Here is a 65,735-nt window from a genome sequence, read left to right on the forward strand (position 1 = left end):
TGCCCTAACCGCGTGAATAAAATGTCCGACATTACGTACTATTGTACGTAAAGCTTTTCTTCAGGCCATTGAACTTACTTTTCGTTGATTCTGGCCACTTTCTCGCTCGATCTCTAATCAGAGATCGAAAAAGGAGATAAACACTCCTTCTTTTGCCGATTAATTACCGGCAAATGAGCGTAAATATTTCACGCTCATCGTAACGATCGCTCGATTTTACGATCGTTTCTTAAATATTGAATATAACTTTATTTTAACTCAAATAAAGCCAAATTACTACAAATTTCTATATACATATTTTCTATAAAATATAAAATTCAGTATGTGTATAACTTTTATGATATACAAATTATTTAATTAATTAATCGTTTGGCTTTATTTTAAGTTAAAGTAAAATTTAAAAACAATATCTACAAACAAATTCTACAATGGATGAGCTATGATATAAGAAATTAGAATAAAATAAGTGCGCGTTATAAGAATAAAGTAGTATCAAAAATTGATAAAATTGTTAAAATTATTAATGGTGCTCTTGATTTAATAAACTAGTCAAGTCTTTACAAAAAAAAATTTCTTTTCTTGATTCTCTTTTTTAAATTAATACTTCAATATATTTTCGCAATAGATGCAAAGCATTTCGAAAGAATTTATTAAAAGTTATTTAATTTAATCTATCCTAGCTCATCCATTTTAAGGCAACGGACTTACTCTATACAATCTACAATCTACAATCTACAATCTACAATCTACAATCTACATCTACAATCTCTACGAATCCGTTACCTTAAAGTTAAATAAAAGTTTTTCTCACTCACCGCACTGATGCGCAACAGCGGAGTTGTTGTTATCGAAGCTAGTTGTCTGTAACATACAAATATAAAATTCATTTATATAATGCTCAAAAATGCAATCAATATTTCAAAAAATTTTTATCGCGCGGAATTTTATATCCGATGTGTAAAATAATAAGCAGAGATAAACACGTGTGGAAAATTTTTATAAAATTTTAAAACTGTTTTTTAAGAAAGTTTTTTAAAAAGTTTTTATATAACTTTTATAAAATCTTTCTCTCTAATTTTCTCTTTAATTCATTTAAATAATAAGATCGAATTATTATGCGTACGATTTATAACAATTGATATACAAATAATAAATATTCACCATCAGGTTGCTCCGCCGATGCAAGATGCCTCTCCCAGGCCTCCTCCTCCTCTCAATGTTGTTGACGCGCGATACTTTCAACGGCACTCCCGCACTCACGAGCGATATTTTTATATCGCTATTTTCGTTATTTTACGCGCGATACTAAACGGCACTCCCGCACTAATTCGGTACGATTAAAAATTTTGTCGCGCGATGTATATATTTAATATATATATACTTTGTCCGACACTCCCGGTTTCGGTACGGACGAAAATCCCATTTCATTTCGCGAGAATCAATTTCGAGCCAACAGGTCGGGAATGCAACGATACAACGAGCAAAGATTAGGCCCGAACCGGAAAGAAGACGAAACGATTGACGGAATAGAGGAAAATAAAGTTCACCAGCTCTTTTTCGCGCATAATTATCCTATCTCGTATCGAACCTGGACCCGCTAAGCACGATTTCAGGTGACCCGCATGGATGCTATATCACTAGCGCAGTACACAAGGCTGATAGACGGTAAAAGAAGAGGATACCCACATTTTTTAAAAGCTAACATTCAGCAATTTAGAAAATGGGGAGGCAACCCCTTTTACCGAGCGAAAATCGTGCCTAGGGGAATCCACTCGACTCCTCGACAGGGTTAACACACGCTAGGCGTGTGGCTGTAGGGTAGACGAGCAAAGAGAAGGGACCCATTGACGACCATTTCGAACAATCGATTGAGTTCTAACCGATTCGGGCCAAATCAAATGCACGAAGCAGAGCGTGTTCATCACTAAGCCGATCGAGCGCGAAGCATCGAACCCGCGCGCCCATGTACATTTTGTACTGGACCTACGTTCTGCGCGGCCGGCATCACCAAGTGCCACGATGCACAAGGCGCGAGTACGTCGCAAAGCAACGACTCGATGAAACATCCCAGTTAGTTGGCGTCGGAAGGAGAGACTCGTTGACAAAAACGAAATTGGGATTTTGAAAACGCGAAAACGCGATAACGCGAGAATGCTATAACGCGAAAACGCGGTTACGAAGCGCAGCCGTTCGCGGCACGTTGACGGTACCGACGACGCGAAAGGGTACTTCGCTTCCCTTTCAGGTACCATAAGATTTATCGTAAATAGAAAAATTTAAAATAAATCTCAAGACACCATCCAAGTACTAAGCCCTCCCACCACGACAAGGTGTACCCCATGGAAGGGTTATATTATATATAATTTTTTTTATATATAATATAATATAATATAATAATTGTAATTAATAAGCTCTCTATAAAAAATAGTTAAATGGAGTGAGAGTAAAAGCTCTCAAATCCTTTACTCTTACTCCATTTAATAATATAATATATAATATATAATATAATATATATATATATATATATATATATATATATAATTTAGAATTTATTTTGAAATATAGTATATAAATTTAAATTCGCATAATAAGATTTCGATTAAATTGTGTATTTAATTAACAAAAATTGAGAAAATTTAAAGCATTGGTTGAAATATATTTAATTCTAATATTATATTCTAATATTATAAAGAAATATTATAATAAGCATCGATGATCGAAATATCAAAACATAATCTCTTATATTCTTTTATGCATAATCTGTTTCAATTTTTAATCGCAGTAATGAATGATTGCGATTCGATAAAGATTTATCGTTGCATTACAGTTTCATGTCGTTAATTAATTTTTAATTATTTAATATTTATTAATATTCATAACAAGTTATGTTTCAAGAATAATCATAATCATGTTTAACGAAAAAAATTATAAAATACGAAGCGTTTCTCACCACTACTTTATTACTCGAGAGTCACTGTGCGAATGATGAAAAAGCGGTAACGTATAGAGCCCTATTGTTTATATTTTATATTGCCAAAGTCGAACGTCGTGTTATCGATAATTAGATAAAATATTTTATTAAAGAATATAATTTAAACATTGTAAAATATACATTAACGCAGAATATTAAGTTAATGAAGTATTTTAATTCACTGATAAAAATTGATTATTTATTCAAAAATTTAACACAGAAACTTTTGTTATGCTAATTATGTGCATCCATAATTCGATTGTTTTACTTCGCGTTTTCTCACATCCCAAATAATATTTAGATTATCAAGTAGAACGATAAAGTAACACGGATGAAATATATTTGTGTTCTAAATATTAAAATATCAATTATTGTCCATAAAAATAACAATTATCAAAGTGTTTATTTAATATTTTAAATCCCTATAATTTCATAGATTTTCGATTAAATTGCGTATTTCGAAAGATTGAAAAAACTTAAAGCATTGAATCGAAATTTATTTGATTCTAATATTATATTTTAATATTATAGAGAAATATTGTAATAAGTATCGATGATCGAAATATCGCAACATAATCTCTTATCCTCTTTTATGTATAACCTGTTTAAATTTTCAATCGTGGTAATCAATGATTGCGATTTGATAAAGATTTATCGTTGCTATACTGTTTCATGTCGCTAATTAATTTTTAATTGATTAATTTTTATTAAAATTTATAGTAAATTATGTTTCTATACTAATTGTAATCATGTTTAGTAAAGAAATTACAACATGCAAAGCGTTTCTTACCACTACTTTATTACTCGAGAGTCACCGTACGAATGATGACAAAACGGCACCGTATAGCGCGCTACTGTTTATATTTTATATTCACAAAATCAAACATTGTTATCGATAATTCGTTACCAAAATATTTTATATATTATAAAATATACATTAACGTAAAATATTAAATTATGAAAGTATTTAATTTATTGATTGAAATTAATTATTTATCATTCAATTCACGCAGTCTTTTGTTATACTAATTATATGCTTCTATAAATCGATTGTTTTACTTCGTGTTCACTCACATCCCAAATTATATTTAGATTATCAAGTAGAACGATAAAGTAACGTATGAAATATATTTGTAATTCTAATTAAAATAAATATTAAATCTAATTAAATTAAATATTAAATCTAATTAAATTAAATATTAAAATAATAATTTTTGTCTGTAAAAATCGCAATTATCGAAATGATTATTTAATATTTTATATCCCTATAATTTCATCGATTTTCGATTAAATTGTGTATTTAGAAAGATTGAGAAAACTTAAAGCATTGAATCTAAATTTATTTGATTCTAATATTATATTCTAATATTATAGAGAAATATTGTAATAAGTATCGATGATCGAAATATCCCAACATAATCTTTTATCCTCTTTTATGTATAAATTTTTAATCGCGGTAATGAATGATTGCGATACGATAAAGATTTATCGTTGCAATACAGTTTCATGTCGTTAATTAATTTTTAATTATTTAACATTTATTAATATTCATAGCAAATTATGTTTCAAGACTAATCATAATCGTGTTTAACAAGAAAAATTATAATATACAAAACGTTTCTTACCACTAATTTATTACTCGAAAGCCACCGTGCGAATGATGACAAAGCGGTAAAGTACAGCGCGCTACTGTTTATATTTTATATTGCCAAAATCAAACATCGTTATCGATAATTCGTTACCGAAATATTTTATATATTATAAAATATACATTAACGTAAAATATTAAATTATGAAAGTATTTAATTTATTGATTGAAATTAATTATTTATCATTCAATTCACGCAGTCTTTTGTTATACTAATTATTTGCTTTTATAAATCGATTGTTTTACTTCGCGTTCACTCACATCCCAAATTATATTTAGATTATGAAGTAGAACGATAAAGTAACGTATGAAATATATTTGTAATTCAAAATATTAAAATAATAATTATTGTCTGTAAAAATCGCAATTATCGAAATGATTATTTAATATTTTGTATCCCTATAATTTCATCGATTTTCGATTAAATTGTGTATTTAGAAAGTTTGAGAAAACTTAAAGCATTGAATCGAAATATATTTAATTCTAATATTATATTCTAATATTATAGAGAAATATTGTAACAAGCATCGATGATCGAAATATCACAACAAAATCTTTTATCCTCTTTTATGTATAACCTGTTTCAATTTTCAATCGCGGTAATCAATGATTGCGATTTGATTAAGATTTATCGTTGCTATACCGTTTCATGTCGCTAATTAATTTTTAATTAAATAATTTTTATTAAAATTTATAGTAAATTATGTTTCCATACTAATTGTAATCGTGTTTAGTAAAAAAATTACAATATACAAAGCGTTTCTTATCACTACTTTATTACTCGAGAGTCACCGTACGAATGATGACAAAGCGGCACCGTATAGCGCACTACTGTTTATATTTTATATTGACAAAATCAAACATCGATATTTCGTTACCGAAATATTTTATATATTATAAAATATATATTAACGTAAAATATTAAATTATGAAAGTATTTAATTTATTGATTAAAATTAATTATTTATCATTCAATTCACGCAGTCTTTTGTTATGCTAATTATTTGCTTCTATAAATCGATTGTTTTACTTCGTGTTCACTCACATCCCAAATTATATTTAGATTATCAAGTAGAACGATAAAGTAACGTATGAAATATATTTATAATTCTAAATATTAAAATAATAATTATTATCTGTAAAAATCGCAATTATCGAAATGATTATTTAATACTTTGTATCCCTATAATTTCATCGATTTTCGATTAAATTGTGTATTTAGAAAGATTGAGAAAACTTAAAGCATTGAATCGAAATATATTTAATTCTAATATTATATTCTAATATTATAGAGAAATATTGTAACAAGTATGATCGAAATATCACAACATAATCTTTTATCTTCTTTTATGTATAACCTGTTTAAATTTTTAATCGCGGTAATGAATGATTGCGATACGATAAAGATTTCTCGTTGCAATAAAGTTTCATGTCGTTAATTAATTTTTAATAAATTAACATTTATTAATATCTATAGCAAACTATGTTTCAAGACTAATTATAATCATGTTTAACAAAAAAAATTATAATATACGAAGCATTTCTCACCACTACTTTATTACTCGAGAGTCACTGTGCGAATGATGACAAAGCGGTAACGTATAGAGCGCTACTGTTTATATTTTATATTGCCAAAGTCGAACGCCGTGTTATCGATAATTTGCTGAAATATTTTATAAATTGTAAAATATACATTAACGCAGAATCTTAAGTTAATAAAGTATTTTAATTTATTGATTAAAATTGATTATTTATTAAACAATTTATCACGAAGCATTTCGTTATGCTAATTATTTGTATCTATAATTCGATTGTTTTACTTCGCGTTCTCTCACATCCTAAATTATATTTAGATTATCAAGTAAAACGATAAAGTAACACGGACGAAATATATTTGTGATTCTAAATATTAAAATAATAATTATTGTCCGTAAAAATTCGCAATTATCAAAGTGATTAATTTATATTTCAGATCCCTACAATTTAATCAATTTTCGATTAAATTGTGTATTTAATTAACAATGATTGAGAAAATTTAAAGCATTGGTCGAAATATATTTAATTCGAATATTATATTCTAATATTATATAGAAATATTGTAATAAGTATCGATGATCGAAATATCACAACATAATCTCTTATGTTTTTTTACGTATAACATGTTTTAATTTTTAATCGCGGTAATGAATGATTGCGATACGATAAAGATTTATCGTTGCAATACAGTTTCATGTCGTTAATTAATTTTTAATTAATTAACATTTATTAATATTCGTAGCAAATTATGTTTCAAAACTAATCATAAACGTGTTTAACAAAAAAAATTACAATATATGAAGCGTTTCTCACCACAACTTTATTACTCGAGAGTCACTGTGCGAATGATGACAAAGCGGTAACGTATAGAGCGCTACTGTTTATATTTTATATTTCCAAAGTCCAAAGCCGTGTTATCGATAATTTGCTGAAATATTTTATAAATTGTAAAATATACATTAACGCAGAATATTAAGTTAATGAAGTATTTTAATTTACGGATTAAAATTGATTATATATTAAACAATTTATCACGGAAACTTTTGTTATGCTAATTATTTGCATGTATAATTCAATTGTTTTAGTTCGTGTTCTCTCATAATCCAAATTATATTTAGATTTTCAAGAATGATAAAATAACACGGATGAAATATATTTGTGACTCTAAGTATTGAAATAATAATTATTGTTCTTAAAGATCACAATAATCGAAATGATTATTTAATATCTTAGATTACTATCATTTAATCGATTCTCAATTAAATTATTTATTGTTTAATTAACAAGGATTGAGAAAATTTAAAGCATTGATCGAAATATATTTAAGTTTAATATTATTAAAGAAATATAATATAAGAAGCATTGATGATCGAAAGATTATGTTTAATTCTCCTATCCCTTTTTATGTATTTTCTGTTTCAATTTTTAATCGCGGTAATGAATGATTACGATTCGATAAAGATTTAACTGTATCATTGCGATACAGTTTCATGTCGTTAATTAATCTGTAATTAATTAATTTTTGTCAACATTTATAGCAAATTATGTTTCGATACTAACCGTAATCGTGTTTAGTAAAAAAATTACAGTATACGAAACGTTTCTTACCACTACTTTACTCGAGAGACACCGTGGGAATAATGACAAAGCCATAATATAGCGCGCTACTGTTTATATTTTACATTGCCAAAATCGAGCATCGTGTTATCGATAATTCGTTACCAAAATATTTTATATATTATAAAATATACATTAACATGAAATATTAAATTATAGAAACATTCTAAGTTATGAATTAAAATTGATTATTTATTAAACAATTTGTCACGGGGCCTTTCGTTATGCTAATTAATTGCATATATTATTCGATTGTTTTACTTCATTTTACTCCGTACGTTTCAAACTTCCTTTCTTCTCTTACGTTATTTCTCTTCGTGGCATTCACTCACTCACGAAAACACGATTTAATTATAATTAATCAAATACGTGGCGCTCTTTGCATGAGACTCTCAATAATCATACAAAATAATCATACGAAACTTATATACGCACTTAAATGATAAAAGAGCAACATGACCTTTACACGAGATTAAAATCATTCGCTACTTGCTACAGCAATGCGTATGCTACTGATACGCATATTATATGCTGTATAATATACAAATTATAAAAATGAAAATATTAAAATAATAAATAAAGTTGTGATAGCAGTCATTTAATTAATAATTAATTTATGTTCACATTTTAGAAAAATTTGAAGTTTAGTTGTTTGATTGTAACGCAAAATATTAAATTGTAGAAGTTTTTATATTTATAGATTAATTAAATGATTATTTATTATCTAAACAATTAATTAATATACGAAACGTTTCGTATCATTATTTATTGCTTGAATATCACCGAGCAAATGATAGCAAAACTGTAATATATAAACAACGTACTACTGTTGCCAAAGTCATGATTTTATTAATAATTCGTTGTCGAAATATTTTATGTACTATAAAATACACACGCGTAGAATATTGAATTATATAAGTATTTTAATTGATTGATTAAAATTGATTTTTTATTAAACTTTAAACTTATTAAAATTTATTCATTATGGAATCCTTTATGCATAAAATATTTAAATATATTATTGTGAAGCAATTTATGAAATATTACTATCTATGTAAAAGTGTTAAATAATATAAGAATATTTTATTATAGATATTTTAAGTATATTAAAATAAGATAATACAGAATATTTTATATATATGTTATACTAATATAATTTAAAAACTTAAATAATTTAGATAATTTACAATGAGAGAGAGAGAGGGGGGGGAGAGGGAGAGGGAAAAAGAGAGAACTGTTATTGAGAAAACAATATATAATATGATCTGAATATAAATGACATATATATATATATATATATATATATATATATAATATAATCTGAATATAAATGATAAATATAAATGATAAATAATTTATAAACTATTTACCGGATAATGTAGGTTAATACGTGGCCCAATGCTTTTTAGACTTGCTTTTTCTTTCCTTCGCTATTTTTTCGTTGCACTCACTTTCACTCCTGAAAACAAGATTAATTAAGATTAGTTAATTAATATTAGTATACGCAAAAATTGCGAGACATTTTGCGCGGCATTCCTGATTGCGTAGTAATTAGAATTAAAAGTTTAGCAAGTACTAATTATAATTATCATAGCGAATTATGTTTTAATACTAGTCATAATTGTGTTTTAATACTAGTCATAATTGTGTTTTATCGTTAGAGAAAAAATTTAATAATATACGAAGTATTTCGCACCTTACTCTTCGAATGTTGCCGTGTGAATGATATCAAGACCGTACATGTAAACACAGCGCGTCATACGCCGCCAAGGCCGATCGTGTTATTATCCATTTACTGCTGATATATTTTACGTACTTTAACATATACACGAAATGTTAAAGTGTCTAAAAGTTTTAGATTACATGGATTAATTAAATAATATTTGTTAATTTGATGTATCGCAAAGCTTTTTATTATGTTAATTATTTCGATTTATGATTCGATTGTTTTGCTGTGCGTTTTGATTCTAAATTAAATAATTAAATTTTAAATAATTGAAAAATAGAACGAGATAAAGCGTCGCGGAAATTATATTTTATTCTATAAATACCATTAAAGTAATAATTGTTCATAAACAATACGGACCACAAATGTTTATTAAAATATCTTCGTGTATCATCATTTGTGTGATAATAATTATGTCGCGCGCGTATCTATTAATAGTTTTGATTATCATATTATAAAAATTATACGTATATTTTTCATAATCGAATATTTATATTTTTATTCTTATTATTATCGATTTATTTATTCGCGTTTTCTCGCGAATTTTAAATCGCGATTTATTTTGTAATTTAATTATTGATTTACATTGAAGCTTATTTTATTCTTTCGTATTTTGAATATTTCCTTTGATAATCTACACAAAATGCGCTAGTAATGCAAATATTTTCTTCTACAATCAAAGAAATGATCAATAATTTTATTAATGACTCTTTTAATCACGATTGTATAGATTTACGTTACATAAAACTTATTAAATTCTATTATCGCATATCGATTATTAATGATAAATGTTGCATAATTAATCATCGCTAATCGGGCTTGTCTGAACTATGTAAAAATTTTTAGTAAATTTTATATTATACGTATATTTTAGAGACATTTTCTGTATTAAATTATTTTCTGTATTAAATTTGTGTATTAAATTATTCCATGTAATAAATAAAAATTATTTTGTATTAAGTTTCAAATTATATTTTACATTCACTTTTGTATTAAACCCTGTATTGAAAGAAAATAAAAATAAAATTAAAAAAAAATTTTTTCCTCGTATCTCCACCTTACAGAGGCATTTGCTGGATGAGGTTTGAGTACTCTAATGAACCTAAGATTATGCCGGCAGTAACTTATAATACCGATATTCATATATGTAGACTATTTTTATATTTAAAATAATCTTAAGTATGATCTTAGATCGCGTCTTGAGATTCCGATCAGTTAGTAAAATAGTTGTATTTTCCAACTTACTTAAGACGATCTTAAATATAAGAATGAATTATGAATGCCGGTCTTAGATAGGGTTACCTATGCCGGACAAGTTGAAGGGAAAGAGTCAGACTAAGAAAGATATCAAAATTATATATATATATTATTATATATATAATTATATATAATTATATATAATTATATATAATTATATATATATATATATATATATATATATTATTTTTATTTATATTAATATTTTTGAATAAAATGAAAGAAAAAGAGACAGTAATGGAGAAAATAGAAAAAAGACATCTACAGTGATTTGAATTTCTCAAACCTTTTTTCCTTCTCTTTCTCTCTTTCTTTCTCTCTCTGAGTGATTTGAATATCTATACTCGAGAGAACAAATGTCCATAGAAAATATTTCGATGGACTCCATAGAAAGGAATAAGCATGACAAATGATGATAATCCTTATGATTTTAACACCAAGGAATATACAATAAACCATAATAATCCAAGAACTCGAAGAAGAAAATAATAGATAATAGAAATAGATAATAGAAATGCATAATGATTGGAAATGATTAGAAATTAAAAGACAGTATGAATATAACCTATTTATTAATAGTAATACTATTTTGTAATTATATTAAATTTTATAATTTAGTACATTATATTATATAAAATATTAAGCATAAAAATATTAAGAGAGCTGGTAAGAAAATTATAATAATAGTATATAAATAATGTTGACTATATTAGAATGGAACATATGAATTCTTTATATTTTATATAAAGGAAGAAATATTTAAAATATTTTGCAACTATATTTTTCGAATCTTAATTATAAAAACTTTAGAACAATCAGTGATTAATTTGACAAATTCTATACATGTATTAATAATTAAATAAGTAATAAATAAATAAGTAAATAATTAATAATATAATAAACTGATCTTTGATATTTATTAACTTTTTTAAATAATTAAAAAAGTTAATAAATATCAAAGATCAGTTTATTGCTAATTAAGATTTATAGAAATAACGGTTAAAAATGTTTTTATTCCACAGCAGGCATTTTGTGTTTTGTAAATAAAAATATATAAACATGGCAATGAATATAGAAAAATAATTATTTCATCTTTGAACATTACATTGGAAGATTACAGTATCTTTCACGATTGCATAATTTATTTACTATCAATTTATATACATGAGTGTCTTGTTATACTCTGGTGCTACCAGCATTTCGTGCACATAGCACGGAACGAAACTAGAAATTGTGCACATGATACCCTCTGAGAACATTCATGGACATTGGCTTTGTAGTTCATGTCCACATTTTCAATGTTCATAGAGGGAGTATCGCTTTCAGGAATCACCTAAAAGCAAGCCATGACATCTCTCAGTTTTCTCTCTGTGTTGTCACTACTGCAGATTGAAAAACAAATTCATGAAAGTAAAGAGTACGTTACATATAAAAAAACATGCTACGTAAACGTCAGTTGAATATTGAATAAAAGAAAAAAGTTTGTGTGAGTAAAAAAAATAAAAATTTCAGTGTTTTTAATATGACAATTAAAAAGTTAATGTTATGTGCATATGATATTTGGGAATATAAATTGAATGACAAAAATCAAACACTTCCATATATAATTGTTTAAACAATAATAATAAATATTTACATATTTATGTGAGAAAAAGCAAAGTATTTTTATCTCGTACTTTTTATAAAATATTTTTTATAATACACAATTTTTATTGCCTTATTTATCTTTTTCATATATGTTTTTTAAATTGCCTATTGTTCATCTGCTTTTTATTAGACAAAAATGTATTGTATTATTATAATATATATAGTATTGTATTATTGTATTATTGTAATATATATAGACACATTTTTTCCTCAGAAAAGAAACATCGTTATGAGTGAGATAAATAATTTTTCATGGACTCGCCAACTTGAGTGCCCACCAACAGTATACAATGATTCAGTGAAGAAAATGTTTGTCTATTATTTTATTTATTTATGAAATGTTTAATATCGAATTCTTACTTATTTGCTTATTTTTTTATTTCTTTTAGATTGTGTAAGGGAGTACTGGAGCTCGTATGGGAGGATATCTCTAATTCTGTGTTTCCCATAGCAGAAGCATCTAAAATAAGGAAAAATATTTTGTTATATAAACTAAAACATGGATTGAATGATTCTGCAATTGCATCCATAAAGCATTTAAGTCAATTAAAGGATAAGAGTAATACATTGAAACAGCAAATTTCTACATTAGAAGAAGAATATGAAGAACAAGATTATATTGTCAGACAAAAAAGTAAAATAAATAAGAAATATGTATTAATTTTAAGAATATTTTAAGGTGCAATATTAACAAATCTTATTTCAGTGCAACGGTTGAAAGACTTAAAAGCCAAGCGTTCATTAATTAATAGGAAAAAAGATTTTTTGAAACTAAAACATGATGAAACCAGTAAGCAATTGAAGGATTGCAGTGTCATGAAACAAGTATGTCAACATTTAATGCCAAACACTTCCAAAGACATGGATCAACAAAAATTGAGAGAGAATCTGGATACAATAGCAGGCTTGCGTTCAACTGCAAACAAAAAGCAAGTGAGTAATATACAGAGTATTGTTATATAAAATCATAATTTATAATATAATATGTTAAAAATGATGCTTTTTGTAAATAGGTTTGGGAGAAGATATCAAATTCTCTTGGTAAAATTGATGTACACATATTATGGACGCATTTATATGATGCTTTATCACAAGACTTGGACAAATTAATGAAGTTGGAGATCAAAAATGATTCTACTCATTCGACTGTAGAGAGTGAAGTTATAGATATCGGTATTGCAAAAGCATGTGGCCAAAATATATGCATGATATCAAAAAATATATTATCTGAAGCTAAAGTTAGAACATATCAGCAACGTTTAATGGAATTTATAGAATTAATCGAGGTAATATATGTAGATTTTTTTAAACAAATTACAAAAAAGATATAATTGTCAAAGGAATTAAATTAAAATTATTACACATTTCATTTTGCAGTCATCATCTCATGAAGATATTAGCACATGGTTAGCTTTAACATTAGAGGTAAAAAAATTAGAAGCTGAACAAATGTATCTGCAAAATGAAGTACAAGGATTAAAGAATAATATTCAAGACAACTTTTTGCTTAATCATGATATAGCTCGATTAACGACTGATATAGAAACGGTTGATACACAGATGGTATGTTTTAGCATTTAATATTTTTTTACATGTAACACAACTTTTGATATTAATATCGAACATGTTACAGGATGAGTATATAAAGGATATTCAGCAGTCTGTAGCCATTTTCAACTCTACAACATCGCTTATACTTAAAGCAAAAGAAAAATTACATTATGGATTAGAAAAAATAGTGGCATTACGGTCCGACGATTATGATCCAAAATGTTTGAATAATGCACTGGACACCGAACTGGATATGTTTTATAATAATTTAGATCTCAATGCTTTGCGAAAAGTAATGTTGAAAGGAGATGTAGGATTATATAGGTTGGTAGAAATTTTGTTTTAAATTTTGCGTTAATATCTTACACGATTATTAATATGACATGTGAATTGTTTCACACAGATACACAATCTGTAATCTTAACAAAGCTTCCATTACTACAATCAATCCGCAATGGAGGATTAAGGCTTGCTTCCCAATGATACAGATGCCAATATATTGTCTTGTAGAATGCTATAGCAACGCGATTGCCAATATAATCTACACAAAGTTACATTGTTCCACATCAATCAAAGATATCGATCAGTGCCCTGATAGATTAGTATCACGAGAAAAATGCGATTACAATAGTCTGGAATTATTAAGCTTCGGTAAAGTTGTTTGTGATCAGGCGCGCGAAGAGATTGAGCATTTCAACGCGATTTTAAAAGCTTGGTAAGTTAATTTGTGTGTGAAATATTTCGAGCAAATTCTCTTAAATTATCGCGTTTTTCCAGGAAATATCAGGAAGTACAAGAAGTGATGGCGATAGTCGAAACAACTGTAGACAACGTATCCTTTAAAGATTGGCTGCAACGTTACAGCTTATTATTATATATGATACAAAATAGTAAATGATCGAAAAATACATCCGTCGTTTATGTTATTATCATGGATGCGCAAAGAATTTTGTACAAATATAAGATTTTATAATGTATAAAATAGATAAATTAGTTTAAAAATTTCAGAAATATATGAAAATGCAATAAATTGATAATATAAATTCTTGCATGAAAATTAAATTTTGCACGAAATATGATTGATAAAAATAATTTGCAAATTTTAATTATAGTGCTTAACAGCATGAGAAAAAAATGGCATTACCAATGTGAATACAGGATACAGGAATAGTAAATAGACTTATATTTTTCACAAAAATACATCATGTAATACATGTAATTAACCAATTGTGCGATTAATTTTTGTTACAATAAAATGTAAAAGTTCTCTCAATGTAAGAGCACTTGGAATTGTCACAGATCACTCTCTCATGAGATTGGCCCATAAATCGCTTTCGACGTATCCCATCTCGACGAGCACTTGCAACAAAACAACTTCAAGCTCTCGGCCGAGTGGGAGAGAATTCGTTGGATTGTTCACGTATATTTTTTTTTGTACCATGCATATGTATTTAATATCCATTATCGCTACAGCGATCATTTTACGGCCGATATTTAATATAAAAGAATTCAACGATGGTATTTTACAAACTTTAAAAACGGCAAATTTAGACAGTCGCATGGACGCTCACGTACAGTATATGTAAAAAATTATTGCAAATAGATCGCAATCGAAGAGCTTACTATCAATTTAGATAACAAAGGAATTAATCTTTTGATAATAAATGATATAAAATCTGTTTAGTAAGTGATACATTTCTATTTGTTTATGAAAGGGAAGAAAATATAATAAATCAAGGCTTTGTATATAAAAATAAGCTCTTCAATTATACACATCTATATTATTCAAATTATAAGATTCGAAGAAAGGGCAGTAATCAGACTGGAGGTTTAAGAAGAATCGAAACCTCAAGTCATTTCTTTGACACGTTTTTGTTTTTTTTTTCTTATGTACGTAGCCGCAACTCTATAATTCTATCCTATTGCGATTTTATACAGTTTTCGCTTCTTATACATACGCGCATGTGGATTTATATAAATTAGCACTTTGACCCCTCAATTCGATTTTTTTTATTTCGATAGCACGAAGTGTAGCTTGGCGATCGTTGCACCTCGAACTTCTCTTTTAATATAATATAAAACTAACTTACCTATATGTACAAGATGTATTATATATGAAATGCGCGAAGCGAACAAGAAATGCCTGCCATTTCGATTGTGTTCATTCTTCGACTTCTATTTAGGAGGGCTTAAAAGAACCGATAATTTTTCACCCGTTTTCAATCATATCCAATCTTTGAGAGATTTATTCAACATTGCAAAAGAAATATTTATATTTTTTTTAATTTCATATTCATTTTTTATATAATTTAACGATTTATCGATTGTAATCTTATTCTAAGAGTTCGTCTTATTCTCCTGAAGAGATTCTCAATACATAAGTCGAAGAATTAACGATCGTAGCAGGAAAATCTAACGCTTCGCGTATTCACACGCGTTAAATAGTGACAACCGAGATGACGAATGATCCGCGATAGGCGTCGCGATACCAGAACCGGACGTCGACTACTGGGCGCACGAAGAAGGAAAAAGAAAAAAAAAGGGTCGAGTCTCTCTCGCGAGTCGACGTACACGATCACAGAAGTCGGTTACTGATATTTCGAACCGATGTTTTTGGGCTTTAAATATTGAGCAAAAGCACGCCTGTCTTCAAGATACGCTCGTGTCGACGCGATCATATCCCTACTCCTATTTAACTCTAACGTTCATATTTTTGAGGATTTATGATTCGATTGAATAAATTTAGATTAATTCATTATGAATCGTTTTAATTAAAAAGAAATTAATTCATAATATTATATAAAGTATAAAATTTCAATATTAAATTTTATTCAATCATATCTTGAATTATGAATATACTATAACTATTGTGTGTAATATATAAAAAGTAAAATTTTTAGAATTTACGTAATAGCGAGAGAAAGAAAGAGAGTAAGAGTTTAATAACTTTGACAAGACAATAATGCACATAGCATTACCGTAAAATTGTAACGAATAAAATCGGATGTTCAACGACTTTTATCACAACGTATATTTCTCGCACTCCGATCTATAGCGGTCCTTTTGTACTGATAAAGTCGAAAAATCTTACATTAAAATCCACTCGTCTCATCCGACTCGATTAAGATCATTAGACTTTTTCGACAAAACGTGCGCAAATTCTACGCGTGTCTCTACGCAATCGAAATGTAAATGAAAAAAAATATTTAACATACTACGTCAAAATATAACTATTGTAATTTACCGTTATTCATGTAATTTCTTCTATTATGTCAGAATTTATTTTTATCAAGCTAGAAGGAATGCACTTTCCGATATTGCATTCCGCAAAAATGATCATTAAGTATTTCCTATTGCGAAAACGACGGATAAGAAATGTCAATGCAATGATTTATTGACCGATTTATAACTACCGTGATTCCCAGAAAGATAAAAGATTACTTTGTTCAAAACAAAATCAATTGTCATTACTTTATTCATAAAAAATCAATCTGTTCCGAATAAGCGTCATCACTTTGTTCATAAAAAATCAATTTGTTCCGAATAAGCGTCATCACTTTGTTCATAAAAAATCAATTTATTCCGAATATGCAAAGATTACGAAGATCTTTCGTGTAATTAAATTTATATTTATTTTTTAAATAAACAACTCTCTTTTTTTCCAATGCTCGTGAACATTAGTTAATTATCAATACCGAATCATTTACTCGAGAATAACGTATATTATCATCAAAGCTTTTTTCCATATAGCATTCTATGTCCAAAAGACAGGACATCCTGAAAATGTCTAATCGCCCAAAGATATTTTCTGGATACCTTCTGGACATCTTTTGGATATGCATGCTGTGTGGGTTCAAATCGCAGGTTTATTCATTTGCTTTGCTCAACATTTCGCATTTTGATACCGTCATTAAAAAAAAAACCGTTCGTTTCTTATACTCATAGGAGCATGAAGATACGATCCGTCCGAGCGTCCTTTTGCAACAGTTACGGAATTACGATTGCGTGCGATTTTAGCTAAAATTAGCTAGAGAGTTGCCACGCGTTCGTAAATATCAATGTTTGTATACCGCGAGCCGAAAGCGTGCGACGCAATTTTGTACTTTTTTTTTTTACATAAAGATGCGTCGATCTCGATGAGTCCTTCGATCCTTCGCATAATATATAATAATATTGGCAGATTAAGGATAAAGAAAAAGAAAAGGAGAGAAAGAAAGGAAGAGATAAAAGAAAGCCCGTTGGATCTTTCGATAATTCCGCGGAAAAACACGGCGTCGCGTGGCGAGAGAAGATCGACTAGGCTAAGCGTTCGCTCGAAAGTCACTCGACATTCGCGAACGATTTTCGGAGGCTGAGCTCGGTCGCTAAGCTTTCGCCTTTCACATAATAGTCGGCAGCATCCCTCCTTCTAGGTGAGGAACCGTTGGCAACGCCGTTAGCGATATTGCCATTCGCAACGCCATTTGCCCCGCCATTGACGATGCCATTGGAGATGCCATTGGAAACGCCGTTAGCGACGCCATTCGCGTATTTATCCTTCGATTGATCATCCTTGGCGATGCCGTTTATCACCATATTCGATTTGCCAGGCCTCTTTTGCTGATAGCTCTGTTGGTAGAACTCTTTGAATAGGAAGAGAAACATGACGGCGTGCAGACCGATCCACCAGACAAACGCCTTCGGATAGTTGCACTCGATGAAGAGCAATTGGAAGGCGTGAACCATGATGGCGATGAACTGTAGCATCTGGAATGCAGTCAGATACTTCTTCCACCACAGGTATGGTTGTACCTTTGGACCCATCGCCGCCAGAAGATAATACGTATACATCACGATGTGGACAAAAGTGTTTAATAAACCGAAGAAAGTCGAGTGGCCACCTGAAAGATCAAGCACATTAGCAAAAATTAACATAAAAATCTTTGCCTACTTCTGGTTTACCGTTTATCGGAGACAATATTATAAAAAATTATAAGAGAAGAGATGTCGCGCGTATTTCTAAGATTATTTATAAATTAATTGTTATAAAAAAGTATGAGTCAATCTTTTTTATGAAATTTAATTACCATATTGCTCGGTGCTATTATAAAAGAAGAATATCATTATTGCTATTACGAAAGAAATATTTATATTGAGTTTTTTTTTAAATGATACTAGCTTATGAAAATGAGTTTATCACACGATTATTTAAAATTAAAGAAGGAAACATGTTCAAATTCTCTCAAAAAAAACTTCCGTTTGAAAAACATATTTATACTTCTATGTGTTGTATAATGAATACTAAAATAATAATTAAATAATTTAAAAATAATTAATAATAGTAAATAATTTAAAATAATAATAAATAATTTAAAGATGGTATAAAATATGAAGAAAAAACAGTTATTTTGTTCTAATTTTTTAAAGAGCGTAATCAGCGTGACTTGCATGAGGTTTCGTAACAACCATTGCAACCATACAAATGCATTTGTATATACATGAAGAAAGACTCAGCTCTCTAGAATACAACGCAAAAGATTGTGCGATGACATTGACATAAATTAGTTTTGCAAAATCAAGCAAGTTAAATAAATACATAAGGAATTTTGATAAACAATTCTTTTTACCTACCGGGTGTAAACTTGACACCAAACCATACCGACATAGGCATACAACCATGATGAATCACATGCAATGTAGACACATGATTGTTTTTCTTTCTCAGCACAAAGAAAATCTGAAAAGATACACATAATCAGCACATGAAGATTAAAATTAAATATATTTTGATATATAAAAAGAAATATTTAAAATATACGTACCGTGTCCATGAATTCGGTAAATTTCGAGAAGTAATACCACCAGCTTGCGTAGACCATCTGCGATTTTGAAACATCAATTAGGAGGGCATTCTCAATTGCTCCTTTTCTATCTCAAATTTATGTACAAAATTCTTTTTCACTTTATTTTCTATATTCGACAAATTTTATCCTCAAAAATAATATTTCCAAATTTCTTTTATATTCCTGAACCGGATTAAAATTTGATCTCTGTTATGTATACACTTAAAAGGTCCTTAAACATTTATGATATACAAGTAAATTAGAATTAGTTTCATTTAGAGACACTACACGTGTTAGATTTGAAAAAAAAAAAATAGTTTCTTAATCGATTAAACGTGTATTGATAATTATCACATGAATGTAAATAGGATGAAAATAGAAACATTGAATGTATATATGTAGACTTTTTAGGACCTTTAAAAAGTAATTTTCAGATAGTGTTTGCAGATATGTAAAAAGAACATGTGCAAGAACATATCGACATAATATATATCGTCATACATTGGTACATTCGAGAGTCCGTGAAAGAATAACCGTCATTAACAACGGAGTGCGTCTCAGTATAATGTGTGGTACAATGACAGGAATTAATGTAATGCGATGATGCATGAATGAGAGGTGCCTACATAGCCTTATAGCGTGCTCGTTACTGCTTTTAAAAGACGCAGTATTTCTCGTCGCAACATATGTGTTAAATAGTGTTAATTACACAGGCGATTAACTACAGTTTAGTTCGATAAAGATACTCTACATATAACAAGTTCTACTAAATATGACCATTACCTGACGAGGTTTTAGCTTTTCTTTAATATATATATATATATATATATATATATATATATATATATATAAAGATACATATATAAATATAAATATACATATACTTAAATATACATATATAGACTACAGTGAATACAGTGCCTATCGAAGTAATACAGAACCGGTCACATTGATCACTTACAGAAAATTAATCAAATTCTTGACAAAAGAGAAAAAGTTCTTTAAATAATCCTTCAAAGGAAAAGATAATTATTAATTTATATATCAGAAAAAAAGTTTAACACATAAAATATAAAAAAAAATTCACATTCATAAGCATGATGTTGCCCTTTTTTTTTCGTCGAAATTTCGAGTTAATTTTTTTAAATTAATCAGTAGTGTGAAATTAGACACACTATATAGGAAGAAAAAAAATAACATTATAAAATGAGAAAGGATGATTCTGTTAATCACATAAACACATAACCCACCCTTAGTACTTCAGGTCTGTCGCTGTAGTCTACAGGTTGACACCTTAGAGAATAGTCTCCAGTCAGCCAGCCGGATATCCCTATCTGCAACCACATTCGCCCAGAGGCCATTCGCCGATCAATCAAGGGAATCAAGATTAGAAGGAAAGGTATATAAAGTAGTGTTGCGTAAGCCTAACTAAAAGAACTATGCTCTAACATATATGCTTTACAAATGTCGCACCTTCTATCAAAAAGCAGTCGCAATTAGAAGAGAGAAAGAAAAATTATTCCGATTTTTTTATATGTATTCTAAAAAATTGAATATTTTAGATTTCGGTTAAAGAATAATTAGAGAATGATTTTTTGTTAAAATCATCACATGTGATGATTCTAACAAAAAAATAGCTCTGCAATTGCAACTACTTTACAACAAGATGCAATACATATTCAACACATCCGATTGACAGCTGCCCAATTTTCGTTGATATACAGGAATAGCGAAGCTATTCTAAGCTTGCGAAAGGTGTATCGAGGCGCTCGAAGGACATGCCGAAGGTTCTTTATGCGAAATGAACAGGCAAGCGTAAGCTCTTCCGCGCCTAATCGCACGCCTCTGCATCATTTATTCGCCCTTGCAGTCAAAGCCTCCTTTCGGACAGAGAAAGTTCGGGCTTCCTTTCAGACAAAATCATACAGTTGCAATAATGAGTAATCCCAAGATATATATCAGCGGTTCCACAGCTTGGTGATAATCTGTCAAGACTATATATATATATATATCGGTGAATAAATCGATTCAATTCCATGATCATAGTTGAAATTGTCGTCTCGTTGAAATATGGGAGATTTGTCTCGTAACAGTATCAACTAAATTACAGACTTTTAACTACCAGCACTTGACACGCACTTACCCTTATCGCGGTGGGGCTGTTAGAATAATCCACCGGTTGACAGCGAAAACTATACTGGTCCCACCATCCGCCCATCAGACACTATACGTTGCAAAAGAAACGTACAATCGTGCTTTTACATAACTTTGTCATTGGCGCATTCTCCAATTGCCATTCGTTCGCGAATTTGCGATAAATTTATTGAAAAACTTGCTTTTTTTACTAGATATTATATTATATTTAAAAAATTGGTTTCAGAAAACGCATAAGTTTAATCAGGAATGCACTAATGACAAATATATTGGTTGCAAACAATCAAATTGTTTGTCGCGACTGTAAAATAGAAAGTTTTTGTTAAGTTCGCTTCGCGTTCCAGTGGCTGCGGACACGGAAAGATCATGAAATCATCAGTTAAATAATAACGTGCTATACCTTGAGATCATTATCATTCGTTTTCAACCGTGTCGCGATGAGTATCGATGATTTCGAGACTCAATGATGATTTGAAAAATCCGAAGCTGCATGAATTGCAGAAATCCAGAATTTATGAATAATTGAAAAGTTTTAAATTTCAAAAACGAAATTTTATATTCGAATTTTATACTGATTCACATTTTTTAAAAAGATTCTCCCATTTGTTTCTACTATTTCTAAAATGTGAATATCTTAGATTATACGAAATATATTTGCATAATAAAAAATACAGAAGGACGAAGAACCGCTGAAATGAAAAACAGGAATAATCTTCAACTCTTTGTCTCCTGAAAAAATTGCTTTACATTGGATAAACATTTTCTTCAATGTCTGTTTTTTCATGACAGCTTGTATTACGAGAGCAAATATCGGATTCTCACCTCATAAAACAGCCACGCGGAGAAGATCACTTGAAACAGGTTGTAGACTACCAGAGTATTCTTAAGCTGGAAAGGTTTTCGGTTCTCCATAAGCTTCGGACCCAATGTTTTGACAACGTAGACATAAGTAATGCAAATGAACAGCGTGGGAAAAGGTGAACTCATCAGCAACCAATCAGTCGTCCTTGTATCTATAAAAAAACATCAAAGCAATTCACGAGAGTGGAAATTTCATTCACCTCTTAAAAAAATCGAAAATTAGCGATACGCCATCTCGTTTAATGCAATTATAATTTTTCAAATGGACACATCAAACAAGATACACGAGAAAGATTCAAACTGCGTACAATTATGATTATATTAGTGCATACATGGGATAGACAAAATAATGTGAACACCTGAAGAATATTTTATATTTGTTAATTAATAAGATGTTAGGCCATTATTTGTCTCTAATACAGCTTCAATTTTCCTTGGAATAGAGAATCATGCAATTTTTGAATAGTCCAGTGGAATACTGTCCCATTCTTTTATCGAAATATCTGTCAATTGCTTCAGAAATATTGGAAGAGAAAATCAGCTTCTCATTCTCTTTTCCAAAATTGCCCATGATTCGATGATACTTAAATCGTACTAGTCAAAAAAGATGTTGAAGTTCATTTTAATTCAAATCAAGATTGATCTTTTCTAGCTATGAGTACGTTATTATCTTAAAAAGTGATAATTATTTGATAGAAGAATAGAACAATATCCTACTAGAAACTATTCAAAAATTGCATGGTTCTATTCCAAGGAGAATTGAAGCTATATTAAAAGCAAATGGTAGTTCAATACCTTATTGAACAAATATAGTATTTATTTTTCAGGTGTTCACATTATTTTGTCTACCACCAAGGGAATATTTTATATAATAATCATATCATTAAAAAGAGGAATTGATACGACTTCATCCTTTATTTAATCAATATTGAATTATCAAATTTATGTTATTTGGTGTTTCTTGCTACTTTTCAGAAGCAATCGCGCAAAAATAAATCTCTTTGGTTTTATGGTAGCAACAAAGTAACCGCGATGTACAACAAATATGCGGATATGACCGTGAGCGATATCCTTCTTTCTCGCCCGCAACGGACGTGATCTAGTGATCATGATTTAACGGCGGTAAAAATTATTGCCTTGTCCTTGGATACCATCACCTCGAAGGACTCCAGGCATTCACATGACGTCCTTTCATGTGATGTCTGGCGCAAGTCATTCCTTTTTCACTCATGCGCTATTCTCGTCCTTCGACGGTTCAATCACCTGCCCTTGCTTTTCCTGTGACGTAGATTGGTACATATTTGCGCTGCATGGAGATTAGTTCCTTAAAACTTCTTGTCAAACGAAAATCAACGAATTGATGATCGAAACGAATAAAAACCAGTAAATATGTTCGGTTTCATTTATGTAAACGCACAAGAGATTATGTAAATTCTTTTGGGAAAATACATACGAATAAGAATTATAATGCATTTACATATGTCGGAAAATATTTTAGTGTTTATACATGAAAAATTTACATAATTATGTAATTATGTAACTAAGAAAAATTGCTTGTATTATCTGTAAATGGAAATATTATTCTTATGAAATAATTATTCTTATAAGAAAAGGGATATATATCTGTATAATCAGTAACTTTGTTCAGCAATTTAAAAAAAAATAGAAATAAAAAAAATATATTTATGAAAAATTATGTGCTCTTTGCAGGAAAAAAACGTGTATGTTTTATTTCAAAACATTAATTTTTTCTTTATTAATATTACAACGATTGCAAATTCATTATACATGCAACAAATTCGTGCTTTTCACATTGAAATTATCAGTGAAATAAATACTTAACTTTGAATTGAGATTCCCATATGTTAATGAAATAATTTTAATTTATAAATATTTTAATTTATTTTAGTGTACATGCTGTTGCGCGTATATTTTGTATTCTGAGCAAATATCAATTAATATATCTCAATAAGAATACAAAAGTAGTTGTTCTCTTTAATTAAGTTACATGTCAATAAAATAATTTTAAATTATAAATATTTTAATTTCATTGTTTTAATGTACACACTGTTGCGCGTATATTTTGTATTCTGAGCGAATATCAATTAATATATATCGATAAGAATATAAAAGAGTTGTTCTCTTTAATTAAGTAAACGACCAAGCGATTAGATTAATCGCATCAATAAAAATTGTAATCATAAGATATCGGATTTTTCTCGAAAAATTGGCTAATTACAAAAAAATTAAAATCGGCTAATTAAAAAAAAACTGCGATAAAACATACTTTGACAGCACGTTATTCGTATGGAATAGAGAATTATTAATTACTTTACTAATTTTGTGAATTCAATCACTATCATAATAATGTTTTTATTGTTTTCGAAATGGGATAATAATAGTCTCAGAAACACGATCCTCTTTTTGATCGGTCTGCTCTACTTCTCGCAATGCAAGATTTTTTGACGTAAAAAATATTTTTATGAATTCACCAATTTCCATGGAATATATGTATATATTTAGAGAATTGTAATAAGGCATAAAACACACACACGTCCGCGGGATAAAAGTCAAAAATATAGTTCCTCTTTAAATATTTATGGCTTCCGAAGAGATCCTATTAATATATCAATTCACAAACTGTAAAGAATCCGTACGAATTTTTAACGCAATTTAAATCAACGAACAAAACTTTATTAATTATTTAAATGTGATCATATATTGAGATGTAAAATTGAAATTACAAAAACTTTAGTTACACAAAAAACTATTCTACAATCTATAAATCTCATAAATAACCGTAAAGAAGCAAGAATGAATTAAAGAGACATAATACGAGATTAACAATACATTCCGCGAAATTATTCAACAGCTATTAAACAAAATTTAACGAAATATAACGATAATTTTAATACTATCGCGCGTTATTTATTGTTTCTTTTTTCAAAAGTTAATCATATCCAAGTTAAAAAATCCAAAAAAATATACCGCAAAACATTCATGTATCACGCAGCTCTTGAAATGATCGCACTACTACGTAATCGTCAATTATAACATGTCGATGATGTCACCATGCATGTTTCTAGACACGATAGATTTGAATTTTTCCGTGTTCTGTGTTATTATCAATCAAATTATTAGCCGGTATGTAAAGAAACATGTATGCGTTTTGCTTACTGCTTAGACTCACCTGCATGTTTATCCAACATATCATGGAACCGGTCTATGTATTGCATTATAATCGACATGATGCCAGAGAGCTATCCTGAGGTCTACTTTGGAAATCTGGAACGAAGTCTATCACTCCCTCGGCGATCTTTTCTGAAAAGCAAAATAATGAATTCTCAAATTATAATCAAAGAAAACTGTCAAACAATGAATTCTTGAATTAATCAAAGAAAGCTGTCAAACAAATGTTAATTCTACAAGATAACGTGACATTAAGACTCATATAGACATAACGATATTCCGAATCCTTTTAAACAATATTTATCTTTTTTATTAAAAATCTGATATGTATAATAAAAATAAAATAAATAAAAATTGGTCGAATATATAAAGTTCCCTCTTTTCTCCTCAATTAATTAAAACGTGTATATAGAATTTATTGATCTGCTGTTTTATTAGTTACATGATGACAAATACATATTTTGTTCAAATCATATGCTCTCTCTCGATGGCAGACCTTAAGCTATTCAAACCATCGAATTCTGAGGACGATCATTATTTTATAGCTATCAAATTTTTCCTTCGCGAAAACGATTACGCGACACAATTGGACACAACGCCATCGCGCAATTCATCGGATTCGACCATGAAACGACAGAGTGGCCTTGAACCATTATACCAAACACGCCCGTTCGTTCGTATACAACACGATTGAATTTTAATTCTTTCGCGACTCAGGAGAGGACGAGTGCTCCTACGAATACACAAACAACACAGTTTTGCTCGACACTGTATCGTGCATTTCTCCTCGCAATCCTGAAATCACTAATGCTTTCCAATTCTGAACTCTTACCAATCCGAGATTGACACAATATCTGTATTTAATATAATATAATATATATATATATATATATATATATATATATGTATATATATTAAACATAATATATCAGTCAATTAAGCTTGTGGATTAAATATGACAAAATGATGACTTTTCGATTAAAAAATATCAAATTTTAAAAATCATTAAATAAATGGAAACTATAATAATTTTATTATTATATGACAATTATGTTGCATATGTTCTACCTGTGCAAAACTATCAATTATATTTATTTAGCCTGTTTCATAAAAAAGTAAAAAAAATTATATACTTGAACTATTATACTTTGTAAAATGATAAGAATTAAAAAAATTGCTTGATAAAATTGAAGTGTGAAACAAGCTTAAATTAATCGATCGACGCTAATTGGATAGTTAATATATGCGTGAAAATCTTGGATTTGGAAACATTTCTTCATATTCTTGTAAAAGGCAACTGTGAAACTACAGATTAAAAAATAATTTGTGAAAAATAATTTTAGTATAAAACTAAAGATTAAACTTGTATAACGCTCCATAACATTTTAATAAAAAAGATTAAACGTGTATAACACTCCATAACATTTTATAAAAAAAATATATTATTTCGATTTCTACGGAGAAATTTCGAGACAGAGAACGACATTAATTACAAGTTGCCGAGTAACCTACTGCTCGTTTGTACCATTCAATAACCTGTTAAATTTCATGAGCAAAATTCTTGCATTAATTTTAAATAAATAACCATTGATCTCATTCCTTTCGCCTTGTACGAATTTTATATGAAGTGAGAAATGAGAAGAGAAACCGTCTCCAAATCTAAAGAAGATTTCGATTTTCACAATTAATTATTGATAAGATATCTATTTTATAGATATTATTTATCGTATAAATTACATATGTATGTACAACACGTATAGTTTTAAGTACCATTTCCGATTCAGAACTCCTTGAGTGTCGGTGAGAGTCATTCTGAGAGTCATAACAAACTGACCATGATTAATGATATATTTTTGCGTGGTCGTCTCGCGGGCGTAAAAAAATGAATTTTTCAGAGGATTGCGAAGAGCAAGGAGAAAAGGATCCAGGTCGAGAACGAATGGAGGTCCTCTCGAGCGATCGTCGGCTTTGGATGTTTTGCCTGCTTGCAAAACGAAAAGCCGAAAACGCGCCGAGCAAGCGAAATACCGCCGGGATTATGTTGCGAAAACTGTATACATTATAACAGAGCCGCGCGACGGCACAGAAAACGGGCCGGATCGTATATATGCGTGTCTGTTGTATGTGCGTTACGCAAGAAATCGGTCGCACCTGCGCAAGCATGTGTGCGTGCCGTTTGTCACCGTCTACCTGAAATCATCATCTAATCTAATCGAAGAAAGAAAGAAAAATCGAGAGAACGAGCATTTTTTGCACAAGCCCATACTTAATATTAATACCTTAGCAATCTCGTGTAATGATTTATGGTACGGTCCGTATCCAGCAGTTTGGCAGCAACAACAATTTTTTATCGATTAATATGCGACCTATATATTTTATTCGAACATACTTCTGGACCAAATTAACGCATAATTTTTGTTTTCACTTTTTCTTTAAAATTTTTCGTTAAAATTTAAATATCAGCTTTTAAAGAAAAAGTGGAAAAAAATTATTAAATTTTAATCGTTAATTTTGTCCAGGAGTATATTTTACAAACATTCGCATTTTTTCCGTACTGTAATTATCTCGAACGAGTCGTGATTAGCATTTGAAATTTTTTTTCTTTATCTCATTCTCTTTTTTTCATTATCTCGCATTTAGTGTCCATTGATCTCATTCAAGCTAAATATATTGTAAATGCTCAATGTATTGTGCCTGCACATCCACCGAATAATGTTAAGTGATAACGCCTTGTTGAAATTAAATGAGAAAAAAGGTCCGGGAATGCGGAAAAATTTATTCATATGTCAAAGTGAATTTGCTCGATGAATAAATTCGCGAGAGGCCTCATTTATTTTCCTCGCGTTTCATTTTCGCGATAGAGAACATTGCGCTCTACACATAGGTCAGTATCTTTATTTAGCCTATAAGACGCACCTGCCTGCGTTTATTTATAATTCAAGATAAAATTGTAAAGCGATGATAACAATTTCACGAAGCCATATATATTTTATATTATCGCTTATAAAAATCCGTCTTCCTCGAATCTTAATCGATACTTTAATAATCGATATATACGATATCATCGATTAAAAGAATCGCATCACTTATAGAAATAAGGAGATCGTTACTTTAATAAACAAAAACATATATCAATATCATCGAATTATATTTTAATTATCATTTATTTATTACTACATGCTTTAATGATTTTATGAACACGAGCAAAACAGCTCTTGGAGCAGAAAAAAAAATTTATTCATTTATTTGTGTTTTCTGGGGAGTAATGCAATTTTTTTGATCGATATGTGTGCTATACTGAAATGTAGCACACATGTGTTTAAAAAAATATATTTTTTTTTGTAATTACAAAAATACCTCTGCTCAGGTATATCTACAACGATAGTATTTCTTATAGGAACAGCGACGAAGTGGCGAGGTCGCCTCGATTTTATCTACTTGCGCAAATAAACGGCAGGATGCTATCTACTGGTTGCATAATGATTTTTACGATAATCGCGGGGCAGCATAATGAGTTCGCGTAACGCATCAGCCCGAAGGGCTAAATCGGGACGTGATACAACATCGTCGACGACAACGACGGTAATGACGACGGCGATGACGATGACGATGCCAGTAGCTGCGCCCACTGGAACGCGTCCAATCTTATGGACGCCGGTCGTGAAAGTGTTTTTAAAGCCCGAATCGTCGTCGTTGATACGTCCCGTGGAATCAGCTGCGTTAAACGAGAACCGCAGGAAAGTTAACAAACATACCTCACGCCAGTAACGGATTTCAGGAATTCAGGCCCCACACATTACTTCAATTTAATTCGCATGACAGAAAAAACTCTTTACCTCTTCTTTCGATTCAAGAATGGCAGCGATGAAAAAGTATCAGTGATTGCAAAATTTGAATCTTTCCAAGAGAATCGTTTGTGTAATATTTGTCCTTTTTTCTTCTACAAGCTTTGAATTTAGATATAAAAAATAACATTTTATTTAGACACGAAGAATGATAGTAATTGCAAGAACATTCGAAAAAAATCGAGTTAAACTCCCGGGACATATTTTTTTCGTTGTTTATGCTTGCTTCAAATTGACCACGCTTTACGTTATTAGATATAAGAATAATATTCTCGTCATGTCTGCGCGATTTGTCAAAGTTAGACGCATGCGGTACTGCTTGATGCGGCAGGCTGAAAGTGCAAGTATACCTATTATATACGACGCAACCAGCCGGTGCACTTAAGTAATAGTAACTCGCGCGCTTGAGTAACGGAACGAAGAAAGATGGCAAAGACGCAAAGAGAGAGAGAGAGAGAGAGAGAGAGGGAGAAAGAGGAGAGCAGAAAGAAAAAGAAAGAAAGAGAGAGAATAGAGAAAGGTCTATCGCAGACCCGGCATGCCGTCGTCGTTGACACTCCGAGAAATTGCGGTCGCGTGCTGTCACTGTCCAGCGCGCCGGAGAAAAGTGCCGGATCGACGACTGTTGCAGATTACGGCTTCGATATAATGAACCCACAGTTGGCTCTCGACAAAGTGCAAAATTATGAAATTTCATTGCAGCATCTCTCCCCCTGCTTGATCAAAATACTTTCTATATGTGTATTTATACATGCATTTATGCAGGGAGTCAGGGCAATTTCTTCCCAAAAATGCTCCTGTAGCTTATCTCGAGAGCTTATCTTTTCGAAACACTATAATAAAGTATTTTTTCATCGAGTACTTTTCAAGTTATGAGGCTTGAAATAATCTCTTAATTTTATATAAATCATAAAATATCTAGTAAAATATTCATTTTTCGATTATCTTACCTTAATACTTTTATGTACAAAATAATGAGAGAAATCAATTGGTGTAAATAAAACACATAATTGTTTCGAAAAAAAAAATACGTAATTGTTAATTGCAAATTACATATTTTTTCTTCGAAGCAATTATGTATTTTCCTTACACTAATTGATTCCTCTTTCATTATTTTGTACATAAAAGTATTAAGGTAAGATAATCGAAAAATTAATATTTTACTAGATATTTTATGGTTTATGTAAAATTAAGAGATTATTTCAAGCCTCATAACTCGAAAAATTCTCAATAAAAAAATACTTTATTATAGTAGTATTTAGAAAAGTTCTCGAGTTACAAGAGTTTTTTTTTGGAAAGAGATTGCCCTGACACCTTGCATATACATGCATATGTAAATATAAATTAGTTGCATAACAAGTTCTTATTTTCATCATAAACATGTCTCCTTTTCTCATTTTTTAGCATTAATTGCACAATTATCTAATAAAAACGATAATATATTTCTGATGCGAATAAAATACATCGTATTATAGTCCTTTTATATTTTCTTTTACTTCGCATTTTAGTTTTTTATTAGCGAGCAATCATACAAATTATCTCCGCTTCTCATTCTAAGATATCAATACTTAAATTCTTGATGCAATGCTGTAAAAAAAGCTAATACTTAGATATACGCGGAAATGTAAAATAATAATTTTCCTCTGCATATATCTCTGTCTCTCTGCTTTTCTTAGATTAATGTGGAATTACTTGTAAAAACGATAATATACATATTAAATACCTCACCTTTGTTATTTGCATTTGTAATTTATATATATATTTAAAAAATGTGTAATTGCAACGATTACAAATTGCAAAGATATAAAAATACGTAATGCGAGGTTAAACATGTATGAGGTATAACATGTACATTATCAATTTTATAAATAATTCACCATAGAAACATGCCGCATAATCAAATTTCATAATTTTATACTTCGTCGATGCATATATATATATATATATATATATATATATATATAATACGACTAATAAATGTTAAATTATTTCGTTACCTAGGAATTCATGGAACGACGGAAAGTGCAAATGAAACTCTTGTGAATTCTCATATTATGCGATGCAATTGCATAACGATTGGGATGAAGAGATCGCGGTGGTAGATGAAAAAAAAATAAAGAAAAAAGGAAATATATAAGACGCAAGTCCAACTGATAGCATGCAATATAATCTATTACCGGAAAAAAGAAGGCGGAATTGGGGAAATTATAAACGCGAGCGAACATGGTGACACTTTATCGCGATCCCACTATCGTGCGGTTACGTCTTCGACAACAATGTATTTCTCGTTTAGACAGGGTGTAAACATCGCGTACTTTCTCTTGAACTGCGAACGCTGGAGTCTGAAATGAGAGAGGAAACGCCGTTCTTCTCCACGATTCTTGAAACACTGATGCGATCTTGAAGGATCGAAAATTGAAAAATTTCGCACCTATGTAACTATTGTAAGTGAATCTTAAATGTTTAATCTTTGCTTAATTTCGCAAAAATTTCAAAAAATTATATTATTGCCGAAAATAATATCCGAAATCAATAATTCCTATCAATAATAAATAATAAAAAAAAGAAATGATAAAATTCTTCAAATCATGGTCAGTTTGCATTTCTAACGTAAAAAAAATTTATAGAAAAATATAATAAATTTTAATTTATTACTACATCTCTTTTCCCACACAGTGTTATTTTTGAAAAAAAAATAAATTTGAGTGCAGTGAATGATTTTCTTTATTATTATGAATGCATGATTTTCTTTATTATTATGAGAAATCGTCAAGATGGCACGTATTTGTAAATTGTATTTCGGCAAGGCATTTCTTTTTTTCCTCGCCGTAATCGACATATCTTATTATTAAATTATCGACACGTAATAAAAGATACATGCAATCATCGACAAGAGCGTGTCGAAACCGTCATCTCTTAACTAATTATTATAATTGTTTATCTGATTATGGCTCAGAAAAAATAAATTTTAACAAAGGAATTTAAAATTGTTTTATAAAAAAATCACACACATTTTTTACGTGTATAAACAATACAAACATCGAAAAATGAAAAACGATAAATAAAAAAAACATATGTGACAATAACGAAAAAAAAATATTATCACACTCCTGACGATAAATCATTTTGATTATAGCCCAGAAGTCAATTTTAGCAAAGGAATTTAAAAGTTGTTTTATAAAAAAATCACACACATTTTTTACGTGTATAAACAATACAAACATCGAAAAATGAAAAACAATAAATAAAAAAACATATGTGACAATAACGAAGAAAAAGTATTATCACACTCGTGACGATAAATCATTTTGAATACTGATTACTGTGATTTCTCGATTACAGTAAAAAAAACACAGTAAAAAAAAACAAATTTTAGCAAAAGAATTAAAAATGCATACTTTATAAACTGTACATGAAGAATTAAGATATATAATAAATAAGAACAATACGTGACGATGAAACGAAGTATCACAATCGTGATAATAAATCATTCCGAACATTTTTTTTCGCGCAAGATTATGCAAATATTAAAGCATTGATAAGATGCCATGATTAAATATGAGCAAGATCAAAATTGATAAATTTTAATCGAAACGGATTTCTTAATCGCAACATCAACTATTCATAGCGCTCTGCTAACAAAGACAAAGCGTGATTTTCAAGGTCTCTCAAGGTCCTTTCTTTTCGAGGTAACATTCAGGGACACGTGTCTTCGATTGAGGAAGAGGCTCATTAATTGTATAAATTTTGGCAGCTGTTCAATGCCATTCAGCCAAAATTTTAATAATAACACCATAGTAATTTTCGCCTTCGGTGTAATTCACCACGTTTACATAAGAAGATTGGGAAACTACAAGGACTGACAAAATACAAGATATTCTACATAACTTGCAGTACAGTTAAAGTATTTTTTCATTGAGTACTTTTCGAGTTATGAGAAATAATCTCTTAAATTGAAATAATCTCTTAATTTTACATAAACCATAAAATATCTAATAAAATATTTATTTTTCGATTATGTTACTTTTATGTACAAAATAATAAAGAGGAATCAATTGATGTAAAGAAAACATATAATATATATAATAATAACCATATACCCATATAACCATATATATTGTTTCGAAGAAAAAATATGTAATTTGCAATTAACAATTATATTTTTTCTTTTCGAAACAATTATGTGTTTTCTTTACATCAATTGATTGCTCTCATTATTTTGTACATAAAAGTATTAAGGTAAGATAATTGAAAAATGAATATTTTACTAGATATTTTATGGTTTATGTAAAATTAAGAGATTATTTCAAGCCTCATAACTCGCAAAGTACTCGATGAAAAAATACTTTATTGTGATGTTTCGAAAAGCTCTCGAGATAAGCTACAAGAGCTTTTTTGAGAAGAAATTGCCCTGATTCCCTGTGTATATATATTTAATGAAGTATGTATGCAAAAAGCTTTAAGTAATGTAATTAATAGCTATTTGGCTTTTATTACAATAAAGAGCTTCTTATTGTATTCAATCGAATAAGAAATGCACGAATGACGTAAATTTAATGCGCGGTGACCTCGAACAGCCTCAGTTATGCATGGAAAGTTTGTTGCGACTCATGATCAGTGATTTATGCTAAACGCCGGTCAACCACATCTATAATTTATTTTTGTTCGCATCTTCTCCCCTCTCCTCTCTCCTTATCGATCTAAATTTCGATCGACTAGGAAAAAATGTTCAGAATAGAATAAAAACATTTATTATTATCCTAAAGATTAAGTCCTACAAACTTAAAAAAAAAATAGAAAATATTATATAAATTTAATAATAGTCATTTTAGATAAGTGTAGAATAGTAGTACATTTTATACGTAATGTAGAAAATAAGTAAAGATGAAGGATTTATTCATCGTAATATTTTCTATATAATATTAGAAAAGATTGTCTCTCTCAATCGCAAAGAGTATAATCGGAAAAACCGAAAAAATTAGATAACCGGTTTTGCAGACCAACTTGGATTTAAATGTGATATCGAAAACGGAATATGAATTAATATACGACGAACGTGGGAATGGATGCGGATCTCATCCGTTAAGAACGCGAAGTGTCGAATGTGAACGTTGTACCTCTCTCGATATTTATGCACTTCTCAAATACTTATCTTCTCGGCTCATATTTATGTAAGTAAATACTGCGAATTATGCAAGATACCTTCAATATTATAAAAACCGATAAATTTGTTTTCCGCTTTTTTTTCTTTTTTTACAGCCTGTTATACAACATAATCGAGGGATCAATGTCTAATTGTCTAATTGGATGTCATTTTAATCTCGCTTTATCTGAAATTAAGCGGCTGCTGCGACTGTCCTCGAATGTGGATCACGAGTATGCACAATGCGGATACGTGCATTAACGTATATATAACACGAAGCTGCACGTGCGTACGATAAGGCCGGGATGATGAGACCGGGACAAGGTCGCGGCGATTTCGTGAGGAAACGGGTATTCGTGACTCTTGTACGAGTCAAGAGGTAATTTGACGGTTAGTGAGAGATAACGTTAAGTCTGGTGATAATTTTGGCGATACTCATAGAGAGAAGCGTGATACAAAAACTGTTTATTTTACTTGTAAGTATTTGCGGCTGCTTTTCGAAGAGAACTTGCCATTATAGACAAGACGTTCGTGAAGAAATGACGTTCTAATGATCCGAGAAGAAGTGGCCTTTGCCATTTCTTCTAAAGTTGCACAACAAAATTGCAGTCGCGTACCTCTGATCCCAAAGGAGAGACGCTACGAAATATCATCAAGTTGTGAGAATGATTATTAGAATGAGAAGAAAAATAATCGTTAACTTTGAAGGCAAAAAAATAAGAAATCTTCACGTTACTACGACTACGAGAGATATCAAAGAATTTAATAATGTAATAATTACACAAGTGTAAGATTGTTCTGTCCGTCATCTGCATTATTTAAACTGATGGCTTGAAGCAGCAATGAATTTTACATCGAGTGTTTAATAGCAGGAATTTTTCTGAACTTACATAAATCGAAATATATTTAATCTTCGATATATATATATATATATATATATGTGTAATATTAAATATATATTTAAGATATATTGTCTTTTGCTAATGAATTAAATTTTAGATTTTTAGCTTTAAATTCACAGAATATAATTTGAATTCCTTATTGTTCGAATGGAATATGAACTCGAGGAAATGGAGTATAATTACTCTAACCCCAGGTACGGGCTCCAATTTTCTTTGAAAATTACACCTGTCAGTGAAGATATGCAAACGTTACATGGGTGAAGCTTTTTAAACTACAATTTGTATACGAATAATTGAAATCATCACATTTAATCATCATATTTAATCATCATATTACAAAATTATCCATCTCCGGGCGTTTTAATATATTAATATATTAATATATTACATTAATATATTTTGTATTAATATATTATATTATATGATATGAATCATTTGATGATTTCAGTTATTCGTACACAAACTGTAGTTTAAAAAGCTTCATCTATATAACGTCTAGCTTCAGAAAGGTGTAATTCTGAAAGAAAATTGAAACACATTCTTGGGTATACAGTAATTATACTCCATTTTCTCGAGGTCATGTTCTATTCGAAAAATAATGAAATTACATTCTGCGAACTTAATGGAAAATTTAAAATTTAATCCATTGCAATGGATAATATATTTTAAATATATATTTAATATTACATATATCGAAGATTGAATATATATATAGATTAATTATGTCCAAGTTCACGAAAAACTCTGTTTTACAAATATGCAATTAATAATATCGTTATGTGTTTTTCATTAAAATGTCTCTGATGATAAATAATAATAATAGTATTATTCTCCATGATAAATAATGTACAAAAAAATAAAAATTCTTCGAAAATGGACAACATAAATTATCCAGATTGTATTTTCGCAACAACAACGTTATAATCGACATAAACTTGCCATATTCTATAACATTAATAATTTCGGAATATGTTAATTAGCCAATACTGTTATATTATTTCAATTGTTACATTATTTAAGGCCCATTAAAATTTATTTATTTTCAAGCTGTATGTATCTTTGCGATTCTTTAAAACGATTAGTCGCAATATCACTTGGCCCGATTTAAGAGAATATTGCAACAATCACACCTATTCATACACATTTACTTCAAACTGATCGCGTGCGTTATGTATATCCGTTACGTTATATACGCAGAGTACTCATAAATTCACTTGTAATTGGAGAGACTGTCGTTATTTCGACACATTAAAAAAGGAAAGTCGCGGCTTTAAATAAATTAAAAAAAAAATTTCACTCGCGCTAGAGAGATAATACACGCGAATTTTAGAACACACTGTATTGCATCGGGTTATTTCACCCGCGGATGATGAGCGGATCACGAAACGGGTAAGGTCGATGATGTAACCGAGAAGCGAGAAAGCGGATCCTAAATCTCGCAAGTCGACCTTCGATCATTTTTGTTTCCGTGTGCTTTTACACGTAACGTTTCGAATTCTCAAATATTCTCCAGGTACAAGAGAGGAAACAAAGGGTCCAGATCGAGGAGATCGATTTTTTTCGCAAACAATCTCACATCGAACGATCGGCCAGCAGCCTCAGCGGAGCTGCAGCAAGCAGCGCGGGGAAAGTGCATAGCTGCATGAAGTTGTAACTTGCCGAGAGTCGCTGTAATGCATTAATGGCGGCGCGGGGAGAGACAGAGAGAAAGAGAGAGAAAGAGAAAGAGATGCGGGCGAGAAGTAGAGGAAGGCAGGGAGAGAATCCCCTTATATAAGCGCCATATTAAAGTCCTTCCTCAACGTCGTCGATGGGCTGCCGCGAATGAAAACAGTCGAAACCTGTTATCAGCAACCTTTCGAGAGATCCTCGATAAATCTAACAGTTCTATTACGTTCGATCATACGTGCAGGCTTACATCGAGAAACGTCAGATCTCGCAATTGTCACATTTAAAAAAAAAAGAAAATTGCAAATGATTTCAATCCCAGGACTGCAAGGTGATTTAATCGTGATTAAATTATCATGAAATTTGCAATTACGCGGTAGCTTTCGACTTATCGGAAAATCTAGTCGTCTCGGAATCGTATATCTTTGAACATAATGTCTCTTTCATGTAAAAGGCTCGCGATACGATCATCAGGCGGCAAGATAAACACGACAAGCCAAAGACACACGCGTGTCGCGCGTAATGAGAGCAGCAAAGTAATAGGTTCGTTGAACGAGTGCGCACGAATGCAAAACGAAAACGGACATTCCGGCCTTGGTCGATCGGCGAACGCGGTGGACTTTGCCCGCCCGGTATGTGCAAATCGCGCGCGACTTTCATTTATTAATGAAACCCCGACGTTAATGACGAAGTCGGCGGGGCATGAGATCGCGAATTTCGTACACGAGAAAAATACACGGGCACATCCGCACATGAGCGCGTGCGCGCGATCCCGCGCGGCCAGACCTGTTGAAAAATTCGGGAGAAAGCAGGACTCGTTTCGATCTCTGTCAGAAAATTTGCCGATCGTGTCGCAACGGCACGTTTCACGTAATAGGTAGAATAAGTTGGCGCGCGCTGCCACGAGCCAGCTGACAAGCTGACAATGTGGCCGCGCTGCGAGATCCTCGGGCTTGTTGCGGGATATTTAGTCGAAATTCAGCTGACGGACGCATCGATGGATGGATCAATGATCGTCGATATTGAGCAAGTGAATCGATCCAAGATCGATAGCTACGCGCTTGTTCAAGACTGTATAAAAAGTGCGTGGCGCGTGTTCTTTTTGCATCATGCGTATGGATTATACAACAGCTTTTACCGATTGCGTTACTGTATACAGTGGCCGGTTAGTTAAGCAGAAACTAGTTTACTCGGTTTACACAGGATTCCGCAAAACCGCCATATCATTCCAATGGTAGAATAACGCTGGCTAATTATTTAATTATTTTTGCGCAATTTCATTTACATGCGTATTTTTTGCCTAAACAGTTACACATGATATGGTGATTTAAAATGATAATGTACCTTTAGATTTAAAATGATAATATCTTTAATGATATAATTTTGTATAACATACATATAAATTACACGTATAAATTATACTATAAATTTATACTACGTATAATTTATACGTGTAATTTATATGTAAATGCGCAAAAAATATAATTATTTATAATTGTAAAAAAAATTGTTTTAAAATGATATGTTAAGAAAATTATAAGAATATATATAGATGATTATTCGCATCTTCAAAATATATAGAGAGATAATTAAAGAGCGTAATTAGAAAAGGAGATAATTAAAGAGCGTAATTAGAAAAAATAAACCATTGAAAAAATGTATCTTGCTATCTATGTACCTGTAATATTTATTAGTCGTACACTGATTATTAGGCGCCGTAATTTTATTGGTAATATTTCGTTATGTTCTATTTCGTTTGAAACTAGCTCTAATCATCTGTAACGAGAATGAAAGATCTTGAAAAAAATATGGGAAAATTATTTCACACTTATGGGAGCTGAAGAAAAATTCTACATCCTTTCTCCTTTTCGTTAAATATTAATATACACCTACACAAATAAATACTCGGTTGAGGCAATTTGTTTTCTTTTTCTTTTTTCTTTACCGATTCTGCCACACATCGATTTATTTACGTGTCTGCAAATATTTCTTAATATATCAAAACGTAAGATGCTAAACATCACCCCTTTCAACGTGTAAAAATTGGCTGAGAGGAAATAAATATTGATAAGTATTATATTATTAAAATCGAGAATCATTAAAAATAATAAAATTCATCATATCAAAAAATGAAATAATTCACATAATTCACATAATTCACATAATTCACATAATTGACATAATTAACATAATCGCCTGGCAAATATCACGATGTCGATAACAAAATTTACATATGTACATATATACATATAACATTAATTTTCAGATTGCACCATAATATCATAATATCATATGTAATTATTTTTTTAATTTGTAAAAAATTACTTTTAAAATAAATCTTTCTACGATAATCATTTTTTTATCAAATTTGACGTAACATTAAAATAACATTTCGTTTGTGCAAACTAACTCCTGCATACGCTATTTGAATTATATATTTTAATGTTATTTCTCTTTTTTCTAGTAATGTTTAATTTAATCTTTAATTATCGACACTTATTTTTTAATTTTTACATAAGCAAGGTTATTTTCATTAATCAAATTCACATTACTTTTTGATCCAGTTGTGTCATTATACTTATTGTTAGATTAGTCTCTAAATAACATACTAATTTTATTTTGCGATTTCGTATATTCTTAATGAGATATATAAATAACTATTGATATTAATTATTGATGTTAACTATATAAATAATTATTGATTTTACTTTATAGATTTCGCATTTTTTAATGACTATAGTTAAATATAAGTTAAATATATAAGATGGATACTTATGTGTATGCATATGAATTGATGATTCTCTTCTGTCTACAAAGATTAAATAAGTATACGAATACAAATGTCAAGATAAAACTATTCGTTCAAATTATACTCATTATGTATCATTTTATACTGATCATCTTCATTATTTGATAAATAAACACGATAAATGACGGTCATAAAGTGGATTAAATGGATTAGTTGGATTAGACATTTGGATTAGATTTAAAAATATTTGCGTTTATCGCGAAATTATATGCGCGAAAAAATAAATATTTACAATCTTTCGTCACCGGTAATTACACAATAACTTAAGCATGACAATAAATTTTTAAATGCAAGAAATTGAATTTATAAAATGAGCTGTTTTTTTTAAATATCGTATATGATAAGAGTTCCAAAAATTTTATATGTAAGAAAAAAATTGATATCAAAGAAATAATTAAATCTCATAAATTTTGTAGGAAGAGATATATCGTTTTGTCCGCGAAAGTTTTTTATTATGAATAATATCGTGCAAGAAACAATGTTGGAATCTCAGTCTCGGAACATCCACGGATAATAACACAACATTGCGTGTTACGTATCGCGTATCGTGCGACAATTAATCATACTACACCATTGTTACATTATGTAACGTAGAATAACATGATATATATTCACGACTACGTGATTTTGTAGCTGAAACGTGATTATTTTATTTCGAAACGGTCGGCTCGTATAAATCTCCAAAATGAAAGATATGATCAATGTGGTTCAAGCACATATTATTTTTAGTAGATAGAATACATATCTGACAAGGAGATAATAAATAAATGATAGAAAGGAGGAAAAAAAAGAAAAGAGAATTAAAGCTTCGGATATTAAGTAGTAAGTAAGTGCTTTCATTCGACATTAAAGAAACACATGTTACAATTTATCTATCTACTTATCACGAACGCCTTATCTGTAGAAACCACCAACGATAAAAGGTATGAAAGACCGTTCTTTACTAGGGCAAAAAACTTCTCAAAATAAAAAATAAATAAAAATAAATAAAAATAAATAATAAATAATAAGAAGATAAAAATAAAGAATAATAAGAAAATTCAAGTGTCTAAAGAGAAAAATTAAAATATCACATAATGAAAAGTATGAAACTGAGGTTTACAAATATTGTCGACTTTTTGTCTTTAATAATGACAAAAAAATAATGGTGACAGGAAGCTACGGGGAATATCATAACGATCATGGAAGCTTTCGACTTGTTGTTGCAATATTGTGTAAACGATCATCCCGTTTTGCTAATCGCAAAACAAAATGAACGTAGAGGAACGCAGGTTGCATCGTGAAACGTTGACTCAAGGCTTTCCTCGGTATATAAGGATAGCCTAACGACTATAAATACGTTCATTAAATGCTCTCATAGTCTGTTGCGAACGAGTGGAACGTGAATCGAAGTCAAATCAAGCGCTTGAGGTGATTCATAAAAGAAGACAAATAAAAAGGAAGAAAGGAAGGAAGGAAAGAAGAAAGGAAGGAGACGGTATTTCGTATGCATTCGAGCAAGTGAACTGAGGCAAACAATCAATCGATAACTGAGGAAATAATTGAAATCACGGACACAGACAGTGCTCCAACTATCATAGGACTCGTGCTCATCAATAATTTAATTTAATTTCCGATCTCGCAAAACCCAAATATCAATAAAATTTTTCATTTGCTGCTAAGATCGAAATCAACAATTTCGATGTCATAAATAGATGATTGATCCGTGTAATACACACTCTTCGCATCAAAAATGAAACACATCGAAATTGAACTAATCCCGATTTCCTCAACGACGAATAATTTATTTATAGACAATTCCCTTCTTCAAGAAAAACGATAGATTTTAATAATTTTTATTCGATATACAAATTATTCGACAAATAATAAATTATTATATTTATTCTCATATGAAAAATTGCATAATATAAAAGATAACTTATGAAAAAATGATTACATTATTATATTAATATTATGATAAAAACTTTTAATTCTATTTATAATAACTCTAATATTTAAAAAAAATCATTATTATACCATTACTTTATCACATTTATTATCATGTTATCATTTAATATTATTAATATTATTAATACTATTATTCGCCGCTGCGAGAAATCAGAATTGAAAAAATAAAAATTTCTTTTTAATCGTATCAAGAAAAAATCCCTCACAATACTTACTATCGGAAGATCGCGTACGAATTGGTCAACGTTGGTCCAAAAACCGTAACACACACTACAATCTTCGTGACACTTCGACGTAAGCGAAAGTAGCCTTCTTTCCTTCTTCTTCTGTCTCTATCTCTCCCTCTTTTTCTGGCTGCTCACCGTTCTTGACTGTTCTCTCAACTTTCAGGCGACTACGGGACAAGGAAGAACGAAGGGAGTCGAAAGGATCGGCACGACGGGATATCAGCGATTCTGTAGGATCTTGACGCGTCGCGAAAAAATTCAAATACGAAAACCTCTTCAGCCTCTCCGAAATTGCAAGTGCTAATTTTATGTTCGACAAACCGAATGTTGTTTCGGGCGAAAATGTAATTAAAAAAAAATTAAAGAAAAGGAAAAAAAAGATACCGAGCGTTATCGAGCGCGTCAAAAGCGTCGAACGCACTACCGTCGTGCCAACTCGCGGACTGGCGAACGTAATGCCGGTGCATTGCTTTTAACCGATTCGCCATATTGGTATTCATCATCCCTTCTACCAACCCCTCCGCCCCCACCCTCGCGCTCTCTCGTTCTTTTTCTGTCTCTCTCTTCCTTTCGGTCCCTCGCGTCTTCTGGATCTCGCAGTCGTACGCGCTACCCGCGACATCAACATGCTATAGTTCACCTGTACACGTTCTTGACATCGTCACGGTATTCGTCAAGTGACGTCAACGGCGACGATAATGAATTCCTTGACCCTGTGGGTGTCCGGATGTGCGATTGTGGATTATGTCACTACTTTATGTTAATTGCGCTTTTAAATGTGCAAATCGATCTGCACTTTGACATAGCTCTTTGATTTTTTATCCAAGTAAATAAAATCGAGTATCTAGGTAAATAGAATTACGTGACATATTGTAAAAGATATCGAGAATTGAAATTCTAAAAACAAGAATTACGCTTTATGAAGTTTGCCTTTACACGCACGAAATTTATACATAAGTTGTTTTATTTTTACAATATATATATAATATGCAAAATATAAATTTTATATCACTTGCTAATTATTTTATTTGTTAATCATTTGTTAATCGATTTGATCAAAATGGAATTTTTATTAAAAGATACGAAAAAAATAAGTAAATATATTTGTAAACGTAAATACATTTATATGGCAAGTAAATTATTCCTGGCATTTTTTGCGTGTCATTTTATAATCTAAATTAGACTCAAAAACATATTAAACTTTAACAGCGATCAATATTAATTATTAAATATTTTTTAAGAATAAAAATAATATATTATTTTTAATAAAGAGAGAGAGAGAGATTCTTTAGAGAGATAATCTTTAGAGAAATAATATACAATGAGATACGCACACTATGTCTCTTTGAGTCACCTTCTCAAAGTCAAAGTCGGCGATTTGTAGAAAAATTGATGAAAAATTGAAAACATGAAAAATGTGTTTTCAACGATAAAAAAATAATTTTATACTTTTATAATTTTAACGATTAAAAAAAAATTTCATAAAATGTTTATTACAAGTCACATATCTCATATTTAGTTAACTTATTTTACATGATTTTTTTTCGTATCTTCTATGAAATTTTTTTATTTCCCCGACTGACATCTGATATAACTAAAACTTCTTTCAATTTCTCGAGCATTCTATTTCAATTAAGAAAAAGTTTTAGCAAAGTAAAAACATTAGCATAAAAAGATTCTTTTTCAAAAAAACATTATTTTAGACTCCTGAAAAGATACTTTGACTTTCAACGTTAATGTTTTTTGAATCTTATAATCATAAATTTTGCAAATTTATGATTTATTACATTGACGTTTTATTTTTTGCAAATTGTAAAATAAAAAAGAAAATCAAAGATGATCGATATAAGACTTTGAATATTCTTGTAGAAACATCTATATTTCTTATAGACTTTATTTAAATATCCTCATTCTGATTGTAAGATTAAAGATCATAATTTCATAATCGTTTAGAAGAATCTTTTGAAATAAATTATTACCGATATTTGCAATTTATAATGAATTGCTTGAGATTATTCTGGAAAAGGCAACGATTTAATCGGAAGACAAATATAATGGAGAAATACATTTTAAGAGCTGTTGTTTATAAAAATCAACTTTTCTGTTTCTCACAATCGAATTTATACAAATGTCTTGTATAAAATGTCAAATCAAGTATTCTATTTTTCATTTGATAATAATAATATAATAATAATATAATAATAATTTAATAATAATAATTTAATTTAATATAATAATAATTTAATAATAATAATAATAATTTAAATAATAATAATATAATAATAATTTTAATAATAATAATTTAATAACTATAATAAAATCGTATATGATCTCCAAAAACACCAATTCTATATATCATAATTTATCATGATTGATATCATGATTTATTAATATAGAAAAATGAAAAATTAAAATATAGAGAAGGTTAAAATCGAATAAATTATGATAATTATTGACATCGTATCAGATAATCAAAAAAATCGCTTAGTATACAAAGTACACAAATTAAATTGACAAATATCCGTCTTGAAAAAAAGCAATTTTGAGTATCTATACATCTCATTGAATACATATACAATGCATAAAGTACTATCATAATATTATAAATGAGCGTTTATTTCTGAAACGTTGCTCGCGATGTGAAGATGCTATTTCGAGTTTGGACTTTTCAAGAAAGGGCCGGATATTCCGTCGAAGGAGAGGCACAAGTTCACTGACACGAAATAGAATATTACACAGAATATTTTAACGAGAAAAATGCCGCCATGCTTTTGATAAAGATACTTTGACTCTCAACGTTAATGTTTCTCGAATCTTATGAATCGTATAAATTATAAATTGTTTTTTTGCAAATTGTAAAATAAAAAAGACAATCAAAGTTAATCAAAGATGACACTGGTCAACACTCAAATTTTTTTCTGACATTTAACATGTATTATAAGTTATATCTAAGGCACTGATTACGAAAAAATACTAGTTTAGTTGTATCAGCTCTACTTTTTTTTATAAGATATTATAAGATATTATATTTATAAGATATTACAATTATATCGATTATCGATATTTTTGAAAGATGTATTCGCCACAAATATAACAAAAACTATCTGGATTATGTAAACAACGTTTCCGAGTCGAAGACATATTGAAAGTTAAAAAAAATAATAATTTTAAGTTGAGTAAAACTCAAAAAAACTGCACGTGATGTCTAAAAGGGGTAGTCTAAAAATATTGAAAAACAAGAGCTGTTAAAAAAAAACTACTGTCGTACTCGAAATCAGCACACTTAAATAAGCCCAAAACTGCAAAATTATAAGAGGAAAAAATTAAAATTATTTTTTTGTTGACCAATGTAATCGATATAAGATTTTGAATATTCTTGTAAAAAAATCTATATTTCTTATAGACTATTTAAATATCCTTGTACTAATTGTGAGATTAAAGATCACAATTTCGTAATCATTCAGAAGAAACTTTTGGAACAAATTACTATTATCGATATTTGCAATTTACAATGAATTGCTTGAGATTATTCTAGAAAAGGCGATGATTTAATCGGAAGACAAATATAATGGAGAAATGCATTTTAAGAGCTGTTGTTTATAAAAATCAATAATGATAGAAAAATAACTTCTATAAAATATCTAATGTTATAATATATTTTGTTATCTATCATTCTTTTATTCAAACTGGATTATATTTTGCAAAAAAACAAACTAATTTTTTGTTTTAGCGAAAGACACGAAGGAACACATATTTTTCTAAATATATTTTTTTAATTCTCTAAATATACTTTTTAATTCTCTACGAATAAATTTCAACGACCAGATTTAATAAAAGTTTTATAAATTTAAGGTACATTTTTACGTATTCTGCATTCCCTATCTTTTAAGTTAATAAATCATAGAAGTAATATTGGCCGGCAGGTTAATATTTAGCGCAACATTCTCGCTTTCTTAACTTTAATTTTGCAAGCAACTTTTGCGATCTGAGAAAAATAACAGCGTCGAAGTAACAACGGCAAGTATTGCTATATAATTATTTTCAGGAAGCGATCAATGTTGCATGACGTTTACGTAATGCATAAATGTTGGATGCGTTAATCGATTTGATTTCTATCATTAAGTCATTTATTAAATTGAATGTTACCGAAATTTTTTTTCTACGGCGCAGTTGATTTTGTAAAATTATGCACATACAAATAAGAAAACCATTCACGACAAATATACAAAAATAATTTGCTTAATACTTCATATACAAAGAGTTTCTTTATAAGTAATATCCTCGCAATATTACTGTATAAATCACTTTAAAGAACTATGTAAAATGCAAAATGCTTGTCAGACAAGAATTACGCAGTTTGTGCGCAGTTTTGAAATGTTATGAATTATATAAATGAGAGAGATATAAAAATTTATCATTTTCATAACATTTCTTACAATCATCCAAAAATTACTAATACAATCGCAGAAAGCTACTAATTGACAAAAGTAATTTATAACTTATAAAAATGTATACCCCGAGGAAGTAAACAGAAAAATTATTTTTACAAGAAAAATAAATAAATTATTAATAATCATTTATAAATAATTTTATCTCTCTTATGATTGTGCTCTGCAGCCTTCCTATTTTTTTTCTGCTGCTTTTTTTATTCCAAAGGTGCTATAATCGTAGAAAGTTAAAAAAAAAGAATTTTACATTTATATAGAAATAGATATTTAAAATTTAAATTTAATTTAATTTTTAATTTAATTTTGAATTAATTTATCTTATTTATTATCTTATTTATAAAATGTGTAATTTATAATATGTGTAATAATTTATAAATGTGTAATTATTTATAATATGCGTCTGTAAATTTGTAATTTAAAAATGTTCCTATCAATTAATTTGTAATTTAAAAATTGTAATTTAATTTAATAATTTATTATCTTATTTATGTTAAAATGTGTAATAATTTATAAATGTGTAATTATTTATAATATGCGTCTGTAAATTTGTAATTTAAAAATGTTCCTACCAATTAATTTGTAATTTAAAAATTGTAATTTAATTTAATAATTTATTATCTTATTTATAAAATGTGAATAATATGCGTCTGTAAATTTGTAATTTAAAAATGTTCCTATCAATACTATTTATTAGTACTTGATAGTCAAAAATAATGGATATGTTTAGAAAACATACACCTACATGAAACGAAAAAGAGAGAGAAAGAATGTGCTATCGAAATACCTTATTATCATTCGCGCGAACGAGCAAAGTCCTCTTGTGTGTCATCGCTTTGCTTTCCAAAACGCAATTATTCCTTGTAATATTTAATTACAATCAGCAAATATTAATCTATATTACTGACTTATGCTTGTAAAAATATTATGGCGACATTTATTTGATTCAAATAATGAAAAGATACAAATTAATCTCAAATCGCATATGACATCTTGATACATTGAATTAGTAGATCGTTAATATTCTGTGTTTTGATAATATTTTATCGTGAAATATATATTCAGTATTTGCATATTGTTGTAATTTGTCATTGTTGTACCTTGTGTATTTTCCGCGAAATTTGTTTGGCTTAAATCTGTGAAAACATTTCGAATTACGATAATATTTTTCGGCAAATCGAATTATATTCTGAGAAATATTGCAGTATAAAGATAAATATTACATTCATTTTTTATTTTAACGTATATATTTTATATTCATTTATACGGGAAATAATAAAATTCTAAAATGCAGTTAAAATGATATTGTACGTAACAACAGAAGTAACATTTATCGCAATGAATAATGTGATTTAACTGATATGATAATTTTTAAGTCAAATAGATTGTAATTTTTGTTCTTTCATCGCAATATAATACATCATATTCGATTCAGTGCCGGAAATCAGAAGTACTATGCAAACTACTACGTGATCACAATTAATCATATTTTCACGAGGGTGCCAGAGTGAATGAAGAAGCAGTAAAAAATACACAAGTGAAGAAAAAAATGCTCAGCAAAACATCAAGCGATGAAAGAGCACTCATGAAGTGAATACATAACAATATGTAAAATATTATTTTGCAAATTAATTGCTTGTTTATCTTCTCAATGATGATTTATTTCAAATTATCGTATAATAAAACGCATAAAAAGTATTCTAAAGAATATTTTAAAATATTTAAAATATTTATATTGTATCCCAGTTAATATGTATATTTATAGATATATATAAAATATTTCATAATAATTAATAAGATTTATGATTTTTTTAATTATTCTTACACAAAAGATTTTTTTCTTAAATTTTTTAAAAGTTTATATACGTGGGTCGTTTGATAAGTTTGGTAAATTTCCGTGAAATTCAACGAGTATTTTGCAAGTTTTGAGACAGTCTATTTTTTCGACGGTTAAAAAATTGGATCTCGTTCGACCAAGTGTATAGACCTTAATGGAGACTATGTTGAGAAACAACGTAGATTTTTTTCCAAAACAATGTGTTTTACTTTCTTTTTTACCAAATTTATCAAACGACCCTCGTATCTAAAATATATTATAATTATAAAATATTTTATAAGTTTATATATCTAAAAGAGATTTCTTATAATAATTATATAATTTATTTAAAAAACTATCTAAATCTAACTAAAAAAATTTATATATAGCTGCACAAAATAATTAATTTTTAAATATTAATTATTTTTTACCCTCTATAATATATATATATATATATATATATATATATATATATATACGTGTGTGTGTGTGTGTGTGTGTGTGTGTGTGTGTGTGTGTGTGCGTGCGTGTGTGTGTGTGTGTGTATTTGATGACTTCAATTCAAAATATTATATATTTCATGAAAATATTATAAATTCGAGAATTTCGTTGCCTTTTTGATTTTGTGGACTGATGATTCAATTAACATTTGGTTTGAATAAATCACTCGAATACATTATTAAGTTTTATCTCATACAGTCACTAAAATCAATTCACCTTATTATTATCGTGATTGCATATATATATATATATATATATATATATATATATATATTTGATGACTTCATTTCAATTCGACATTACGGATATAAAACCGCGAAATAAATAAAATCTGGACAATATGAAGTTTTACGTAAAAATTCCACTGCATGCATTGTTATATATAAAATCCTTGACCTTACGATTGTTTGAACTTGATTTGCACGTATTGCATTGTATGTAGATATTACGTGATATAATTATAAATTATTGATAACATACGAACGTCATTATTTATCGTATATATTATTTAATTTAAAATTTAGATTTTTTTAAATTTTAAATTAAATAATATATACGATAGATGATAATATATACGATTAGATTTTTAGAAAATTAAGATTTTTTAAAAGATTTTAAATTTTTTCCCTAAATTTAATCTATTTGCATTTTAAATAATCATATCATATAAATATTTTTTTTAAATAAGCATTAAATGTATCGATAAATGTTACATATAATGTTCACGTTTTTACAAATAAACATTTAATAGATAAAAATTACTACTACAAAAAAATTAATAGATAAAATTGCTAAAATCGCATTTAATATATAAAATTGCTACTTTAAAGAAATAAATGAAATAGTCATAAATAGTCAATATTTGATTTTTTATGTATGATTTGCAAAAACCAAATTACTTCCATAATAATACTTCCGAATAAATATTTAATGGCAGAGATATTACTTCATCATCTAGCGATTATTTATTTTTCAATACTACTTTTCAAGAAAATTCTCTCTCTCAATACTTAAAAATTCCACTCTTAAATGCACTTATGACAGTGCGAAATATAAAAAGAATAATAATATATGTATATGACAAACACATATGTATATGAGCAAAAATATGCGAAATAATTGCTTAAAAGAATAATTTATTCTCGATATGTATAGCAATCGTTCACTCAAAGAAATAAGATAAATATAACGATATTGAGACACATGTCTAAATTCATTAATTTATCTCATACGTACACTTTCTGATCAGTTCTTTTTAATAATAATTTTATTTAATAAATAGTATATTGTAACACTCTTAATTTTATATTAGAGAAATATCTTAAAAAGTCCCTAATTATGTAACGAAAAGATAATTAAGATTAATCGAGAAATCAGTTTAAGAAACAATCAGATTAATAAACATATTACAGATATTGTATAAAAGATAAAAAATGTATTACATATTGTATAAAAAAAATTTTTCGACCCATATTATACGTTTGCAAATAATAATTTATAAGTCTAAGCTAAATATATTAAATATATTTTATATGGCAAATGCAAATATTTGATTAGTTTGACTTGGTTAATTTATGTGTTCAAATATTTTTGTATAAAAAAGTTGTATGAAAAAGATTGTTATTTAGGAGAAAGACACAAGAAATTATATAACAATGAGCACAAAAAACTTCCAAAATGTAATTAAGTGTATTATTAAATTTATTAATTAAATTTATTATTAATGAATTTGAATTAATAAAGGAGATAGGTATATGTTGTAGATAATTTTTATATATTACAGTGTGTGTGAAAATGTTAATCTTAATCATCTTTTTTTTTCAACTTTAAACTTAAAATAACGTTATTTTTACTATTTTTACTATATCAAACAAATATCCGAAATTACAAAATGCCAGTATATTCGCAAATACAGATAAAAAAAGCAAATTTTTAAATACAAAAAAATATGTTTATGTTTAAAAATATAAAATAATGCTTAAAAAATCTTATACTTTATCTCTATAACTGAAAAAGATAAAGTTATTCTATTTTATATTTATACATATATAATGCAAAACATATTTTTAATTCAAATTTGCAAATTATCATTTTAAAGTATACAAACTATAATATAAACTTGAAGATATATTATATTGAGATAGAATATAAAAAGATTAGATTAAGACCTCTAAGGAAATTAGTTTTTTTTTTATTATTTCTTAAGAACATAGGACAAAATTAAGAAAACAAAATTAATAAAACCCTATAAAATACTTTAAAAATACAATTTGATAAAAATCTTAATAAAATAATAAATAAATACTTTATTTTATGAACGTAAAAAATGTAAAAAAAAAATATTTGTGTGTGTGTGTGTGTGTGTGTGTGTGTGTGTGTGTGTGTGTGTGTGTGTGTGTGTGTGTGTGTTGCGTGCTTATATACATATATGATGAAAATTTTAATTTATTTTATTTTATAGATAAAGAGAAGTATTAAATTATATTTAATTTTCAAAAAGATATGTTTAAACACATTATAGATATCTTAAATGTCATGAACAACATAAAATTGTATACAAACACATCACACATATATACATACATATATACATACATACACACATACATATATGTATGTATATGTAAAATAATGCAGTTCTTATTCTCTCTGAAAAATATATCTATCAAACAAAAATTAATTACATATACTGAATAATATAGCTAATTAATAAAAATTAATAATTAATTTTATTTGCATGATGAAAATTCTTCGTTTAAAGAATAAATGACCAATCAAATGTTGATTCAACAAAAATTCACTGTAGATAGCGCAATAAATCGTTTCGATTTACAATGATTTTTTTATTCTAAACATAACTGGAGCATTTTCCTTTTCTTGACATATCACAAATCAAAAGTGCTATCTTTCCTATCTTACTATTCCCATCTTACGTTATTCTCAATATATCTCTCCTTTATTTGGAGCATTCTCTCTTTTTCTCACAAGCGAAAATGCAAACATACGATTGAAGAAAACAGCGAAGATTTAGAAAAGATGGAGTAGTAAGGAGGTCGACGATCCTGCCATAAAATAAGAGATCACTATTGCTCGCTATTTCGTTTATGACCTTGGCCTATTAATATGAAGGTGTTATATGAGTAGCGAAGCTCTCTTAAAGAATTGAAAATGCGTCTCGATCAAATTCATTGCACAATCCTATAAATGTGCCGCAATGTGCAAAGCATCCTATTGAGATAGATACTAATTGAATGCTTTTAAACTAATCGAAATTTCGATCGAAAGCGAATCAATGATTGGTCACCGCTAAGTTGCACTTGTCATATGTAAGTACTTTCGTGTCACATGTATATTGCGATCATTAGCATATATTTCATAAATATATTTATAAAATATATTTATAAAATATATTTATAAAATTTTGCCTCAAGAAATCAACTTTAAAAAGATTTTCTCATTAAATCGATTAGATATACAAATCCATCTCTCTCCCACTAGAGAATAATCTACATATATATTACTTACATATATACTCGTATATTACTTACATACAGAATGCTTCCAAAATTGGAATCAAATTTTAAAGCTAGTATAGTTAAATTTTAAGAGCATATAAACGTCAGACAATAATATTGTGCGTCATATGATGCAAATTTGGTCAGAGTTATAGCATCGCCATTTTAATAATTGAAAAGATTTTTTAATAGCTCATTAATATAAAATAGTTACCCATACAGCATTCTAAAAAAGTAACAATTTTACGTCAATCTTTGGAGTATTCCCTCAGAAAATCAAAAATAAAGTAGCAGCAAAATGTATTATTCAAAAGATTAATTTATAAATTCTTTTGAGTCTTTGCAATCCAAATCCTTTTTTACTTTTGAAGTAAAAAGCTGCTACTTTAAAACTCTAATTTAAATGTTGTCTAATTTAAAACTCTAATTTAAACCAACTGTAGATGATAAAAAATCAAAATTAAAATTATAAATTTTAAAGTAATCTACATAAAACAACAATATAACGCAGCGGTATCTCCTATTACAATCTTGATTGATCTCAAGCTCATACTTCTAGAAAAATAATAATTTTATGTCAGTCTTTGGAATATTCTCTCAGAAAATCAAAATGTAGCAGCAAAATGTATTATTCAAAAAATTAATTTATAAATTCTTTTGAGTGTTTGCTGATAAATTCTCTTGAGTCTTAGATGATAAAAAATCAAAATTAAAATTATAAATTTTAAAGTAATCTACATAAAACAGCAATATAACGCAACAGTATTTCCGATTATAATCGATTGATTTCAAGCTCAAAATCATAAACCATGTATTTATATATTTATATTTATATTTATATTATTATCGTCGGTATTTTCTAAGAAAATTCGAAATACTAAAGTAATTTTGCGAATGCAAAGTTCGCTGTGTAAAAAAAGTTTATTTATGATATTATTATTTGATGCGACAAAGATATAATCCACAATTAAAATTCACCTGTAATAAAAGTGATTCATCACGAGAAGGAAGATAATACGCGTTTCACGAGCGCGAACATTGCGCAGGAAGGCGCATTGCATTCTTCATAATTTCTGGTCTCAAGGATTCCCCGTTCTTTCCGAGTTTTCGTAAGTATTTCACGTACGCGAATCAAGTCGAACCGCGCGTCTGCGACGTGATTCGCGTGCGAACATTGTTGCGATTCCCTAAATGTTTGAGAACAGAGGACAAAAATGAACGAGATTTTGAAATAAGTTTGGGGAAAAAATTTGCTACCCCTAAAATAGGAAATGAGATTAGAGATTAATAAAGACTCGAGACATTTTCCTCACTTGTTGATTAATTTTCGATGACTTTAGGCTTCTTTAACGTATATGCAAAATTTATACATGTGCATAATTATCTCTGTTAAAGCAATCTAAAAAATGCAACAAATTGGCATAAAATAAAAATCTTATTGCATTATTAACATAATTTTATTCATTATTATTACGCGTGTTGAAAATACTTTACTCGTATGTCTCGTTTTACGGGCAATTTATCATAATAAAAAAGTCAAGTATTCCAAAAAGTAAAAATAATCGTCACAACATTGTAACATTAACGTTATAATGCTTATACGTTATATTGCCTTACAAAGAGTATTCGCTTATAACGCATGCAAATACGTGTATGTATATCGATACGTGTCTAGACTCTAGACAGACTTGAAATATAAATCAAAATATATGTACGTCATTTCATCGCTGTAATTGCTATATGCAAGACTTAATGAGACGTATTAAAACATTTTTTCAGGAGAAAGAATGTTTTCGTTCTTAGTTTATTGTGTAATTGACGTAATTTCATTGCGCATAGATATTTAATTAACACATTAATTCATATTTTATTCGAGATTATGGAAAGGATAATGTGCTTTATATCGATATTACTTGAAAATCGTCTGACTTGCGAACCTTTCTAATTAAATGACTTCGAAACCGATATGCTTCGAGGCATACGATGAAACGATGTGCACGTGACAGCGCGTCGCTGAGTAGCATGCGCCACCCGCGACGCGCTATCTTTTGACGGATGGCCTCCAAATAAGAACACGATCAGCTAAAGATATAACATGTACACGCATATATATAAAATATACATTTTTATGTCATATAATTCTTCAAATATACCGTAAAATCTTGTCACAAATAAACATGCGCGCGCGCGCGTGTGTGTGTGTGTATATGAATCTACATCATGTTCTTATATAGTTAATTAAAACCGAGATTTAAAGCTCTATTTCATGATAAAATTGGAAGAAAACTCCTCACTTAATTTAACTTCAACTGAATAATAAAATATAATTTGTAACGAAAGCGAACTCGAGTAGTTTCTCGACGCCTCTGCATGCGCACACACACACACACACACACACACACATGTACGTGTATCTAATCACGCCACTGTATGAAATCAACCGGGCTTCACTCGTTGCTCGATAAATCAGCTGATCGCGTGCACGCTCGTTATGTTCGCTCACCTGTTGCGCGCCGTTCGTCGCTGCTTTTCTCTCTCTCTCTCTCTCCTCTCGTTTTCGCTCTCCCTCTTTCTCCTTCTTCCGTACAAATCGATCGATTCTCCTTGACGTTACACGATTTACCGGTACAACGTACACACCATGTACTCTTGCTCACGATCACCGCATCCGCGGTTACGATGCGGACAAATCCTCGAAATGACGACCTGCGGAAGATTAGATTGAAGTTAAAAATATACACGGAGACGAGCCCGCTCTGGTCCTCCGCCGCTGCTCGAAGCGACGTAAGCGAGACTTCCCGCGCGCGAATTCCCCCTTTCATCGCCAGGGGCGGAGCTAGAAAATAGTATCTAATTACAAAGGAAAACGTGAATACCTGATGATGATCGTGCGAGCGTTTCTCCACACATTTCGACGCGAGGAAATAACGCGAAGTACGCGAAGAGGATTTCGAATAATGGCCACAGATGATACGAGGAAAAAATGGCAGGCATGCAAAAGCGAATCGCCGGATCACGAAATCGCGCGATTTACGTTTGATCGCGAAAGAAGGATCGCGTTGGAACAATTGCGTTCACGACAAACACTAGAGATATTCGAGGTATAATTTCTCGTCAAGTTTACCTTTAAATAATAACGATATTGCGAGAAACACAGGAGCAACTCAAATCCGCTGTCGCGACTTGTCTATCGGGAAGCGATATTGCGATTCTCGAAGTATCACGATCGAGAGTCTCAAATAATATCGAAATATCGAGCCTACGAAAGTCACTAGATTAACAAAGTACCGCAATTTTGATCTCAATAAGATAAGATGGAGCAAAAATGACGTCCGATAGTGCAGATAGTGCACACTTTGTGTAGCTATCTATACTAAGTGCAATTTTTCTAACCTTGATCCTGGTTTGTCCTATGTCCTGTTGTGTGTGAGGTGAGAAAACTCTTTCTGTTGCGCAGAAAAAGAAGAAAATATCAAAAATGCCAGGTTGTTGCGTGGAGAAATGCAACAATCGGAGCCTATATCTATACTATCGGACGCCATTTTTGCTCCAGCTTATTGAGATCAAAATTGTGGTACTTTGTTAATCTAGTGACTTTAAGGCCGGTATTCATAGTCCGATCTTATATTTGAGATCGTCTTAAAAAATGTTATAAAAAATGTTCAACTGTAAACAATGGTAACGCAAAAGAAATATATCATTGTCTCTAAATCATTATATGTAATTAACATATAATGTGTATTTAAAATTAATTTATCAATTTAACTCTAATAAAATTAAGAAATTTTTTTCAGGTATATTATTGTTTAATATTGTTTAATTTATTGCTTGTCAGTCATTCACATTTATTAAAAATAGTCACTTTATTAAATAATGTGAGAAACTCTATATTTTTTGCGAATAGTAAGTAGAACTTTTATGGATATAGCATTTTGATAATAGTTCATATTTAGAGTAGAAAATAATTTGTATTTCACTGCGCTTTTGTTCTATAAGACCTGAAGATGAATTATGAAAGGGTGTGACAATTATCAGTAATGCAGGAAGACGCAGAGGTAGAGCAAGAAGAATAGTGAAAAGAGAGAGCTAAATAAGGAGCAAATTATTGGCATGGGAAAAATTCCGATACAATTTCCTGGTCTAAACACTCCTGTGTTTAAAGGAAAAGAATTAATTCAACAGCAAAAACTGCTTGTAAATCTTGAAAGAAAGCAAAAACTTATGGAATTACAAAGTCAGACCAGACCAATGCAAATAAAATTATCGCCATTGGAATGTGGTTGGATGAGTGTTACAATGGATGGCAGAAGCATTGAATTAGATCTTATAGGAAAAGGTTAATATTTATGCTATTATTGGATTATAATGGTTAAATCACACATATACAAAAATCATGTGATACGATGTCTATTTTCAATTTTTTTTTTGATGTTTCAGTTCTAAATATGAGAATCTTATATAATTAATATCTTTGTTTTCTGCAGATACATTTGAAAGTTTTGAAACCTGGATTTTGGAAAACAAAATGATAACTTGTATTACTGGTAATTTAGCACGTAAGACTAGAATCAGTTCATTTATAGTAACTGGAAATGGAAATGGATTAGCTGAATTTGCGTTATCAAAAGCCAAAGCATCCCTAAAGATGGTTAAAAATAGGGCTGGTCAAAGACTAATGTATATTCCTACATATAAGGAATACACTGGTAAGAAAATAATTGTCAATACTATATAATATAAAATTTATTTCTTCTCTTTTAATATCACTTTGTATTTTGCAGTGTTACATGATTTCTTTACACAGTTTGAGAATATAAAAATATTTGTAAAGAAAATTCATGAAGGATAATGGGCTTGTTTGTCATCATGCGATAAAAGCGTGTTGCGAGATAATTGGCATAAAGAATATGTATGCCAAAGTACAAAGAGAAATGTAAAAGCATTCTTTATTGGTTTATTGCAACAGGTATGTATATAAAGTATTTAAAAGCATATTATACTTTTTATTTAATTTATATTAGAAAGAAACATTTTTTATTTATAAAAATATACATATATATATATATATGTTAAACGTAAAGCTAAAAAAAAACGTGGATTGTGTCGATTAATTAATTAATTGTTTTATTTAATTATCAATTTATATATGTATATTATTAACAATAATTTTTTGTTTACTTAAACTGTATAAGGTTGTACATAAGAAACAATCTTTTTTATTTAGTATTTCAAGCATATTTTCATAGAACTTTAATTTAATTATTATATTATTAAAAATATTCAACAAAATAAAGAATTAAAGCTGGCTTTCTCTGCAGTCTTATGGCAGATTATATCAGAAATCATACTTTAATTATTGCAATATATCATGAAACAAATCAATCTCAAAATAATGGAAATATTTGCAGAAATATCAAATATGTAATGTAAATATTTTAATTTTTTTGTATGCGATCTACTTTTATTCTATCGATGTTTTCATAGTGATGCACCTTGAGCACTTTGCTTCATATGTTTGCAACAAAAATATATTATATTAAAGCAAATTATTTTGCAAATTTATTATTCTAATTTTTATTTAGAAAGACTAAGATTAAAAAAGACGTATGCATTTTTTTCAGATATTTCTATTGAAGAAAACGCATCAGATAAAACTTTCCTGTACATTTTAAATGTGCCAAAAGATTTGCTCTTTATTCCACTTACTGCAATAATGTACACTAAAAATGACAGATCTATATTAAAAATGATAGATCTATATTTAGTAGTAGGAAAGAAAGAGAGGAGAAATGAAAAGTGCATCTAGAGAATTTAAAAGAATAAAAATCTAAAAATAATAATACATAAAAATTAATATTATGTATTTTTTTCATGAGGAATGTGGGGCACACATTTATGCATTTATTTATTTAGATGAAATTTACTTTAGAGCACATTCAGTATTCAACTTTAATTTTATTTTCTCTTTCTTATGATATATAAGTATAACATAATTACCTGCAAATGCTATTATTTTTGTGTGCTTACAGTGATACTGAAGCAACATTACAAGTACTATATTTACAGATAACATTTGTATAATGAAAAAAGCACCAAAAATCTAATGATGAAAAAAGGATAAATATTGTAGCATAAGTATCAACCAATTATTCCACCGCTCTGTTTCATTAGAGTTGCAATTTTCTTTTATATCATAAATATTATAAATAAGATAAAGATTTCTATACGTTTCAAATAAATTTATATATTTTATGTATGTAATACTGCGCACACATATTAAAAGGTGATAATATCGCAGTTATAATAAGATACAATTTGGCAATGTAGTGATTTTTGTATCCTACTTAAAATAATTTAATTTGATTTATTTTTGAGAAATGCGCACAATACTTGAGAACAAATTATTTTTGTGCCATGTATTACCTGTGTAAAATTCCACACACAGTATCATATTGTCTGCGATATATGAAAAGCTTCATCGATGAAATATGATTGAGATATAAGAAAAGTAATATAGTACTTGTAATGAATAACGTTAATAGTGGAGTATATAAATATTTTATATTTTAATTTCATATAATCAAGATGAGATAAGACATAATGATTACTTTAAAAATGTGTCCACAAATATCATGTAACTTCAATAGCTGCACATTCGTCAAATTAATCCTATTATGTTAAATGAATCACAGCAGCTTGTTTTAATTTAATCTAACCTAACCAATTATATTATATGCTTTTCATTAAAATGTGTAAAACTGTACGTCGCACATTTAATACGATTAATATACTACGTAATAAAATGTAATACACTAATGAAATAATTAAATATTATTTTTAAAAGCATGATACAATCCAGGCAGCATACGCTTGTGTTTACATTCGACATCCAAAGACAGTGGTTAGGTTAGGTTAGGTTAGATCAAACAAATTTATCGCTTAACAGTTGGCAGCCCTACAAGATAGGCTGTGCAGCACTGCGCGTATATAAAATAAATTTGAAATCGCTTCTAGCATAACCATCTTCACGCGATCGACTTTATTTGAATTGTACGGCATCGCATCGAATTATGATGCGGCGCCGATTTGTTTGAACGTAATTCGGGACATCGTGATGCTGTATAAGCGTTGAATGAGCACGACTTGTCACGCAAATATGATAATAAATCACATCTACTCACCGTTCACCGGTTGTTCCACAGGCCGCTCCTCCTCGGGACAGTTCGCTCGCCTCGGGACGTCCCATTCCGATCCTGATGCACACGATATCATCAACGCGAACGCGCGACACTTTATTCGGCACTCCCGATATTCGCTCGCATCCGATAATCATCATCAAGGGCGCAAATAACGCGACGCGACTTCGCTCCATCTTCGCGATGACGCCATCACTGAATATCGTTAAAAATCGCTGTCGCGCGTTTCCATCGACACACTATGAAAGTCGCGCGATCATCCTTGGACACTCTCGACGCTCTTTCAGTCGCGATATTCGTTTAAAAACGGTTAAAAGACGCGAAAAAATGCGGACGTTCGACGATCCGTGTAACTGCGTATGACTCCGAGTCACGTATGACGCGTATGACGTAGCTATGACGCGTATGACGTAGCAGTCACGCGCCAACATGGCGGCCGAACCACTGCGCATTCGTTTCTGAGCATGGCCATTCCTGCGCGCAACGTTCGCACAACTTTGATTTCTGAAATATTGTCTACGGCTTTAATTAATAGCACATAATGATAAATATATAAAGATGAAATCAATTAATCATATTGGTCATATATGTAGACTTGCCTGAAGAAAGAGAGTTGTTCTCGATGTTCACTTTTAAAGGAATAAAGAGAATTATATATAAATGTAAATAAATTATCCGAAGAGAGAAAAAATTGAGAGATATTTTTAATTTTTTAATAAAAAATGGAAATGTCTATTCATAGGCTTGTTCTTCTTTTCCTCTTTTGTGCAATTTCGATTCAATATATAACGTAGAAAATTCATAGTATATTGCATTTATTTTTATATATTCACAACTATAATATTCGCGCGATCATTTTTTGACATTTACAACTCGTGTGCCTTGTTCTCGATGTTCACTTTTAAAGGAATAAAGAGAATTATATATAAATGTAAATAAATTGTCCAAAGAGAGAAAAAATTGAAGGATATTTTTAGTTTTTTTTAGTAAAGGTTGGAAATATCTATTCATGATAGAAATGCAAAGAAAGAAAATTATTATGTTTAAAATAATTTCATATGAAATACAACATTAAAAGTTACATTATAGAACTTGACTTTCTAAAAGTATAATAAAACAATCAAATAGTAGACAGAGAAAAGACTAATTGTAAAAGAAAAAAAGTTGTTAACTTAACTAAACCATTTAACTAAATTATTACCTTTTTAACTGGAATATTTAACTATTATAAATCTAACATGACATTTATTTAACTTAAATATTTCAATATTTTAATTTAAAAAATAATAATTTAGTTAAACGGTTTAGTTGAGTTAACAAAAACTTTTTTTTCTCAATGTACGTGTGTGTGTGAGACTTTAAAAATATACTTGGATATAAATACATTTATATTATTAAACGATTAATACATCTCGTGAGGTTTAATAAATAATTAATCTGTGTATACTGAGAAAAAAAGTTGTTAACTTAACTAAACCATTTAACTAAATTATTGTCTTTTTAATTGGAATATTTAACTATTATAAATCTAACATGACATTTATTTAACTTAAATATTTCAATATTTCAATTAAAAAAATAATAATTTAGTTAAACGGTATAGTCGAGTTAACAACTTTTTTCTCAGTGTACGTGTGTGTGTGTGTGTACGTGAGTGAGTGAGTGAGTGAGTGTGTGAGTGTGTGTGTGTGTGTGTGTGTGTGTGTGTGTGTGTGTGTGTGTGTGTGTGTGTGTGTGTGTGTGTGTGTGACTTTAAAAATATACTTGTATATAAATACAATTCTCACATACGTCACAGTACGCGTTAAATATTTCGGCAGCAAGTTAACACGTCATTCGACCTTGTGACGTCATTTGGCCTTGTGACGTAGCGCGCTATTGTTTACATACGCGACGACCTCCCCTCATTCGCACGGCGACATTCCAACGGGAGAAAGTAGCGATACGGACCGCTCCGTATTATCGAATTCTTTTCCTAAAGGTACGATCGCGATTAGATCGAAATATAATAATTCGACTATTACAAATGACAAATAATTAACTCTTATAATAAATGCAATTGTGGCGACGATAAATTCATCGAAACGCGATCTTTCATTATTGCAAATAAAAATTGAAGCGAAAGGGGCAAAAATTACAAATTTTCTCGCAATATTCTCCGATTATCGAACTTTACGAATAATAATTATTTCTTTAACATTGCGTAGAATGAAATTCGATTTCGCCCGATGTTTTAAACTTTCCTAAACTGCATGCATATATATCATATTAATTAAACGATTGCTGTATCATCAATTTACATTACTTTAATATTTTAATCTTATGATTCGCGTTATTATGCATATATTATACATCAACAAATAGAAATAGTTAATTAGTGTAAGAATCGAGTGGTGCATGATTTTGGCTTCGTTTAAAAATCGAGCGAATTATTGTAATTTTTGTGTTCCTCTCTTGCAATAATAATAAAATAATAATAATATAATAAAAATACGTTTCTCGTATGATTATTTTGCGATCGGGAGTGCCGTGCAAAGTGTCTCGCGATCGTTTCTGTATATAACTGAAATATAATTAACTGAAATATAATTGTTTGTTCGCGAGTGAATACGTGAATGCTACGAGGAAACAACAAAGGATGAAACAACAAAAGAGAAGGACATCTGGAAAAGTATCGGACAGTCAGAAAGCAGGGAGAGAGCCTGAAGCAGCCAGAGACATGCGGTAAGTAATTTATAAAAATTATTTATTATTTATTATTTATATATACTATTTTTAAAATAGATATATTGCTTATTATTTTATTATCGTTTTATTTTTCGATCATTTAAATATATAATTCGGATTGAAATGCAGTAAAACAATCGTAGATTTAAATAATTAACTTAACAAAAAGATCCATAAAAGATGTATTAGTGCTTTTAATAAATGATATCGTATACTTAATCTATATAAAAATGAAATATTCTCTATTTATTTCTAAATATTAAATACTATAAATTTAATAGATATATATTTTGTAAAATTTAATTATAAAAGAATCTTTAAGATATTCCAAAAGAAACGAAGAACTTTTCTCAACGTAGAAAAAGTTAATTATAAACAAATTTATATTTAATTATTATAATTAATTTGTATTTAATTTTATTGAAATTTTATTATTAATTTTATTGCATTGTCAAACTCTACGCGATCTCTGTAATGATAGCTATTCACGAAATAGGTACAATGAAATAATCAATTATTATCGTTGAAAAGAGGCAATAATATACTTTTAAATCTAATTTAAACTTTTGATAAACGATATAAAATTTTTTTATTATGATGAGAAATCTTTATTAAAGATCATAATTGCAAATAAAAAATGGAAATAACTTCACGAAGTATATTAATCGTTTAATAAATAATTAATCCGTGTGTACGTGTGTGTGTGTGTGTGTGTGTGTGTGTGTGTGTGTGTGTGTGTGTGTGTGACTTTAAAAATATACTTGTATATAAATACAATTCTCACATACGTACGCGTTAAATATTTCGGCAGCGAGCTAATACGTCATTCGACCTTGTGACGTAGCGAGCTAACACGTCATTCGACCTTGTGACGTAGCGCGCTATTGTTACATACGCGACGACCCCCTCATTCGCACGGCGACATTCCAGCGGTAAAATAGTGATACGGAACGCTCCGTATTATCGAATTCTTTTCCTAAAAGTACGATCGCGATTAGATCGAAATATAATAATTCGACTATTACAATTGACAAATAATTAATTAATAAATGACATGAAATTGTGGCGACGATAAATTTATCGAAACGCGATCTTTCATTATTGCGAATAAAAATTGAAGCGAAAGGGACAAAAATTACAAATTTTCTCGCAATATTCTCCGATTATCGAACTTTACGAATAATAATTATTTCTTTAACATTGCATAGAATGAAATTCGATTTCGCCCGATGTTTTAAACTTTCCTAAACTGCATGCATATATATCATATTAATTAAACGATTGCTGTATCATCAATTTACATTACTTTAATATTTTAATCTTATGATTTGCGTTATTATGCATATATTATCAACAAGTAGAAATAGTTAATTAGTGTAAGAATCGAGTGGTGCATGATTTTGGCTTCGTTTAAAAATCGAGCGAATTATTGTAATTTTTGTATTCCTCTCTTGCAATAATAATAAAATAATAATAATATAATAAAAATACGTATCTCGTATGATTATTTTGCGATCGGGAGTGCCGTGCAAAGTGTCTCGCGATCGTTTCTGTATATGACTGAAATATAATTAACTGAAATGTAATTGTTTGTTCGCGAGTGAATACGTGAGTGCTACGAAGAAACAACAAAGGATGAAACAAAAAAAGAGAAGGACATCTGGAAAAGTATCGGACAGTCAGAAAGCAGGAAGAGAGTCTGAAGCAGAGACATGCGGTGAGTAATTTATAAAAATTATTTATTATTTATTATTTATATACACTATTTTTAAAATAAATATATTGCTTATTATTTTATTATTGTTTTATTTTTCGATCATTTAAATATATAATTCGGATTGAAATGCAGTAAAACAATCGAATCGTAGATCTAAATAATTAACTTAACGAAAAGACCCATAAAAGATATATTAGTTCTTTTAATAAATAATATCGTATACTTAATCTATATAAAAATGGATTATCTATTTATTTCTAAATATTAAATACTATAAATTTAATAGTTATATATTTTGTAAAATTTAATTATAAAAGAATCTTTAAGATATTCCAAAAGAAACGAAGAACTTTTCTCAACGTAGAAAAAGTTAATTATAAACAAATTTATATTTAATTATTATAATTAATTTGTATTTAATTTTATTGGAATTTTATTATTAATTTTATTGCATTGTCAAACTCTACGCGATCTCTGTAATGATAGCTATTCAGGAATTAGGTAGTGAAATAATCAATTATTATCGCTGAAAAGAGGCAATAATATACTTTTAAATCTAATTTAAACTTTTGTTAAACGATATAAAATTTTTTTATTATGATGAGAAATCTTTATTAAAGATCATAATTGCAAATAAAAATGGAAATAACTTCACGAAGTATATTAATCGTTTAATAAATTAATAAATAATTAATCCGTGTGTACGTGTACGTGTGTGTGTGAGTGTGTGTGTGTGACTTTAAAGATGTGTGTTTAATAAATTATTAATCCGTGTGTACGTGTGTGTGTGACTTTAAAGATGTGTGTTTAATAAATAATTAATCCGTGTGTACGTGTATGTGTGTGTGTGTGTGTGATTTTAAAGATATACTTGTATATAAATACACTTGTATATAACTTTAAAAATATATATTTCCGTTATGTTAATTATCCGATTTTTATTCGATCGTTTTATTGCGCGTTCTGAATCAAATTATATTTAGATCAAATGATATCAGAGAGAATATTTATTTATTATATTAGAATTCTAAATGTATGTGTGTGTGTACACATATATATTAGGATAGAAACGAAATAGAAATAGAAGAATAATCATTACTCGTAAAGATTGCAACAAATAATTTGTAATTTTGATTCCTATCGTATAATCGAGTATCGTATTTCGAGAGCAATCAACTATTTATTAATAATAAAATTGTATATAACTTACGAATATATTCCACTTATTCCGGACGTTAATATCGCGACAACGACGAATAAACTTATCAAAAAAGTTCAATTCAACTATTTCATATATG

General features: G+C 29.2%; 3 protein-coding genes across 7 annotated transcripts; 2 read left to right on the plus strand and 1 right to left on the minus strand.

The window, feature by feature from the left end:
• The first annotated feature begins 12,140 nt into the window (after positions 1 to 12,140).
• LOC105255191 lies at positions 12,141 to 14,926 on the plus strand. Of its 2 annotated transcripts, none has more exons than XM_025411894.1 (9): positions 12,141 to 12,241; positions 12,617 to 12,711; positions 12,792 to 13,036; positions 13,109 to 13,335; positions 13,416 to 13,688; positions 13,780 to 13,965; positions 14,036 to 14,277; positions 14,357 to 14,668; positions 14,731 to 14,926. In XM_025411894.1, the coding sequence occupies exons 2-9, from the start codon at positions 12,632 to 12,634 to the stop codon at positions 14,849 to 14,851; spliced, it is 1,686 nt and encodes a 561-aa protein (XP_025267679.1). In that variant the 5' UTR covers positions 12,141 to 12,241; positions 12,617 to 12,631; the 3' UTR covers positions 14,852 to 14,926. The 2 variants fall into 2 exon arrangements, with proteins under 2 accessions (XP_025267679.1, XP_011262623.1); XM_011264321.3 differs by lacking the exon at positions 12,141 to 12,241 and adding an exon at positions 12,393 to 12,399.
• A 180-nt stretch (positions 14,927 to 15,106) lies between these two features.
• On the minus strand, positions 15,107 to 42,979 carry LOC105255192 (elongation of very long chain fatty acids protein AAEL008004). Of its 3 annotated transcripts, XM_011264322.3 has the most exons (8): positions 42,509 to 42,979; positions 25,981 to 26,111; positions 22,752 to 22,942; positions 21,919 to 21,999; positions 21,026 to 21,109; positions 19,755 to 19,811; positions 19,564 to 19,669; positions 15,107 to 18,833 (listed from the first exon to the last, which is right to left on the minus strand). In XM_011264322.3, exons 2-8 carry the CDS (start codon positions 26,036 to 26,038, stop codon positions 18,274 to 18,276), a joined length of 1,137 nt encoding a protein of 378 aa, XP_011262624.1. In that variant the 5' UTR covers positions 26,039 to 26,111; positions 42,509 to 42,979; the 3' UTR covers positions 15,107 to 18,273. The 3 variants fall into 3 exon arrangements, with proteins under 3 accessions (XP_011262624.1, XP_011262625.1, XP_011262626.1); XM_011264323.3 differs by lacking the exon at positions 21,919 to 21,999; XM_011264324.3 differs by lacking the exon at positions 21,026 to 21,109.
• Positions 42,980 to 56,681: 13,702 nt separating this feature from the next.
• LOC105254102 (putative 28S ribosomal protein S5, mitochondrial) lies at positions 56,682 to 58,430 on the plus strand. 2 transcript variants are annotated; one of them, XR_003123276.1, is made up of 5 exons: positions 56,682 to 56,700; positions 56,794 to 57,133; positions 57,282 to 57,503; positions 57,579 to 57,763; positions 58,419 to 58,430. XR_003123276.1 is itself a non-coding variant. In XM_025411931.1 (4 exons), exons 2-4 carry the CDS (start codon positions 56,908 to 56,910, stop codon positions 57,644 to 57,646), a joined length of 516 nt encoding a protein of 171 aa, XP_025267716.1. In that variant the 5' UTR covers positions 56,682 to 56,700; positions 56,794 to 56,907; the 3' UTR covers positions 57,647 to 57,779. The 2 variants fall into 2 exon arrangements, 1 of the variants encoding a protein (XP_025267716.1); XM_025411931.1 differs by lacking the exon at positions 58,419 to 58,430 and having other exon boundaries at positions 57,579 to 57,779.
• Positions 58,431 to 65,735: the final 7,305 nt, after the last annotated feature.

The sequence above is a fragment of the Camponotus floridanus genome, unplaced genomic scaffold, assembly GCF_003227725.1.
Source record: "Camponotus floridanus strain SB8 unplaced genomic scaffold, Cflo_v7.5 scaffold45, whole genome shotgun sequence".
NCBI lineage: Eukaryota > Metazoa > Arthropoda > Insecta > Hymenoptera > Formicidae > Camponotus > Camponotus floridanus.

Excerpts from the sequence above, each read along its gene's own strand:
- LOC105254102 (XM_025411931.1), top strand. The coding sequence starts at position 56,908 with ATGGGAAAAATTCCGATACAATTTCCTGGTCTAAACACTCCTGTGTTT. Across the intron at positions 57,134-57,281 it reads ATTAGATCTTATAGGAAAAG|ATACATTTGAAAGTTTTGAA; the intron begins GTTAATATTTAT and ends TGTTTTCTGCAG. Across the intron at positions 57,504-57,578 it reads TACATATAAGGAATACACTG|TGTTACATGATTTCTTTACA; the intron begins GTAAGAAAATAA and ends TGTATTTTGCAG.
- LOC105255192 (XM_011264322.3), bottom strand. The coding sequence starts at position 26,038 with ATGTCGATTATAATGCAATACATAGACCGGTTCCATGATATGTTGGAT. Across the intron at positions 22,000-22,751 it reads CCGCGTGGCTGTTTTATGAG|TGTCTGATGGGCGGATGGTG; the intron begins GTGAGAATCCGA and ends TGCAACGTATAG. Across the intron at positions 19,670-19,754 it reads TTACCGAATTCATGGACACG|ATTTTCTTTGTGCTGAGAAA; the intron begins GTACGTATATTT and ends GTATCTTTTCAG.
- LOC105255191 (XM_025411894.1), top strand. The coding sequence starts at position 12,632 with ATGAGTGAGATAAATAATTTTTCATGGACTCGCCAACTTGAGTGCCCA. Across the intron at positions 13,037-13,108 it reads TTATATTGTCAGACAAAAAA|TGCAACGGTTGAAAGACTTA; the intron begins GTAAAATAAATA and ends ATCTTATTTCAG. Across the intron at positions 14,278-14,356 it reads GGAGATGTAGGATTATATAG|ATACACAATCTGTAATCTTA; the intron begins GTTGGTAGAAAT and ends TGTTTCACACAG.